At 39.5% G+C, this 72089-nt stretch overlaps 1 protein-coding gene and 1 pseudogene across 4 annotated transcripts; one reads left to right on the plus strand and one right to left on the minus strand.

Annotated features, from left to right (window-relative positions):
• Window positions 1-414: 414 nt before the first annotated feature.
• Window positions 415-42911, minus strand: SLC25A36 (solute carrier family 25 member 36). 3 transcript variants are annotated; one of them, XM_082392397.1, is made up of 7 exons: window positions 42623-42910; window positions 24857-25021; window positions 20148-20225; window positions 17951-18051; window positions 9833-9899; window positions 6357-6646; window positions 415-4333 (listed from the first exon to the last, which is right to left on the minus strand). In XM_082392397.1, exons 1-7 carry the CDS (start codon window positions 42661-42663, stop codon window positions 4140-4142), a joined length of 936 nt encoding a protein of 311 aa, XP_082248523.1. In that variant the 5' UTR covers window positions 42664-42910; the 3' UTR covers window positions 415-4139. The 3 variants fall into 3 exon arrangements, with proteins under 3 accessions (XP_082248523.1, XP_082248525.1, XP_082248524.1); XM_082392399.1 differs by lacking the exon at window positions 24857-25021 and having other exon boundaries at window positions 42623-42911; XM_082392398.1 differs by lacking the exon at window positions 20148-20225 and having other exon boundaries at window positions 42623-42911.
• Window positions 42912-45885: 2974 nt separating this feature from the next.
• LOC309628995 (SIN3-HDAC complex-associated factor pseudogene) lies at window positions 45886-49373 on the plus strand (annotated as a pseudogene). Its single transcript has one exon. The product of its transcript is annotated as an SIN3-HDAC complex-associated factor pseudogene (transcript).
• The last annotated feature ends 22716 nt before the right edge of the window (window positions 49374-72089 follow it).

Consider the following 72089-nt stretch of genomic DNA (forward strand, 5'->3'; position numbering starts at 1 on the left):
TAGCTTTCCCAAAGGCTGAAATTAAAACAAACAAAAGCTCCTACTGTTAAAAAAAAAAAATTTACAAGCTAGGGAGGAATCAATCAAATAACCTAATCAGGCTTCAATTTCTCAAATATTCTTTGCAAATTAGGTATTTTGATACATGAAAAGTACTGGACTTTACAGATCAACAAACCTGTGGAAAATATGCATGAACAGAAATTTCTTCCTGAACTATGAGGGAGTGGGATTATTCGACCTTTCAACCCCTAGAGGCATCTATCACTAGGTCTAGCAGGTAGGACCCTAACACTTAACTTGAAAAAAATGGCTATGCACTTTTGTTCTACACATTAATCCTAAGAAAGTATGATTACATTCTCACCATACCAGAGTATTAGGACACATTATAGAAAAACTGAAAAACAAACATCAGATTTTCATACGCATATTTTAATTTTTGGAATTTTAACAATTCAAATAAAATTCAGCTAGTTAACATAAATACAGAGTAAATGCACATAATTTACAGCCACATACAGGAATTCAATAGCAAACCTCACATAAATGGTCAAAGGATATCAACTCTTTGAAGTTGATTATTTAGCTACGACTGACAGGTCATAATTTAATGGTTCACATATGCAGGGGTACACATTCAAAATGTTTATTAACACAAAAACTGAGGAAAACTAGAATCTTCAGTTTCTACAAGGAGTAGCATAAAAAGCAGGGTGTAGATGGAGAAATGTAAGGGCACAATGGAGATTTGTGTGGGCCGAAAGTTAGTACATTAAATACTTTTATATAGTTAAAATCCCCTTCCAATTTAAGTCATTTAGGAACACCTATATTCTTAGGAATGTTAAGTCATGATCAATACCAGAGGAGAAAAAGGCTGAAATATTATCTACCAGCCCCAGAGGGGCCCCTATAGCGCTATAACAGTCCAGGCAGAAGGGCATGTAAACAACCAAAGACAGCACGGACAACGCTGGAAGCGTAAAGGACAAATGGATTCCTAGCACTTCAGTCCTTCAAGATCAAATCAGTATTTTTAGTGATCGAAAACAAAATCTAAAAATGCTGACATATTTATACTCCAGTAAAAGGGTAAACACTCATTATTCTTAACAACCCAAACTCAGCTGGTCCTAACAGAATAATGCTATTCCACAATGGGCATTTGGTTTTAGGAGACAAAAGGCTGGATTAAATAATGTAATGATATTCTCTCTTGGTGTCAGAGTTAAAAAAATCAATTGCTTGCGGGTCCCATCTAGTAAGATTGGTTCCACGAAATTACATACATAAGGAAAACCAAGACAAAAGCTTTGGTGATACAGTTTTTTCCCTGGATTTAAAAAGCACTGTGTGGTACCCCACAATCACAGGTTGGTCATTCTCAGATTTTTGACTTTGAAATCTAGTAAACTGTTTCTGTGAGCCACAAGTACCAGAGTTCTGATCTGCTGCTCTATGAGTATGTTCTTTCAGTATGTACCGCTTTAACCTGAAAAGTTCAATTTTCTGAGATGATTCTCCAATAAAAGTACATACCAGTTTGAAGAGTGCCGACTACCTCTACACTAGAAATAAAAAGCTATCTGAGAGAAAACGGATGAAAATAAAACACAGTTTAAAAAAAAAGTCCAATGCTTTTTAAGTTTTTTTTTTTTAAACATTTGCATCAATTAAAAAAAAAATCTCCAAAGAAATGTTTCAAAGACAAACTTTATGTACAATTTTTATATAAAGTTTTCTTTTTAAATTATCTTTGTCATACATAAACTACGGCAGAGTGTACTTTGGGGGGAAGAAACAAAATAAACTTCATTGCTCCTTTCCAGCTGTCGCACAAAGAAACAAAGTCTGAGACTCTAAGATCTTTTCCTTCCAGCACATAAATATACTCACTTTTAAAAGCTGAAAAAAATGCACTAAAGGGTCAATACAAATACAAACAGGAATAGAATACGAGTTCATCCTTGAAGGACACTTGTTATGAATTTGCTACAACTAAATAAGATGTTCCTTAGCTGCTGGTTTTTATATCATTCTTAATCATTTGTGGGGTATTCAGATCACTAAGATTAGAGAGTCTCTGTCTGACATTCAATACAACTAATGTTTACAGATCTTCACAAGGCAAATGGCACTGTATTAGGCAGTATAAGTGGCACATGAAAATGAACACACTATATATTGACACTTTTACAGATTTAAGTTCGAAACCCCATTACTGTTTTTTTTGGGGGGGGGTGGGGGGCATGTTCCTCACAATAAATGTCAAAGCTGAAATTCACCATAAAAGGTAAGAATAATCCCAAAGGTAATGAAACTGAATTTGCCTTTGGTCTCCAAATAGATTGGAATACTTTAAATTCCAATCGAAGCACCTCAAAAACATCCAGTTACTGTTGATTACGAGGAAGTTAAGGTGTAGGAATTTAAGAGGGCACTGTGTCTCACTGGTGACAGTGGAGAAAGCTTGCAATGACATGCTATGATTTTTTATATGTTAGGGGCACTACAGTGTACATAAGAATACTTAAAACATTTATAGTAAAGATCTCCAAAATATACCTACATCCCAGAAAAATGTTATGAACACTGTTTCTGCCTAATACATAACCAATACTTAAAAAAAGTAATCTTAACATGGGAATTCTCTCCTACTCTCACCCTCCCCCCGAGAAGGCCACAAAGTGCATTCACAAAAAGTCATTCTTAAGATAAAGCCATTGCACAAAATGTACAGTTCATGTATACTGAAATGACTACCACACTGGAGTTTAATTGTATAAATTTCATACACCAGTATAGCAACATCCATAAGCGAAAGTCTTTTAATAGAATTACAGCAAATACCTTCATAAGGGCCACACATATAATACATTTAAAGTATTAAAAGGTGCAGTTGAACTCAACAGCAAAATGTAAAAGCTATATCCTGTTAACACGCTTAATCTGAATTAACTTGAATCTTTCTATGATTTACCATTCAAGAAATTAGGATGGAATAAATTCCTTGTCCAAAGCAGTTTGTTCACTTATAAAACTGTAAGTTAATTAGGATAACTACCTGCCCAATCAGATTGCAGAGGGCCCTTCTTCTATAATGTTTATGCTGCCCCAGGTATTTATAACGTCACCTTAAAAAAAGAAAACACCTTGTAAGGGCAAAGCTGAAAATTACCATTTTCTCTACTAAATAAATGCAATGTATGCAGAGCTTCTGGAAATAATTCAAAGGTTCAAATTCTTAATGTGAAACCAAATTGAGAAAGATTCAGAAGCAGTAAATGTTTTCCACTTTAAGAAAATGATACCTAGGTATGACAGGGGATAATTCAAGTTCATAATTATTAAGTCACTGCAAAGACATTGCATTCATTCATGTATCATTAGGTTAGAAAAGATAAGAGGACATGCTCAAGTCACTGAAATGGCCAAGAATCAACATTTTACTGGTTTATTGTGTCCCAAACTATTACCATTTAAGTTGATACATTAACAATTTAAGTGTTCACATTATGCTAAACATAAAGCACCTGTGAGCAGTGGAAACCAAAACATTTTAAAGCTAAAAATAAACACATGTTTAGACACTACTTCATTTGTCATCAAAAACAGTGACTACTAATGCCAAATGATTAACTTTAAAATATAGTGCCAGCTCCTCTCAAGGAAATGTGAAAATACTACTATCATTGTTATTTTTCAATTTTATAGGAATTATACAGAAGTTAGAAATTTATGACTGTCAATACTATCTTTGGATAGTTATACAGTTACAGATGGCTTTGTCTAGAAGACTGGAAAAGTGCTCATGGAATAAACACTATATACTCTGATTGCCATAAATCAACAAAATGCCAGCTGTGTCCTGTGGACATGGTAGAGAAAATGGCAATTTTGAAGAAGGAGCGCTTCTAAAGGCTTTTTCTTGGAGGCAGCCAAGGTTTTTTTTCACATTACTAAAAAGACTAAGTAATGTGGTTATGATTACTTTAATTCCTACAACCAAACTTCCACTTAGGTATAGTTCCATGTTCCCACACTATTTTCCTTCTGTCCACCAAGCTGGCTTCGGTACTCCATGGTCCACTGTATCTTTTGGTCTTCCCTCTTTATAATACAGCAGCCTGGTGGTGCTATCCGTTGAGCAGGTAGACCACTAATTCATAGGTGGCCATCATAATGGCTGTGTTTGGAATCTGTCTCACCAGATGAGTTGTCAGACCACGGTAAAGAGACCCATAGCCTTCTTCTTGAACAAGCAAAGATAGTGTCTGAAAAAAGGATCTATATTTTGTTCCCTCCTCACGCAGTCTTGTTCTTACAACTTCTGTATGGGAAAAAAATAGTCATTTTATTTAAACACCAGTGTGATATCTTTATACCCTCCTAATACTGGACACACCCCATTTATCAGACTGTAAGTGTAAGTTCAGGATAAATGAGGAGTAATTTATAATGTGCAACTTATTGAAACTAGTTACCATAGCCATGTCTTTCACCAAACTCCTAAGCTAGCTGGCTAAAATCACATAGACTAATTATAAAATTTCATAGGCTCCTGAATGGTAAAAGACAGAATAAACAGAAGTATCAGTTGTATACTGGATATAGATAAAAGGGAGAATAGATGTGATAAATAAAGGTAAAGCTGGAAAGAGAATAGAGATGGTATCAAAGATGAATACAGAAAGATACAGTGAGAAACAAACAGGGAAGATTTTTAAGAAGTGGACATAACAATGAAAAAATAGAATTATTAATTTATTCACAATGGTCCACATACACCAACATGAAATTTTATGTGGATAAGGCTGAAAATGTTTAAAATACTAGTGTCAGCTAAAAGGCCGCATCTGGGAAGCAACGAGGCAAAAATCATAAACCTTTAGATCTGAAAAGGATCTTAAAGGTTAGTCTAATTTTTCTTCATTTTAAAAGGTAAAGAAAGAAATGGGGACTACTAAGAAGTTTTAGTCAGCTGAAGGCAGAGGCTGGGACAAGAATTAAGAGTTTCAACTGAAGAATCTGTTCTTTCCACCCCATTATTTTTCAAACTTTTTCAACACAACGCTCCTGATGGGCCTGAGGGAAATGGCCGAAAGTAACTTTCACTGCAAATGTTAACATTTGAAATCTCCTATGTCCTGTCTTAAATACCCATGTCATTTATATATTTCAATCCAAAATACTGTTTATAAACTGTACCTCTTCTTATAATGACATCATCTCACTTGAAGAGACAGGGTGCTTGCAACTCCAAAACCCTCTCTCTCTCTCACCTGAGCAGGTCACCATCTTAGACCTCCCATAGAAGGCCAGAACCTACCCAATGCTGCTGGTACTGTCCTCTTTTGATTTCTCTTAAAGAAGTTAGGAATGGCCCTCAGGGAACTGGAGGTAAGCTGACAGTCCAATTTTGTTAAAGAGTTGGTTTTATTCATAAATTACGTTTTAGAGCAAATACTCATTTTCTAGCTGTATTTCATTTTTCCTGACAGAGCTTTAATCACATAGCCTTAGCTTTACAAAGGTGACTGTAAACATTAATCAGCATAACAAAAGGGAAGCACTTAGATAAAAAACCCTAACCAAACTAAACCTCAAACGTACCAAAATCAAAGTTTACACTTTAACAAAACAACAAAAACGTTACAAAAAAACCCTCAGCGTGTTACAGAGAAATTCTTAAGTGGTTTTCTTAGTTATTAATGAAAAAGGCTAATATTTTAAAACTTAAAAAACAGAAGTTTTAAAAATCATTAATATATACTTATTTGCCAACATGAAACAATGTAAAATAACTTGGTCTTTGGGATTATAGACTTCAATTCAAATTTGAGCTCCACCACTGAGTAAGCTATGTGACCTTGAGCAAGTTACTTAATCTTAACATTTCTGGTTTCCCATCTGAAAATGAAGACAATTCTGGTTATGTTCTGGTATACCTCTAGACTTATAAGTACTTTGCACGATTTTTGTGCGGATTAGCAATAATGTATACTGTATATATGTATGTAATAATAAAGTATCTAGTATGGCACCTACATCCATACTTTTTTAAAAAACAGAAACTTGCCCAAGTCACCTGGCTGGAATCTGACTCTGGGCTGAAATCTGACTGTCCAGAGCCCATGCTAAATCACCACCATGCTACTATAGCATACCTATACTGACCTATTAAAACAGCCTTATGTTACTCATACAGATTTAATCCCATTACGATGAACTGTATTTAGTTATACTGTAATTCAGTAAAATTATAAATACTCTAATAAGGTGGCCATTGGCTGGGGTGGGAAAATATTTCTGATTTAACAGAAGATCACTCACACACATTCAAGTCCTCTTACCATGTGGATATGCTATAGTTGTGGCACACGTTTTTGAGGTGGCAGCAGCTAGCATCATTCCCACAAAATCTGATGCTTCTTTTACAGACTCTTCTTCATTTTCCATCGTAGAAGCAATCTTATATTCCAGTAGTTTTTGCTTAATACTTTCATAAATAACAAAATGGATAACAGTCTCTGATATGCCAGCATATGAAGCAGACATGCCCCTATAAAATCCTCTAAGTCCATCTGTCTGATACACTTTACGGACACACTCAAAAGCACCCATTCGCTTTTCCCCACGGTTCCTGAAAAGCAAAAGGGAAAAACCTTATTAACAAAAATAAAGTAGTATAGGTTTTTAAATAAAGTAAATAAAATATATAGAAATATGCCACTCTACTAAAGAATAACCCTCTTTAATTCATGAGGAAGTAAAATCAGAATTTTAAAACATTCATTTTAGATTTCCTATTCTTCTGTCCCAAATTTGTCATATTAGATAGGTAACATATAAGTAGTTTTACTGAATGCAAAATAACTACTTTGAATCTTCAGTTTCATTGAAGTCTGACTGTATGAATAAGCAACAAAATCCACTGTGACTGTGTTCAAACACACTATGACTGCAGCTCAAGATAAAAACAGAATAAACAAAAACCCCTCACATTATATTAAAAGTAATTCTAAGTAAGCTGAGTCTTTCGCATTTAATAATATATAAAAAGAATGACTGGGACTTCCCTGGTGGCACAGTGGTTAAGAATCCACCTGCCAATGCAGGGCACACGGGTTTGATCCCTGGTCCGGGAAGATCCCACATGCCGAGGAGCAACTAAGCCCGTGCACCACAACTACTGAGCCTGTGCTCTAGAGCCCGCGAGCCACAACTACTGAGCCCGTGTGCCGCAACCACTGAAGCCCTCGCGCCTAGAGCCCGTGCTCCACAACAAGAGAAGCCACCGCAATGAGAAGCCCGCATACCGCAACAAAGAGTAGCCCCTGCTCACCGCAACTAGAGAAAGCCCGCACACTGCAACAAAGACCCAATACAGGCAAAAAAAATATATATATATTATAAATATATATATATGACTGAAACACCAATGATAATAGAATATCACAAAGCAAGGAGTATAATTAAGCTAATTTCTGTGTACCTGGGGGATTCTTCCAAGCCCACCCAGTTCTTCCCCAAAAGTGACTGGGTGACTTTAAATCAAATTTCCTATGATCCTTTGAAGGTAATGGCCATATCTTTCACCTCAGTAAATAGTGAATGAGGACTTCTACAGTTATCAAGTATTTATGAAGCATTGTGCCCAAGAAAACTTTCTTAGTGCTACTTAAGGGTGCAGCATCTACTCTTTTACAAGTCTATAATTTTGTGTTTGTAAAAATATTTATTACCTTCATTATGATTCCCCCAATAGAACTTTATCTGTAAGAAATGGGTTTAAATGCCACCCACGGGAAAAGAAATAGAAAACTTAACTATTTATAAATTATATACAACTGGATAACGTAACAAAATAAAACCACAACTAAGACACCTACCTGATAACCTATAGATTCTTCCAATCTTATAAACTAATTGTCTTGAATCAATGACTATCCTCAACTAATGGTACTGAATAAATATTTCTTAGTTGAATGATCCATGCAACCAACTGTAATTAGTTTCTGCTATAAATCCTTTCTTACAAGGGAGTCAAGGGCTGTGAGTCCTCAAGGTTAATATGCAAACACATCAGCCCTGTTCTTGATCTGTGCTGTAAGGGAGCGTCCTCAAATCAACCTTTCACTACTACCCCAGCCCCATCCCATTTCCCCACCCCTAAGCCTAGGAAATTGTGCTGGCTTGATTATTACTTTTTTCACTTACAACATTAAAGAGGTTTTTTTTTTTTTTAATTAATTAATTAATTAATTCATGGCTGTGTTGGGTCTTCGTTTCTGTGCGAGGGCTTTCTCCTAGTTGTGGCAAGCGGCGGCCACTCTTCATCGCGGTGCGCGGGCCTCTCACTATCGCGGCCTCTCTTGTTGCCGAGCACAGGCTCCAGACGCGCAGGCTCAGTAATTGTGGCTCATGGGCCCAGTTGCTCCGCGGCATGTGGGATCTTCCCAGACCAGGGCTCGAACCCGTGTCCCCTGCATTGGCAGGCAGATTCTCAACCACTGCGCCACCAGGGAAGCCCCATTAAAGAGTTTTAATCCATGCTTTTCCGGGATCCCCTACAATCCACCCTATAGCATACTGAAGCATGCCCCTGGTAGTTTTATCACAGTACAGTAGGGACTGGCATCTCACACTTTTTAACCTCTGGGTTGGCTTACCTACCATTACCTTTCAGATCTCTGACTTCAGGAGATAAACTCTGAGTCTTGCTGCAACACTCAATTTAAGATTTCATTAAAACTTATTCTAGATGAAACAAGAATTAGACATTGCTTTTCAAGTCTCCAAATAGCATACAATTCTACATGACAGGATGTGGAAAACAGAGCTTTAAGCAGGCATAATTGTTAATGATTTCTTAGGTCAGTTTTATTTATAATCTATGATATCTACACTAGACTTCCCAAACCCTAAAACATAAAAAACAGTGAAAATTGTTATACAGAGTCTACTCCAGACTGAAAGGCTAAACAGTTTCAAAACTATCAACGTGATTATTACTATTATAATACATCAGATAAGGTCATCTCTCTACTTAAAAGTGTTACTTTTTCCCTGTCCTCCATTCTGAAGGCCAACAGGAGTTGAGATGGCAGGACTCTAAGCCACACTGCTTCTAGCCTCTCAGCTCCCAGAACACGTCAAAGGCCCTAAACTTAGGATATGTGAGATTTGCACTATTGCCTCTGGTTAAAAATGGGCTCAAAAAACCATCCCTTGACTATTCCATTTAAAGTTGGTCCCAACTGTTTCCTGGGATATCTCTAGAACCTACCAGTACCTGCTCATTATAGATGTATTGAATGATCTTGCTGCTATAAAGTGGCTGGCAGTAACAGATGAAGTCCATGAATACACGAGAGCTAAATTCCACGCCAGAACGCTCTGGGTACAAGGTTCATGAGTTTGAGCAATGATCCTTAAAGACTCAGTCTAGACTCATTGATCATGTTGTTTATTTAGGTGTTAGGAGGCCGATTATAATCACACATGGAGTGAATGAAAGTATCACAGCTCGGGCTAGATTAATATGTCCTTTTCCTTTCTTCTTCCTTTACTGAAAAACACAATGCATAGTATACTTTCTTTCCTAGAAACTGTCATACTGTCAACTATTACTGTCACTTTTGCCTCTGATGGTACATCCAAGTTTCAAAACCAAACAAAAAAAAACCAACCAAACAAACAAAATCAGCAGCAAATGAGGGGAAAAAATGTTTAGATACCTGGCACTGAGATCTCACTGATACAAATTTATAGAAGAAATTTAGTTGAAGCCAACTTTAACAAATTTTGTTTTAATGAATTAACATACCTTGCATCAAGCTGTAACCGAGTCTTTATAAGCCAAATGGGGTTGGTCGCTGTGATTGCGGTAAAACCTAAACAAACATGTTTAAAATGAACTCTGGTAAAAATGAAGAACACACTATTAACTTCAAGATTTTTAAAACTATATAAATCTATATTAAAGAAAATATATAAATATTTAAACTATCAACTGATGTATGCTTTACACTTTTATTTTACAAATCCATTCAACCATGAACATCTGTACTTTTTACTTCCAAATCAGTCTCAAATTCTGACCATAACTAAAAGATTCTTTTAAGAGCAAAATCTGATTATATATAAACTTCTCTTCCAACATATTCAGAATATGCTATGGGTGGCACTCTCTACTCTCTACGCTAAATTCAGAAACCCATTTCTACAAAGAAACATAGAAATTTTGTGTATTCTAGGGCTTTTTAGCATGCAAACTCTACAATAGCTACTTGGGGTCCAACTAAATCACAAATCACTATGTTCAAAATGGAGTCTACATAAACGTCAGCATTTACCAATATCTGATCTTAAGTTGACTGTACAACAGAAAGAATTGTTGTTTGGCCTTGTGAATACTTTTTATAAGCACACAATTACTAATACTGTTAAAATAATGGTATCACAGAGATAAGGTTTCTGTTAGGGTTAATAGGACAGATCTATCTTTCATCCACTTAAAAACATACAAAAACTTAAAAGTTCAAAAAGTTACAAATCAGAACTTCCCTCTTACTTTTATAGACACTGAAGAGAGAAACTTAAGGTAGAAGGTAGTTCTATTTTACTTTAAAACTAAAGTACTATGTATTAACTATCAATGCAGAAGGGTGGTCCCCTAAGATGGCTCATTCCAGGTAGTAAAGTAAGATCTCTGGAACAGTATGTTTCTAGGCTAGTGCATATCTTTTACTTGCTATCTTCCTAGTGTTATGGGAAAATAGCAGCACATGAAATGCAATCTTGATGATGGAAATTTATGAAGATTGCTTCATCTATACAAAACAGGATTTTCATATAATACTTGTGAACACTTAAGATCACTACACAAACTTGATAGAACTTACATCAACCTACATTTATTCATTTGGCCTTTAAATTCAGTGAAAACTTACATGCAGAAATGTCTAAGGATCTTAATTTTTAATACTTGCTATCAAATACTAGCGGGTCAAGCACATCATTTTTAGAAAGGTTTTGAAATATAACCAGCACATTTAATATTATAAAGTACTTTCAGGAACAAAAATGCTGTGGTACACTTAGGAGTAATTTGTCTTTTTAGTTAACATATAGTGGAGAACTAATCATAAACCTTTTTTCGCTTTCAGAGTTAGTATGGGTATATCTACAAAGGCAAAATAATTTTACTAAATTGTTTACAAAGTAGAATTTAGTCTCACAGGTTCTTTTCCCTTCTATAATGTCAGATAATTAGCTAACTCAAATTTTACTCCCTTAATCCACTATATTAATACTGCAGAAACAGCCAGATGTTTCACAAAGAGATGCTCAAACTGACTCTATTATCAAGCAAAATAACTGAAATAAGTTTGATTTAATAACTCCTTCAATAATTTTGTAATGATTATATAGTCTCCATTTCTCAAGTGCTTTTAATACTACATACATACATAATATAAAACTAGAAAGGGACCGACAATTTTGTAAGCATCAGCCAGTACTAAAATAATAAAAATTTAATGTGTTGGACAGGGTGTCAGGAAGATGTTTCAAATAAAAAGTTCTTTTCATGCATATATTCTTGATAAAAGGAAAGAGAAGAAAAATATGAAACCAGATCAGTTTAAATATTTTGTTTGGAAAAGATTTTTCTTGCATGTTGGCTTAACTGAGAATAAAGTTATGGAGTTCAATTTTTTTTTCTCTTGAACCCCATTCTTCTCAGTGAAAATGTCAAACTAAAGATATTCAAATTATATTCTAAAGCAAATGTGCACCTGACATCAGAATTCTGGTCATAAGCCTAATTTGATGATTCTTTATTTTAAACTTAAATATGTGTATTAGCTAAATGTCTATACAGTAATATTAGGAGTTTATTAGTAAAAAGCTGCTTAGCAGCACAAACCAACAAAACACTGCATTAGTCACAATGGTTTTTATTAATTATTATGTGGAAATTTTAGGAAAAAAACATTTGCTTTTTATTAAATTTTGAAAGCATAAAACTGGGAATGCTTATATCCAACTTTTAAAAAAGCAGTCTGTCTAGGTAAAAATCTCATTCAATTTATTATATTTTACTTGAAAAGAAGATGAGCATCAAAGCTTTTTTTTTTAAAAAAAATAAAAGTTCTATGTCTAAAAATATAAGCTTAGGACCCAAGCTTATTAACACTCTTCCAAGTCTCAAATTCCTCAATTAGAGGCTGAAAAAAACCCCATATGTGTAAACTTTAAAATATTATAATACATATTTATAAATATTACTAGGAATAAAATTTTAAATACCCATAATGCTCTGTACATGTTAATAAACTAAACAGGAAGCAAACAACAGGTATTTCTCACTTAACTAAAATTCATTTTCAGACACAGATTGACCTATGGAACATGACACATTAAAATTTAGGTAAGTGAGAGAATGTCATCATCTTATATCTATACAGCTTGTGCTTACTACAGTTGGGGCTCAACTCTTCCAGTAACAAGCTAGTTAATAAAGACACTAGCCTAACTGCTAGCAAACCATTAAGTTAGACAAAAGAATCAAGGCATAATCCACAGGTTTTTAGCTATTGGTCATTTACCAGTTCTGGTCCTTGGGTTTTATGCTATTACATCCTCTTAACCAAAGACACTCTAATTATAAACTTATGGAGACAGTATTAGGCTAATTAAATCTAGAAAAATATAACCTATTAATTCAAAACATGAAACAAGCAGGAAGAAATAAAAATTTATTACTAGCTTAGAATTATATATGGTAAGGCAGTTTGAAGTTGACAAACAGTCAAAGTTAAACATATCTTCCTACTCCTTTTAAGACAAAGATACTGGGGATGGTGCCCCTGAAATTTAGAAATTTCCTATTACTTTTTATTTTGACATTTAAATTTTGTGACATTTTGATAATATGCTATTTCATATTAACATTCTGAGCACCCCATTAAACATTAAAACTGATTTAGAAGTATATGAAGAATCTATTTGTAGGTTAAGAAGAATTAATGGTGCTGCTCCACAGTCAGTCAAAGCAAAATGGCAGTATACTGGCCATACTATTAGTAGTATAGTTAATAGTTTATTAGGAAGTTTAAAAAAAACTTTTAAAATGCAATTTTTAGAGTTTTGTTTCATCTAATATTCCATTTGATAATGTAAACCAATTAAAAACCAGATTAACAGAAATCCTGGTTGTAGTAAACTTGCTGAAAATGTCTATTTCATTAAGTGAGTGATACCTGTAGTATTGCATTTTCAGTACTTTTTATTTCAATTAACTTCTGTAAGAACAAAGCTCACCTAACCTTCTAAGAAAAATATATTAAAACTACTAAAAAAATCCCAAAAAACCTAATTAAAACTAAAACAAACAAGATCCCATATATTCTTGTCCCATATTTGGAAAGTAATGGTAGGTATTAAGATCAATGTTTTTGCAAGAAGGTAGAAAGCCAAGTATCAACAGATAAGAGAATAGAAAGCACTGTATTAGACTTTTAAAATACGTTATGCTAAGCGAAGAGAACTACTGTTTTTTTCTAAAAGCTGTCGGACGGCATGATACCATTTATAGCTATGTAAATCTTAAATACTGTTAAGGAATTCTTTGGAGGTCAAGGCTACTATGGCCAAGCTAACGACCCCAAGCTTTTAGTACACGATGACTGAAAAGTTACCCAATTCTTCCTTCTAGAAGGAATATTATTATAAAGGAATCAGAATTAAAGTTTTATAAAATACTCAGATAATGCACACACAAATTCAGGAAATAAAAATTCATTTCCCGCCTTCTATTAATTCCACAGCTATTATAAATTCCCAGGGTGTGTTTCTTATAACTAGAGGCTGCAAGAGATGCTCAGATCAGTACTCACGAGGTTTAAGTTAGTCCATATTTCTACAGGAAGTGACCTGCGGATGGGGAGCATGAGATGACACGATCTCACTCTTTTCTCGGGAGAAATGTACAGTAAATGCCTAAAATAGACACAGGCTTTTCTGTATCATAACAACAAGCAGTGACCTCATCAGAAACATGTGTACAAAATGAATCCCATTGGAAGGATTTGAGAAATATTTACTGTGAGATCTAACTTTTTGAAAATTTTAAGTTAAAAAAGAAAAAGAAAGGAATATAAGAATGGGCCATAATTTTTTTTTAAAAGTACCGAGTACTGAAAATTCTGCCATCTGTAGCAGTTTCAGAGTCCAAATACTTACCTAAAAGAAGATCAATTTTGCCTTAAAGAAAAAATGCTAACCTTGTCAAAGGGGAATCTAAGAAAATATTTAGAGGGGATTATCATATCCCATTTTCCTACCATTATCTACCATGCTCAGAGCTGAAATCACAATTTTCTATTCCTTAACAATCAGCCTACTTAGTAAATCTAAAAAAACAAAAACAGGGGAGTTCCCTGGTGGTCCAGTGGTTTAAGACTCGACATATTCACTGCTGTGGGCCCGGGTTAAATCCTTGGTGGGGGAACTAAGATCCTGCAAGCTGCGCAGCACGGCCAAAAGAATTAGAATTTAAATAAATAAATAAACAAATAAATAAATAAATAAAACAAAAATAGAAAATTCAAGTAACTTCATTTTGTAACTATAATTTTTTTAAAAAAATAAAGTATAGGTGGCTACAATAGTACCTTTCACCTTTTGCACTATGATCAGTAATATTGCACATCCATTTTTATGAAATATTTTGGATTATTTTGTATTCAGTTTCTTGTGCTCTACAAAATAAAAAACAGGAAGAATGTTTACATACAAACACACAAAATGTCTAGCCATCCATTTGGCTAAATAAACTGCCATGGACAAATTATTTAAAAGAATATTTTATAATGCAAGACAAAATTTCTACTTAATGAGTAAAAATTTAACCTTTAATAAGTCAAATAGAAAATGTATCCTGAAAAATAACAGTGAATGCTATAAGCAAATAAAACCCACTAGGTATGTAGTAAATGTTAAACAATTACATTGTTGGTATTGAAAAAATTAAGCAATCACTGTGTGAATATATAATCCAATAAAAATCAGAATTCATTTCTTTTAAATCTGTACTGTTGTATAGAAAAGTATATACAACCCAGATAAAAACTTTTGAAAATTGGGAGTTACTATAAAGAAGAAATGTAATACTATTTTTTTTTTTGTATACACGCCTGTGTCCAGGTGTATACAGAGGGATATGCAAATTCATTTTAACAAAAACACACAGAAACTCTCAAGAAAATAAATACCCTCAATAGCTAAGATACATTTAGTCTGGCAAAGGTCATATGGGGAGGGGGTGGGGGGAAGGCAGGTAAAACAGAGTCACCATTACTTAATTTGATTAAATAGCCTCACAGCTGGAAAAAAATTTTTCAATGTATGAAAATTCATAGCTCAAATTGAGAGGTTTACAAATTCTTATACTATTCCCTTGAAATACTAATAAAACAAAAGAAAATAAGATGGCCTTTAAACAAACTGTCCTTTTAATTAAAAAGGTTTAGTATCTAAAACACTCAAGTTCATATTAATAAAATACAAAATGTAACTGAATTGAGAGGTTACTTGGAATAAAAACTATATACAAGGTATGTTACTGAAGCTTAATGCATGTGCTATTTGATGTAGCAAAATCTTGCAGACACTATCATTAATGGTGTATTTTAGTGCATTTTTGATATTAAAGTGACAAGGTTAGCATTTTTTTTTTGAATAGCCAGTTAAAAAACAAGTTTTCACATGACTGCCTCTAAGCACTTTGCACCCCCAATTCATATTTTGAAGACCTCCACAAATTATCCTGAAGAAAAACCAATGCAGTCTGGTCTAGATTTTTACAAGAATGAAGGGAGCAAAAGGCTACCGTAACAAGTCTGCATGGGACCATTCAGTTTCACCAACCATGTAGCTATGTATAAAAACTGCAAAGCTAAATGTTATTGCTCATGAATAGTGCAAGGAAGCTCTGAAGGCATAGTTCTCAGAAAAATCTAACTGCAAACAAATGGAAGAAGTATTTTCAAATTACACAATAAGTGAATAGTGCAAGACTCTCTGAACAAGTATAAGACTATCAATGTACCAAAATTCAAGAAATTCAAGTTGGGAAATAGTATCAATGTATAAATAAAAACTGAAAACTATGAGTTAACATTTGTACACATTTGAGAAAAAAAGTACAAAATGACAATTCCACTGAAATTCTCTGCAATGTGGTACAAATATAGTAATAAATTCTGATTAGATATTCCAATGAAAAAAGATGTTCCAGTGGGAATTAAGATATACTGAAACTCTAAATTTGTAATACTGAATATATAACTATCCTCAACTTAAAATAATTGCTTACCTACTTTCTTGGCATCAATTCTTTTAAAAAAGAAAGATTAACATTTCTTTACAATTTTCTGGGGTTAAGAAACAAAAACATGAACACTGGTAATCCAGAAATATATTCTTAAAAACCCTAATACAGTTGTTATGTAGTTTGAAATTAGCCACTAACTTTACACTCAAATTTGTAGAAGGAAAAATCATATCTAGTTGTATTCAACATCTGTAAAAGTATATTAAAAAAATTCTAGTTGTAACTAGATGATCTCTGTGGTATTAAAGAACTAATTCTCAAAACATAAACCTATGTAGAGCAACCCACTCATTACAAGAATAAGGTAATGGAGATTCACATAAATTACCTAACTTGCCCAAGATCTCTCTTCATTGGTAAAGAGTATTTCACCACCTTGATCTTTAAAGCTTTACCTTCCAGCTTTAAAACTTCAATGAGTCAGTCAACAATTACTAAATATAAAAAGCCATGAAAATAATTTCTAAGGTACATGCTAGATTTATTATATGGCTATTGACCTTTCAGAAATTAGTATTTCAAACTTACTCTTAGTTCATTAAATATGTGGTTGAAATTGATCCAATTTATTTCTAAACAGAAAATGGTTAACAGTTTAAGGCACTCATTATTAAGCATCTAATTGAAACTCAATATACTGATCAACAGTTGACAAAAATAGTTATAATTTGCTTAATAAAGTCACAGAATATTTTGGAAATGTGAGACATGGTTAAATATACAACAAATCTCAGAAAACTATAGAGAATTTTTCTAATGAGAACCAAAGGTCATGGCTTTGTCTAACATGCAGGGCAGCAAATGATTCCAGAACCACACTAGTCAAACCAATCTCCCAGTTTATCTTTAAGGCAGTGCCGAGGCCCAGGACTAGTTGTTTTAATTCAGAATCATATAGTCTCATCAATGATGATAGAAGAGTTCCTGGAAACATTTCTAGAGCAACCATGTACACATATCTGGTACCTACATTTTGAGTGTTATCTTAGTGCGATTTATGTGGAATGATAAACATATTTTTCAATACATACGTTACAAAAACTCTGAATTATCAATAATATATCACTCACAAAAATTTCAGCATTTGAGCACAGGACAAAATGAATACTTTACCAAGAACTGCCGGCACATTTCAGACAGAAGCCAAAACATGCAGCAAAAAGGGAAAAGGCACTAACAGAAATTGAGGAGAAAAGAGTAAATTACAGCTCTGTAACTTGTAAGTGTAATTATGGTTGGATTGTTAAAACTGTTAAAAGTGATCACTAAATATTCAGTGGACTACACAAGACAATGTAAATATTATATTACCTGCATGCTATCACAAACTCCTAAATACAAAAATGCCAATTGACAAAAGATTTTACATATACCACCTAATCAAATTTATTGTATACTAATAAATGTAAAAATCATGTTTACAGATGCTAATCAATGAAAAGCACATTAACTGCCTTAACTTTACAAGGTTAAATTCATCAAAATTCAATATTAAGTCTCTAGGTGTCAGAAAATTTTTTGTTTTTTAGTATCATATATTCATACCTGCCATTGCAGCTGAAATCATGTGTACCTGGGTAGAATCAGGATCAAATAAACCATTCAACTTTTCCTTGCAGTTTGAATAAGCAGCAAAGTATATTGCTCTAAAATAAAGATTTAAATTTTGTCAATAAGCATGTTGCTTAATTCGTAAGATTTAAAAGACACATAAATTGATCTTTATTATTCCAGAGTCCAGAAATCTAAAAATATAATGTCTTAGTTTTTATTTACATTCTCATGTAACATCACATACATTATCTTTTCATGAAGACCATGAAGTACTTTTTGTATCAACTCATTAAAGATAAAGTATCCTCAGATAGTCCTACCCCAATAATTTGACAGCAACTAACTGAAAAAGTATAAGACTTTGGCAGGCCTATATAATGCTAATAAGGCTAAGTTAAATACACTTAAGTAAACGTGATATGAGTACTTTATGTTTTTTTGAAGAGAGGAAGGTAGAACTGACTCAAGTGATCAAAGTATATGTTAAACAATTTTGAGATACTGTGCTATATACCAATCTATACTACACAAAGAGTAGTTCACAGCACCCTTTAAAAGAACAATTGCAAAAGAAATCAGTCCCATCAGGTCAGATCTTGTTTTCTAACATTTGTAAACATTGCATTAAATTTGTAAATATTTTCCCTGTTAACTTATTGACTGTGACTTCATGCATCTCAACTACCTCCTCACTGTTTAGCTTTCCAGGCACTGAGTTACTTGCTTGCTGTATCAAATATCCTACTATTGCCCAACAATCCTGATTATCTGTCCAATAAGGGAAAGAGTAAACAAGTAAAAATGTGGAGAGTATCACTGCTGTGCTTTTTTAATGTGCTTAAGAAAAAAAGGAAGTTAATATGACTGAAAATGAAACATTCTACTTCATGAAAAAGAAAAAAAAAGGATACATTGAATGATACCAAATTAGCAAGGGGAATAAATAATGCATTACTAGAAATGGATAAGAAAAAAAAGCATCCTAATGAGAAAATGGGCAAGGAATATACATAGGTAATTCACAGAAGAGAGATACAAATGACAAATAATTACAAGAAGGAGGACATGAAAGCACCAAAATAAAACAAATGTATATTTAAAAGCAAAAAAACAGCGAAAAATCATGGTTAGTCTATTTGGCAAGTATTAAAAGACATGGATAGTAGCCAACATTGGTAATATGTGGATAAAGAGCAATTAATTCACTATCTGAGAATAAAAAGATGGCATGCCTTTTCAGAAGGCAATTGAGCAATGTTCACTAAGTTTAAATGTTCATACATCCTTTTATCCAGAAATTCTACTTTTCGCTAACTATCCTAAAGAAAAATATTTGCTTAAATACTCAAGAATAAAGGTACAGCTATGTTCACAAAACCATTGTTTTTAACAGCAAAAATCTGGAAATAAATCTAAAGGTTTATCAATAAGGGATCAGTCATACTATACAATTTTTAAAAGCTTCACTTATTTTCATGGAAAAAGCTTCCAAACAAATTTGGTGAAATATTTTTAATATGATTCAATTTATGTAAATAATAATAAGTCTACACATTATGCTTTTTATGTACATAAGCCAGAAAAATTAATGGAAGACTATAAACCAACTGCTTATCAATGGTGGTTATGTATGGGGAGGGAAGAGGAGTAACTGTGTGGAAAGGTGCACACGGTGAGAGGTGATGGGTTTAAGGTAATATGTCAAGCTTTACACTACACTTTTTTTAGTCTTTACAATAAGAATGAAATTTTGGATCATTTTAAAAAAAGAAAGAGCCCATAAAAAGTTGAAACCCAATAAATAAGATATGGATCTACTATCTACTACACTGTTTGAATACAGAGAGCTGGGTACACATTTTCACTCTGAATGTGAACTCTGCAGTGTTCTATCATGGAAGAAGTCAATCTAAGATAAAAAGAAATCATAAAAAAATGACAAAATTGATGTCTTAAGGCCTTCTTGGTTTCTTGAACTTGGTGCAAAAACTGCTTCACAGTGATCTCACTAAGAGGTCCTCTGCACCTGCACACGGTGAAATCTGCCTATCCTTTTAGATGGCTACTGATACCCATTTGTTACACCACAGTGCTTTATCTTGATTTCTCTTCAGGATCCCCCCTCATGAAGCTTGAAACAAGAAAGACTGCCACAATTTGATTAACTTAAATGTATTTTTTTTTTTACCTGGAAGGGGCCACCCCCACTAAATTGGGGCCTAATCCTCTAAACAGGGAACGAGGCCCTTCTTTTTCCAAGATCACCCTGAAAGAGAAAAATATTATTTAGAAAGAAATGTCCTTCAAAGTGTGGTACTTTATGCAGCAAATGTAGAGTCTAAATTCCCCATGTTTGCACTATAATATGTTATAAATACTCTTTTGTCAGTGTTGCTCACTTATGAAAATCTGTTTTTCTTGACAAAGTATAAATTAATAAAGATTGATAACAGATTTAGCAGCAATAAAAAAAAGCACTCCTTTCAGATTCTTTCCTGAAAGTTTTCAAGACATAATTATCAATATAGATTTCTACATTTATTTTCATATGATCATGCTACTCTTATCTTCAATCTCCTCTATTTTACTACCTTTACCAGCAAATTCAATTCCCAATTAGAAATGTAGTTCCTAGTATTTGAGGTCCCTTCCTTGATATTGGACAACTCCCTCATACTGCAGCATTATCTTATCCAACCATTCCAGGGAAATGCCACGGCAAAATTTATCACCCTAACATCCTTTAGGGTACTAAAATGGTTAGTCTGCTACTATTTCTTCCTCTACTTAGTTAACATTTACTATATTGAATAGGTACTGCATAAAGACTAAGCAGAATAAGGAAACAGAAAAGAGGGTAAGGCCCCTGCCACTGAGAAGTTTGCTATCCAGTCGTGGAAAAAAGAATTATATTGAAATAAATAATTTAACAGACCATATCAATAAGCAAATACTATACAAGCTAGATATATATGCCCAGTAGGAAAAGGAACAGAGACATGTCCAAGTCATGGAAGGCTTTCTGAAGGTGAGTTATTAAATGAAGTTTTGGAGTAAGAAACAAAGATTGAGGAAGAGTAGGTATTTTAATTCAGACTTAACAGACTGGGCCAGTGGTTCTGAAGCACCTATATACTTAAGAATGATCTCTTGAAAGGCAGCTGAGCAGAATGGTTAATTAAGGGCCTGAACTGTGGGGCCTGACTTCCCAATATAAAGAGCTCAATTTTGGTAAGTAATGACTTTTCTCTTATCCTTATTTTCATCAGCAGTAAATAGAGAAAAACAGTACTTTTGGGGGAAGGGGGCAGGTAGGGTGGTGCTTACTATAAGGAATAAATAAGTTAATTAAAAAAAACAGCTTAAGACTTCCCTGGTGGCGCAGTGGTTAAGACTCCGCCTGCCAATGCAGGCGACGTGGGTTTGAGCCCTGGTCTGGGAAGATCCCACATGCTGCGGAGCAACTAAGCCTGTGGGCCACAACTACTGAGCCTGCGCTCTAGAGCCCACAAGCCACAACTACTGAGCCCAAGTGCTGCAACTACTGAAGCCCATGTGCCTAGAGCCCATGCTCCGCAACAAGCCATCGCAATGAGAAGCCTGCACACCGCAACGAAGAGTAGCCCCCGCTCGTCCCAACTAGAGAAAGCCCACGCGCAGCAACGAAGACCCAACGCGGCCAAAAATAAATAAATTAAAAAAAAAAAAAAGAGCTTAGAAGAGTACCTGGCTCACAGTAAGCACTTGGTAACTCTTATCATTATTACTGGAGCATTTGTTCAAAATGCAAATTTCTTAGATCCCACCCTCAAAGTATTCTTGATTCAATAGGTACAGGACAGTGCCCAGCAATCTACATTTTTACCACGCCACCAGATGACTGACACAGGTGATACAGAAGCACTTAAAAAAAAAAAAAAGAAATTTTATTTATTTATTTGGCTGTGCCAGGTGTTAGTTGTGGCACACAGGATCTTCACTGTGGCATGCATGTGGGATCTAGTTCCCTGACCAGGGATCGAACCCAGGCCCCCTGCATTGGGAGCGCAGAGGACCACCAGGGAAGTCCCCAGAAGCACTTTTGATAAAACTAGATTAGACAGAAGCAGAATTAAGAATGACAAATTGTAGAGCACAGTTTGAAAATTTCCGTGTTTGCTAGCCCTTTCTGTTAATAATCCCTTTGAGAAGTAAAGGAAGGTAAGTGTCCTTTAAAAAAAACACACACATTTGCAAACACTCACAATTTTGCATACAATTTCACCTAATTTACAGACCTCTTGAAGCTCATCCAAGAGCCCCTAAGAAATTGACAGAGCCTGGGGGGAATTCCCAAAGTTCCTGGTTAAGAAGCCATGAAACACTTCATAGCCACTAGAATGGCTATAATCAGAAAGAAAGATGGAGTAAAACAAAGGTTGGTGAGGAATTTTATTTTATACTTTATTTTTTGGCAAGGAACTGGAAATCTCATTCATTGGTGGTGGGAATGTAAAATGATGTATCCGCTTTGGAAAACAGTTTGGCAGTTCCCTAAGTGTTAAATATAAAGTTACCATACAACCCAGCAATTCCACTCCTAGTATATCCCCCAGAAAAATAAAACATGTGTTCCTATAACGGCATTACTCATAACACCCCAAAAGGGGAGACAATGCAAATGTTCATCAACCAATGGGTGGATAAATGAAATGTGGTATGCACCTATACAATGGAATATTTGGCAATAAAAAGATATTTGTTACAACATAGATGAACCTTGAAAACATACTAAATTGAAAGAAACCAGTAAAAGACCACATACTATATAATTTCATTTATGTAAAATGTCCTGAATATGCAAATCTATAATGAAAGAAAATAGATTAGTAGTTGTTGCCTAGGGCTAGGGGGAGAGGAAGAGGAGAAAACAGGAGTGACTGCTAACAGGAAAGGGCTTCTTTTTGTGGTGGTGATGAATAGGTTCTAAATTTAGAGTGTGGCGATGGTTTGAACAACTCTGTGAATATACTAAAAACAACTGAATTGTACACTTTAAATGGGTGAATTTTATGGTATGTAAATTATCTCTCAATAGAGATGTTGGGAAATTAAAAACCAAAGGAAGAAACCATGAAACAGACTGATTAGGACAGAGCCCCCGAGTAGGGAAAAAATGGGAATAAGAGTCAAGAGACTGGGCTTCCCTGGTGGCGCAGTGGTTGAGAATCTGCCTGCCAATGCAGGGGACACGGGTTCGAACCCTGGTCTGGGAAGATCCCACGTGCTGCGGAGTGACTAAGCCCGTGAGCCACAATTGCTGAGCCTGCGCGTCTGGAGCCTGCGCTCCGCAACAAGAGAGGCCGTGACAGTGAGAGGCCTGCGCACCGCGATGAAGAGTGGCCCCCACTTGCCGCAACTGGAGAAGGCCCTCGCACAGAAACGAAGACCCAACACAGCCATAAATAAATAAATAAATAAAATTAAAAAAAAAAAAATTTATAGCCCTTAAGTTTAAAAAAAAAAAAGGGGGCTTCCCTGGTGGCGCAGCGGTTGAGAATCTGCCTGCCAATGCAGGGGACACGGGTTCGAGCCCTGGTCTGGGAAGATCCCACATGCCACGGAGCAACTGGGCCCGTGAGCCACAACTACTGAGCCTGCGCGTCTGGAGCCTGTGCTCCACAGCAAGAGAGGCCGCGATAGTGAGAGGCCCGAGCACCGCGATGAAGAGAGGCCCCCGCTTGCCACAACTAGAGAAAGCCCTCGCACAGAAACGAAGACCCGACACAGCAAAAAAAAAAAAAAAAAAAAAAATAGTCAAGAGACTTTAAGGCAAGAGAATGCAGAGTCGGAAGCCATCTGGATACCGATGACAGGTGAAACATTAAACTGACTCTTAAATGAGAAATCAAAACAGAGCCCAGAGGGATTCCTACAGTTCCTCTGAGGAAAGTCAGAGAAGGCAAAACCACTGAAAAATAGAATAAAAAAATATAGTATTGTCACAAAGGTCAAAGGAAGAATTTTAAGAAGAGGAGCGTTACATTCGGTAATAACTGTCAAAATCATGATATTAAAATACTCTATTATTAAGCAGATAGACGTATATATCTACAACAATGGCATTTTAACCCCAAATTGTTAACAATTTTATTCTACCTACTCATGTACTTAAGTAAATTTGAAAAAAGAGTGATGAAATCTTTTGGTAGTGAAAAACACACAGTATGAGTTTACTTGCTACTACAAAATAAACACTGCTGAACTAAGCTCAAATAGATTATGTCCCAACTGAGCTGATAAGACAGACACACAAGGCATTCAGTTACATATCTAAGTTTAAACATATAAAACTCAATTTCAATAGTTTTGAAATTTCAAATCTAATTTGTAACATAATGAAGTATGGTAAAATGTAAAAACACATCTTTTTCAAACCATTAAGAAATGCCGAACACTGAAGTACATTTTAAAATCAGTAGAACTCTGCTTTAAATCTTAGTTATATTTAGGTTATATAAAAATCAGACTGACATTAATTGGATGTACTTACTTGTGTGAGCACTTGGAAAATTAAAAATACACATAAAGAGTTAGCATTTAACATGATCACATTTCAAAAATAAATGAATTTATTTAAACAAAACAAAATACCTATAATGTCTTGAGAAAATAAATCCACTGGATAAATGTAGAAAAATACTCCAAATACACATGATTTGGAAATAAGATTACATTTTATATTATCCAACTTACTGTTCCTCTCCATTAGGGATTATTGTTTCTACTGAATTTATGGGAGTAATTCTGTCATTAAGTTTGTAAAAACCTTTTTAAATATGGCAGAATATAAATAAACAAACATGGGCATCATTAAGGTAAAGCCGACCAAAAAATTCATGAATACTGTGCTCTCACTTTAGACAATGGAGAGGTCCAGGAGACACTACTCGATTGACACTGGCTCCAGCCATGGTGTTCAGCTGAACTTCAGAGATATAAAGTGTCACAGAAGATGACTGCAGCCGTGTTTTTACAACTTCCAGTGGACATGTCAGAATAGCTCCCACCGTACCACCACATCTACAAAAAAAATGCAAAGAACAAAACTTATCTACTTAATTCACAAATTAGTACACATGCGCAGAGCTGTGAAACAAATGAACAACTGGGGCTTTGTGAAGGTACTAAAATTTACGATTTTTGGTTTTAGAAGACTAAATAATTTTTTAAATGTTTCACTTATTTGACTGTATACAAACACCTTTAGTAGTTAAAAGTAACTGAGCTTAGGGCTTCCCTGGTGGCGCAGTGGTTGATAGTCTGCCTGCTAATGCAGGGGACACGGGTTTGAGCCCTGGTCTGGGAAGATCCCACGTGCCGCGGAGCAACTAGGCCCGTGAGCCACAACTACTGAGCCTGCGCGGCTGGAGCCTGTGCTCCGCAACAAGAGAGGCCGCGATAGTGAGAGGCCCGCGCACCGCGATGAAGAGTGGCCCCCGCTTGCCGCAACTAGAGAAAGCCCTAGCACAGAAACAAAGACCCAACATAGCAATCAATCAATCAATAAATCTTTAAAAAAAAAAAAAAAAGTAACTGAGCTTAATATCTACCTAGCAAGAATAATTAGCTGAAGATTCCAAACAGTGGGTGTTACTACTGAAATTTACTGTTACATCACATCATAGCTTTAAACACTGTTCTAGGGTTTTATTTGGTACTCCTTGCCCAGATATTACTTGTGTTGAAACCTAGACCATTATTTGAATTATATCCTATTTCTCAAACTCCTATCTTATCTTTCAAAATTCAAGAAATGGTCTTGAGAGCAATATGAAATAAACCACTGATGGATAATCATACATGTCCCCTTATTTTAAATATCCAAATACTCAGAAACATTTCACCTACAAATAAATACGGAATTTGAGTCTCAAAATCTGTATGTTAGGCCCACCATGTGGGAATCTGTGCAAAGTAGGTAGGCTTAGCTAGAAGAATCCAATTTAAATATAAGGACTGATCACCAAAACAACAACAAAATAAAAGCTCTTAAATGATATTATTTAAACTTTTTAAAGGTATATAAGAGACAGGCTGAGTAATTATTCTTTTTAAATGCAAGACTGGAAAATAATTTTCTCTTAAAGCATTAATAGCTACTCAATGGAGCTCTGAGAACTGTTTTCTAACCAGAGGAAAATCACTCAAGAGACCTCTTACTGCATTGAAAGAGAAAAGCAGACTGAGTCAGAAGTAACCTGGACCTCCAAAACAGGCATTACAGCAAGAAGAAAAACAGCCCACCACAGAAAGATACTAAACAATTCTACATCTAGAATTTTAAAAATGTGTATATACAAAAGATATAATAAAAGGAAAGCAGGCATGAAAACAGTACCATTCCAAAAAAAGTTAAGACAAGAAATCATTAACAAGAGTATTTCATATTAATTTAACAGTACATGCCATCAAGAAAATAAAATTGAAACAAACTTTATGCAATAAAAGTGAAAAATTAACACAACAAATGAAAAACAGAGAACATCCACATGTAAAATAAAACTTGATTCTTACCTCATATCATATTTTAAAAAGTAACTCAAAATGGACTATACAAAACTTCTAGAAGGAAACATTTGGAGAAAAATCTTTTTGACTTTGGGTTAGGCACACATTTCTTAGATTGAACAACAAGAAGCAAACGCATGAATCATAAAAGAAAAAAACTGATAAACTGGACTTCACCAAAGTTTAAAAATTCCACACTCTGGAAGAAACTGTTAAGAAAATGAAAAAACAAACCACAGCCTGAGAGAACTATTTGCAAAACACTTATCTTGTAAATGCTTATATTCAGAAACAAAACTCAAAAATAAAAAGAACTAAAAAAAGATGAACAGATACTTCACCAAAGATATATGGATACAAATAAACACAGAAAGATTTTTCAAAATCATTTTTCATCAGGAAAATGCAAATTAAAACCTCAATGAGGTACACTGCACATCTACTAATGGATAAAATTAAAAAGATTGACAATAAGAAGTGTTGATACAGAGCAACTAGAAACCTCAAACACTGCTGGTGGGAATGCAAAATGGTAGATTTTTTTTTTTTTGGGGGGGGCCACACTGTGTGGCTTGCAGGATCTTAGTTCCCCAACCAGGGACTGAACCCCGGCCCAGCAGTGAAAAGTGCAGAGTCCTAACCACTGGAACACCAGGGAATTCCCGCAAAATGGTAGATTTTGGAGAAAAAAAAAAGGTACAGTTTGAAAAAAATACTGGTGGTTTCTTACAAAGTTAAACATATTACTGCCGTACAACCCTGCAATCCCACTCCTAAGGTGTTGACCTGGGAAAAACCAACACATACAGGCATACTTTAGAGATATTGTAGATTCAGTTCCAGACCATCCCAATACAGTGACTACCACAATAAACTGAGTCACATGAATTTTTTGGTTTTTTAGTGCATATGGAAGTTATGTTTACACTATACTGTGGTATATTAAGTGTGCAATAATAGCATTATGTCTAAAAAAAGCACGTCTTAATTTTTTAAAATGCTGATCAAACTTTTTGCTTTGAAAAAGCAGATGAGTTTCTTTTTTAAATTTTTATTGACATATAGTTGATTTACAATGTTAATTTTTACTGTACAGCAAAGTGATTCAGTCATACATATATATTTACATTCTTTTTCATATTCTTTTCCATTATGGTTTATCACAGGATACTGAATACAGTTCCCTGTACTGTAAGAGTAGGACCTGGTTGTTTATCCGTTCTATATATAATAGCAAATTTATAAGCTTTTGCACAGCAAAGGAAACCATAAACAAAACGAAAAGACAACCTACAGATGTGGGAGAAAATATTTGCACATGATGCAACTGACAAGGTATTAATATCCAAAATGTACAAATAGCTCATACAACTCAATATCAAAAACAACAACCTAATCAAAAAATGGGCAGAAGACCTAAATAGACATTTCTCCAAAGAAGACATACAGAGGGCCAACAGGCACATGAAAAGAAGCTCAACATCACTACTTATTAGAGAAATGCAAATCAAAATTACCATGAGGTATCAATCACCTTACACCAGTCAGAATGTCTATCATCAAAAAGTCTACAAATAATACATGCTGAAGAGGATGTGGAGAAAAGGGAACCCTCCTACATTGTTGGTGGGAATGTAAATTGGTGCAGCCACTATGGAGAACAGTATGGAGATTCCTCAAAAAACTAAAAATAGAGTTACCATATGATCTAGCAATCCCACTCTTGGGCATGTATCTGGAGAAAACTCTAATTCAAAAAGATACATGCACCCAATGTTCATAGCAGCACTATTTACAATAGCTAAGACATGGAAGCAACCTAAACGTCCATGAACAGATGAAAGGATAAAGAAGATGTGGTATTATATACACAATGGAATGTTACTCAGCCATGAAAAGAAATGAAATAATGCCATTTGCAGCAACACTGGATGGTCCTAGAGATTATCACAGTAAGTGAAGGAAGAGAGACAGAAAGACAAATATATGATATCACTTCTATGTGGAATCTAAAAAAAAATGCTACAAATGAACTTACAAACAAACTTATGGTTACCAAAGGGGAAAGGGAGAGTGAGGGATAAATTAGAGTTTGGGATTAGCAGATACAAACCAGTATATATAAAATAAACAACAAGGTCCTACTGTACAGCACAGGGAACTATATTCAATATCTTGTAATAAACTATAATGGGAAAGAATCTGAAAAGTATATATATAAAAATAACTGAATCACTTTGCCGAACACCAGAAATTAACACAACAATGTAAATCAACTATACTTCAATTTAAAAAACAAGAGAGAAAAGCATACAATTTATTTAATGTAAGTTTTAAGTGGAAAACTTTATAAGAAAACGAAGACCCTAAGAAGCGGCTAAAACTGAGCATTTTTATGCTAGGTTTGATGAAGAATGGAAAATCATGGGAAAATGTGATAGGACAGAAAAAGGGTATGAGCAAAGAAATAAAAATGCTGTTGGGAAAATGGCTCTGATAGACTTGCTCAACACAGGGTTGCCACAAACCTTTAATTTGTTAAAAAAAAAAAAAGGCATTATCTTCAAAATACAATAAAGCAAAGTGCAATAAAACGTGCTATACCTGTATATGTCCACACAAAGACCTGTCCATGAATGTTTACAGCAGCTTTACTCCTAATAGCCAAAAACTGGAAACAACCAAAATGTCCATGAACTGATGAAGGATAAACAGACTGTGGTCTATTCATACAATGGATTACTGCTCTGTAATAAAAAAGCAGCAACCTGGATGAATCTCAAAAACATTATGCTAACTGAAAAAAAACGGCACAAAAGGCTTTCATTTTATAACATTTTCATTTTTATGACATTCTGTAAAAGGCAAAACTAGAACAGAAGTAAGATCAGTGGTCACCAAGAGGCAGCTGAGGTGGGAATAACTGACTGCAAAGGGCATGGAGAAATTCCTGGGATAACAGAAATGTCCTATGTTTTGATTATAGTATAGGCATACATCATTTTATTGTGCCTCACAAGTAATGCGTTTTTTAATAAATTGAAGGTCTGTGGCAACGCTGTGTTGTTAGATGATGGTTAGCATTTTTTAGCAACCAAGTATCAATACATTTGGGGTTTTTTTGTTTTTTTTTATTGACAGCACCTCGCGGCTTGCGGGATCTTAGTTCCCCAACCAGGGATCAAACCCATGCCCCCTGCAGTGGAAGCGCAGAGTTCTAACCACTGGACAGCCAGGGAATTCCCAGCAATCAAGTACATTTGATCCTTGAATAACTTGGGGGTTAGGGGTGCCGATCCTCTGCACAGTCAAAAATCCACGTATAACTAATAGTCAGCGCTCCTGTATCCGTGGTTCCACATTTGTGGATTCAACCAACCATGGGTTGTGTAGTCCTACAGTGTGCATTTACTGAAAAAAATCTGCCTATAAGTGAACCTGTGCAGTTCAAACCCGTGTTGTTCAAGGGTCATCTGTATTTTTATATAAATTTATTTATTTACTTATTTATTTTATTTTTGGCTGCATCGCATCTTTGTTGCTGCGTGCGGGCTTTCTCTAGTTGCGGCGAGCGGGGGCTACTCTTCGTTGTGGTGTGCAGGCTTCTCATTGTGGTGGCTTCTCTTATTGCAGTGGCTTCTCTTATTGTGGAGCACGGGCTCTAGGCACGCGGGCTTCAGAAGTTGTGGTGCTCGGGCTCAGTAGTTGTGGCTCGTGGGCTCTAAAGCGCAGGCTCAGTAGTTGTGGTGCATGGGCTTAGTTGCTTCGCGGCACATGGGATCTTCCCGGACCAGGGATAGAAACTGTCTCCCCTGCATTGGCAGGCGGATTCTTAACCACTGCGCCACCAGGGAAGTCCCCGGGTCTTCTGTATTTTTAAATTAAGGTATATGTTTTTTTTAGACATAATGCTATTGAACACTTAATAGACTACAGTATAGTATAAGCAAACCTTTATATGTACTGGGAAACCAAAAAATCAGTATTTCTCAAAAATTCCACTTATGACTTTAAATAGGAAATTAAAAAGTTTAATCCCCCAAAAGAAAAGATCAAAACCATGATTATATTTTCAGAAATCAAGCATCAATTAGACAAACACTAGGGCCATAAAAGATTTGAAACAAAATTAAGTAAGCCAAGGGAGACTTCTACACTCAATGGATAAGAAACTGATATTTTTAAACAGCTATGAAATAGGCTTAAAAACCTAATTATATATAAGGCCCAAGGAGAATCTTAAAAACAGAAGCCATAGTTTATTTATGTTAATTGTTCAGGCTAAGTAGTAAGAGATATGAATCATCACAGTATACATTTTAGTATATACTGCAGAACTCAAGAGAGCCTACATGGTAGACCACACTGTATTCACACTATAGTAGTGATTTATTTATAGTAACTCATATTTGTTTTTTTTTTTTTTTTAATTTTTTAAATTTATTTATTTATTTATTTTTGGCTGCGTTGGGTCTTCGTTTCTGTGCGAGGGCTTTCTCCAGTTGCGGCAAGCGGGGGCCACTCTTCATCGCGGTGCACAGGCCTCTCACTGTCATGGCCTCTCTTGTTGCGGAGCACAGGCTCCAGACGCACAGGCTCAGTAATTGTGGCTCACGGGCCCAGTCGCTCCGTGGCATGTGGGATCTTCCCAGACCAGGGCTCGAACCCGTGACCCCTGCATTGGTAGGCGGATTCTCAACCACTGCGCCACCAGGGAAGCCCCTCATATTTGTTTTTAATTCAAATTTGCCTAGCTTTTTGAAAGCTGTTTAATATATTTACTTTGTAAGCTTATTGAACATAAAACCCAATAAGACCCCAAATTTGTAATAAACATGCAAAATTTATATTCTGTAAAACCTAAAGAATATGTCCTTGGTTTTCACAATGAACATGAATTACTTCCATAATTAAAATAAATAAAAACAAGCAAAAAGCAAAGTTAGCACATTCACAAGAATGACTACCTATATCATACTCAGTCATTCCTGGTTCCGAGAGAATAAACACATTACACAAAGAAAACAACCAACCAACCTACCAGCGAAGAACAGTATCTATGCCTCACAGGCTTGTTGTAAGGATAATATACGATACATGATATAACCCATGACGTGACACATAGAAAGTACTCAATAAGCATTAGCTACTGAAGTTGTCAGCATCTATTACTGATTATAGCAACTAAATTTTTTAACAGAACTATTACAAATACTTTATGGCAGACCACAGACATATATACTATGATTACTAAAAAAACCACTTCAATAAATAAAATACATGATGATCTAAACTGTACAGAGCTGCGGGGGGAAGGCGATGTAAATGGGTGTACACACAAGCACTTACACTGTCCTGAAGCAGTTTTACATTATAAAATGCAATAGGTATGTAGTACAGGAGTGACACTCCAGTGTTTCTCATGCTGCTTTTATCTTAGTCATTTTAAAGTAATTATTTTGTACACTGAAATCATCATAACTGATGTAGAGAACAAAACTACTGCTGTCAATAAACATTTAAAAATCTCTATGTATGAAAGCAGGATTAACTACATTAGATTTATCTCTTCACCATGTCAAAAATCTCACTGTCTAAAGGAAAATGCCACAAGGACAAAGAGAGGAGAAATTAACATGATTTCAAGCAATGAAGCAAATGGGAAGGATTAACTGCCTTGGCAAAGAGAAAGAAAGGCTTGAAGAAGGAAACACCAAAGAGAAGCAAACAGTTTTGCCCTGCTGAACCCCTTACAACAGGCCTAATGACTAAGGGCACCAAGTACTCAAGATGGAGGTAAGGCTAAGAATTTAAAACAGAAGGACTGGCTGACAGATCATGTAGCAAAGCTAGGATACCCAGGTGGTATTCTCTTCCTCCCCGCCATGGGTTAAACCGTATTCCAAGGCAGAAGCCTAATTTTCTGAAGAACATGAACTCAAACTGTGAGGTCAGGTTTAACGGGTACAATGGATGCAAAAAACCCACATCAAGTTACAACACTGCAATCTTTCATAATACTGGAGACAAAGATCTCGTGAATTTCTAGAAAGAACAAAAGGTCGCATACACAGGAAAAGTCATAATAGCATCACATTACTCAACAACTGCAGAAGATTACTTATTCTAGAATTCTATGCCAAACTTAACTGTTAAGCAGATAAAATAAGAAGTTCCCGCTGGTAAGGAGACATGGGGGAAGGGAGCAGGGAAACGTTGGTTTTTATTGTCTTTCAGCAGCTTTTTTTAAAACTATATGTATACATTTATTTTTAAATAAATGTTTAATCATAATTTTAGCAGTAAGTATCCTTTAAAAACAGCATGGGTTTTTAACTGCAGAATGTGGTTGATGTTTCTGGGACCCAATGGACTCCATGAAAAAATGATGTATTTGTGCCAGTGTCTTTGACTCAGAACTCCAAAATAAATCCAGAACCTTGACCACCTCTCACCATTTCCACCCTGGTCTAAGCCACGATATTTTGTCGAGGTTACTGGAGTAACCTCCTAATTAGTGTCTCTCTTTTTCTACCCTTACCCCACTCCCTCCGATGTATCTTCAACACATAAGAGTGACTGTACTAAAATCTTGTCAGATCAAGTCACTCCTCTGCTCAAAACTTTCCAAAGACTTCCTATGTCATTCAGAATAAAAGCCAAAGTCCTCACAATGGCCTACAAGATCTAACACAATCTGATCTTCCCTGATTCCTCCTGATCTCATCTACTATCCACCTTCTCACTCACTCTGTTCCAACCATACTGGCCTCTGCTCTAATTCTAATTATTAGAGTTTAACACACCAAGCATGCTCCTGTGGTATTGGAGGCTAACAATCATCAGTTCGAAGGGAGATCAAAGGATAAAGAGGCTTTCTGATATCCGACTATCCTCAAGTCTCACTGGTTCTACATTCTAAACTTCCTCTTATATTTCCCCTCACCATCCTCACTGCAAGTGCCTTAAAGCAGGGCCTCATTTTATTTCTAGCCTTCTAGCTGGTCCTGAGTCCCTTCTGATCCAGTGATGTGGCCAATGTGTCAAGATCAATTGCAAGGTGTCACCAATGTAATTTGCTACTAACGAAAGTACTACGTTGGATGCTTTACTGTTAAAAGAAAAAGTTACAACTCAAAGTCTCTCACTCATTTGCTTTAAATGCTTTGATTAGCAAAGAATTCCAAGGAGAGAACAGCCAAGTTTGATAGCAGAAGAGCATATAAATGTGTTATTCTGTAACATCAAAAATCTAGAAAGGGAACTTCTCTGGTGGCGCAGTGGTTAAGAATCCGCCTGCCAATGCAGGGGACATGGGTTCGAGCCCTGGTCCCGGAAGATCCCACGTGCTGCGGAGCAACTAAGCCGTGCGCCACAACTACTGAGCCCGCGCTCTAGAGCCCGTGAGCCACAACTACTGAACCCACGTGCCACAACTACTGAAGCCCATGCGCCTAGAGCCTGTGCTCCACAACAAGAGAAGCCACCACAATGAGAAGCCCGTGCACTGCAACTAAGAGTAGCCCCCGCTCGCCACAACTAGAGAAAGCCCGCGCGCAGCAATGAAGACCCAGTGCAGCCAAAAATAAATAAATAAATAATTTTAAAAAAAATCTAGAAAGGGGGTTTCTAAGGTTATGAATCAAATAAAACTGTTAAATGCCCCTATACCCTTGGTATACCCACGTTAGAAAACCTCAACTATGTATTCTTCATAAAACTATTTGGATCAATGCTAATTTTAAAGTTTCACAGGCAAAAGTCATACCTTTTAAAGATATGAGGCCAAGGTTGCTTGGTGAGAGGTTATCATATAACTATGCATTGATTTTAGAGAATATTTAAGAATTTTTAGACATGGTTATCATGAAACACCTTTACAAGACATTTAAAACTATTCTATTTTCATGATGTTTGAGAAATTATACAATAAGTAAATCAAGTCACCCCAGGAATTTACTGGAATGTAGACACATTTTTAGCCTATGGTAATTTGGGAGTGTAAATGTCTCAGAACTTTCAAGCGTTGCTTCTACTTGTTTACTGTATATAATGAAGATAAAATTTTTTGACATGCCAGGGGTTCTAACTACTCAAGGGCTATGGATTCCTTGAGTAAAGCAACGGCTAAAAGCTGCTTAGAATGGAATTTTTTTTTTTTTTTGAAGCTAGGCACAATGTAACCAAGAAACTGGTTAAAAAAACAAAACAAAAAAATCTGGGAAAATAGATCTTTAAGAAAGAGAAAGGACTCTGAGGGCACTAAAATACTCTCCCTCACCCAAGTTACAGCAACACAAAAATCAGAAATGTGGGAGGTTGGGGGAAGATAGGGAAGGGGAAAAAGAAATTGTTCACTAAGTAAATATGAGTAACAAGCAGATCAGTTCAGCCATGATGCCAAGAGTCATAAATCCCTAGGTCAGTGCAGATGCAAAACCTGATCAGCAGGATAGCCCCAAGGGCCTGAACCACTAGATTCAGTTCCCCTGGCTTTAGAGAACTTTACTAGCCACACCTATGGAGGAATTTAAGGTGCCCCAGGTTTCTGCTAAGGAAAGGATGGGTCAAGGAAAAGAAACGGGATTCCAAGACTGTGGCTGTTACACATATATCTTTGATTCTGACCTTTTGAGCATGTATGGATCAGGACACTTGTTTTCAATAGGCAAGATTAATTTATAAATGGACAAATCTATTCTGACTGGGTCCACAATATTTGTGTGTATGTGTGTGTACGTATATACACACATGTATATGTGTATGTAGGTACTTTAGAAATATATTTCTGTTAACATTAAACAAAACTATTTTGTCAGACAACTGCAGTGTCTAGCTTTGTAAAGCAAAGTGAATAGGTTAAAATATTTTGTCATTTTTCTGCTGCAGGTAACACTCCCCTGTAATTTCCTAATTAGGGCACTAGTCAAATTAAGAAATACCACTAAGAAAGAGATTCATTAAAATGTTAGCTATAGGGACTTCCCTGGTGGTCCAGTGGTTAAGAATCCGCCTTCCAATGCAGGGGACAAGGGTTCAATCCCTGGTCAGGGAACTAAGATCCCACATGCCACGGGGCAACTAAGCCGCGTGCTGCAACTACTGAGCCCACATGCTCTGGAGACAGGGCGCCACAATTAGACAGAAGCCCGTGTGCAGCAACGAAGAGCCCTCCTGCTCTAACTAAGACCTGACACAGCCAAAATTAGATAAATAAATATTTTAAAAAATTAAAAAAAAAAAAGAAATGTTAGCTATAGAGTTTTGCAATCTCAAAACATGTAGCCTGTCTCTGAAATTCCATAAAAATCATTTAGGAAGTCTTACTAAAGATTGTTTCTCTGATAGTATATTTGTAGAGGTTATTTCTTCTGAAGCTTTAATGTTCGGGCAAGAAACAAGTTCTTGAAGAATGAAGGACATAGTCTACATACTCGACAGACTAACTTATGAAAAGTCGGATATAAGAGTGGTTGAAAATAATGGTATTTGGCTGGGGGGGTACATGTAGTGTTTCTCATGCAGGAAAAAAATTAACAAGCTAGGCTTATTCGAAATGCTAAAGCAAAATCAAAACACTGATAAACTGAAAAAAAAGAAAATGTTAACCAACAACTTTCATAAACATGGAAACACAGAGGAAAGCCATTATCATACAGCGCAAGATGTAGATGTATAGTCTTTAATGTAAGGAAAAACAATGATATCAGGACTAAAATTCACTATAGAAGCGAAATATGCTGAGGGTATGGGGTAGTTTTAGTGCAAGTAACCCCCCCCCCCGACCCAAATTACTGCGTTGTTTCTTTGATCCCCCTTTGCAACAAATCTCAAAATCCTATTTACTGTCTCTAATTTCTCTCCCACTCCCATCAGATTTCCCTCCCCCTGCTCTGCCTTGGAAACTGCTGATTAAGGTAACCAAAGGTCTCCACAATTGTTAAATTCAATAATTAATAGCTCTCAGACCTCATCTTAATGGACAATAACATATGTCCTTCCTAAATACTGTATATTTGTTTCTTCATTTGACTTTCAGAACACATTTTCTTGGTCACTTTTTAAGTCTACTTTGCTGGTTCCTGCTCTTCTTCTGATCTCTTTTGCTGAAATTTCCTCTCTTCTCCTCTATATTCACTCCCTTAGTGACCTCGTCTAGGCTCATGTCATCATCTATGTTCCACTAACTATTAAATGTGTTCTCTCTAGTCCAGAGCTCCTTCCTGGAGTTACCTAATATATTCATCCACCTAAACAACTGGCTTTTTGACTTCTCTACTTCTCAAATTTTCGTCTTAAATGGAACTACATACTGATCTTCCCCCACCCCAACCTTATTCCATCCACAACCTTCCCATCTCAGTTAACAGCAATTCCCTCCCTCTAGGTGCCTAAAGTAAAAACCATGGAGTTATTCTTGACTTTTCTTCACACACCACATATAGTACATTACAGCCTTCTCTGAAGAACCGTTACCTCTCATTTTGATTACTCCAGTAGCCAAATCATTTCCCTACTTCTGGCCCTGCCCTACGTACAGTCTATTCTAAGCATGGTGCGACCAGAATTTGGCTTTAAAACTCCTGCAATGACTCTTCCCATTTCAGAAAAAGAGCCAAAGATCTTCAATGGCCTAACAATGGCCTACTAGTCTGGCTATACTTGCCTCATTTCAGTGCTCCTACCCTACTCAGGGTCTTTTCACTGCCTGTTCCCTCTGAATAGTTAACTCTCTCCTCTCCAGGTCTTTGTTCAAAAGTCACCTTCTCAAAAAGACTCCACTATCTTCCTACTTGAAACTACAGTGCACCCCCATTATTCCCCTTTATCCTACTCCACCTTTTCCCCAACCATGGCACTGAAACCTTTTAATTAATGATATAATTTACTTAGTGTAACAATTCAACACCTCCTTTCAGATAACTGTGGATATTTTTCAATATTACATTAAAACTGGGCATGTGGTAGGCTCTTGAAATTAGCTGCAATATGGAATCTGAACTATACCAATAAACTTTTCATATTGTTACATTAAAATCCATTGCTTTATTTTACATTCTGAATCTTTATCTATGCACTACTCTATAACATCATGCATTGGTTATTTGAAAAATATTGGTTCACTGGATTATACAGGTCTTCCAAGTGTAGATACGTTTTGTGATACAATATTTTAAAAATTACATTTTCTATCTATTCAAGATTTCAAGGGACTTCCCTGGTGGCGCAGTGGTTAAGAATCCGCCTGCCAATGCAGGGGACATGGGTTCGAGCCCTGGTCCCAGAAGATCCCACATGCTGCAGAGCAACTAAGCCATGTGCCACAACTACTGAGCCTGTGCTCTAGAGCCCGCGAGCCACAACTACTGAGCCCGCGAGCCACAACTACGGAAGCCCATGTGCCTAGAGCCCACGCTCAGCAACGGGAGAAGCCACAGCAATGAGAAGCCTGCGCACCACAACAAAGAGTAGCCCTTGCTCACTGAAACCAGAGAAAGCCCGTGCCCAGCAACGAAGACCCAACGCAGCCATAAATAAATAAATGATTAAAAAAAAAAAAGATTTCAAAAATTCTAATTTTTGCTTGAAAACTCAAATTTTATCATATGGCAACAAATGTTATCATTTGTTGTGGTTTTCCTTGAACCAACAGGCCCACTTCCTTCATTTTTTGAGAAAATGTCTGCCAAACATTCAAGCCTGAATTGTCATAGTCTATCAATTGTTCTTTCAAGAGTGGTTCTCATGAAAAAAGACGTTAGTTCAGCTTGAGGCAGAAACAGTTGTAGAAATGCTTTACTCATGTTTCCCATTTGCCAAACAGAATATGAAATGAAGATGTATACTCAAGAGTCAAGATTTTTTTTTTTGGGGCCGTGCCACGTGGCATGTGGGATCTTAGTTCCTTGACCAGGGATTGAACCCACGCTCCCTGCAGTGGAAGCGTGGAGTCTTAACCACGGGACCACCAGGGAAATCCCAAGAGTCAAGATTTAAAACATTAATTTTTACTGCTTCAAGAACATTCTTAAGAGACCCTGTGTTTTTAAATTGCAAGTGCTAGTGACTACTAGCACAGTCTGGTGATGCTGCCTTGACGCATGCTAAGGTAACAGCGCTTCAACAGTCATCGCTTTGGCACCATCAGTCCAAATGTCAACAAAGTGAAAAGGCAAATAATGTGTTAGTATTTTTATGAGAAAAGCTTTAACGTCTCAGACCACCAAAAAGGTCTTGGAAACTCCCAGGGGTCCCTGACCCACAATGCTATATACTACACTAATCCCCTTACAGGAAAATAAGTTTGAGAATACATCAGGATAAGCAAATTACCTTAGTCTTGCAATCTATTAGTAAGAATTAAAATGTATTTTTAAAAAGAAAAAAAAGAAAAGGTTATAAAAATTATGGAAATAAGGCTAATAAAAAAATGTAGACAAAGTGTAAATAAACCACATTATACTTTTAAGTAGCCTACTTCTGCACTGATTTTACAAGGAAACAGGTGAAGTAATTTAACAAATATTATCACAAAATTTCTACAGAATCGACGTTATCTGACACCCAAATGGAGTTTCTTACTGAATAAATGAAAAATAAATGGTTTGATAAATGGATTGATTAATTCCAGGATATAAAAATAAACCATTTCTTAGATAATCTGAAATTACTAACTATATGTATTAAGCTCTCACTGTCACAGGAGCTACAAAGGAAGGAAATTCATCCACTTAAATGTTGAAGGTTTATTCCTCCCATTTGAGGCAATCTCTCTCTCAAATGGAAAAAAACCCAAACTGCCTCTTGGTGGACATATGCAGCTGACACACAACTAAACAATGTAGATCTATCAAAGAATTTAAAAACATACCGCTTATGTCTTCACACACAAACATATAGTGTTATTAAAAGCATAGCTAAAATTAAATTATATTTACACCCTTTTCGGGCAGTTGTGAGTAGCCTCCGTAACTCAATCAACCTAACCGATGACCTTACAAACTCTGAATATTAACCCTGACAAAAACATAATGGGACCAAAGGGTGTGTTAAAGAAAGCACGAGTTATGCATGTGAGTCGGTCACCCAGACCCAAGGTCCAGTGCTAGTCTGTTTCAAGTTTTCCTGATTTAATAATACATCTATAAGGCTACTAAAAATCTGAGATCCTGATAAACACATATTTGAATAAATACAATTATAACCATCAGGAAAACAATCCAAAGGCTCCTTCTTAAGACAATTTTTGTCTAAAGATTAAATGCCACTGTGAAAGGTTACTGGTTCTTGCACAACGGCTAATACAAAGATCTCTCTCCTTTTCTCTATCTTGTTATTATTAAAGTAAAAAATAAGTTTCCTAACTCCTAATTTACATAATTCTATCATGATAAAAAAATGAAACCTAGTTTTCTAAGAACGTCCAAAAAATAATTGCCTAAATATGCAACTTTGAGATATACTAGACATCTTCAATTAAGAACAATGTTACCCACAACTCAGTTTGCATTTCCATAATGCTTAGCATACAGACTTCCAGAATATTCTATAGAAATTTCATACAGAAATAGAAATTTCATACAGAAATCTATTCTAAATGATTTTATTTAATATAGAGCTGGGAGGTTCTTCAGAGATTATTTTAACTCTCATTTTACATGTATGAAAAGCTGTTTAATGTTGGGTAAGTAAATTTTTTATACCTCGGTATTTTCCCATATTTTGTTTTTATTTATTTATTTATTTATTTATGGCTGTGTTGGGTCTTCGTTTCTGTGCGAGGGCTTTCTCTAGTTGCGGCGAGCGGGGGCCACTCTTCATCGCGGTGCGCGGGCCTCTCACTCTCGCGGCCTCTCTTGTTGCGGAGCACAGGCTCCAGACGCGCAGGCTCAGTAGTTGTGGCTCACGGGCCCAGTTGCTCCGCGGCACGTGGGATCTTCCCAGACCAGGGCTCGAACCCGTGTCCCCTGCATCGGCAGGCAGACTCTCAACCACTGCGCCACCACGGAAGCCCGGTATTTTCCCATATTTTGAAGGGGCTAAACCAGATGATCTTTACCATCCTTCCTAGTTCTACTGTTTCTCTAAAAAAGGTAAGCCAAGTTTTACTGAAATGACTTATGAGACCACATATAAACATAAAATCGAGATGGGATGCAAAGGAAGAAAATTTATAAGGCTGAGTACCTATCTTGTGTCAGGCCCTATAAACAAGTACTTCATTTAATACCCTAAAAAACCTGCATATGCTAGGTTGTTTTTTGGGGGGTAGAGGGGCTCCTAAATCTATTTCGGTTCAGATGCTGCAAAAATGCCCCATTTCTGTTTTTAAAGAAAACGCTAACCATAAGGGCCTTTACATGCATTAGTAACAGCAACGTGGCTGATGATCTTAATCCAAACTGGGAAGTTAGTGCAATCAAGCTAACATTTCAAATAAATGTGCCCTATTTTTAACAAAACTTGACACCTGAATCTTGAATGCAGAGCAATAAAAATGTTAGGACCTAGAATAGGGCCTTAGAAATCATTTAGTACAACTTCCTCATTTTACAGATGAAGATGAATTAAAATTAAAGAGCGTGTCCACTTTTCGCTCAAAATAGTGGCCAAAAAAGTAGATGTGCGGTCTCCTAACATTCAAAAATTACCTTATGATCTAGTTACAGGAGGGAACCCAATTATTTGCACAAGACATCTTTACAAGAACATCTACATGGCTAATGGTTTTTAAAAAATGATTTAATTTGCCAAGATTATTCTTACGTATCAGAATTATAGAAAGCAAACCCTGCCTAAACCCTGTCTCACGAATTAAATGAACAGTATTAAATGAAAAGTATTTTAATGCCAGAACAGTGCCTGGCCCATAATCGGTGTACAATAAATGTTTCTTCAATGAACGTGCCAACTCAAGGAAAGTACTGTCATCACCGGCAATAGAGTCCACACGTTTAACTCCAATCAAGCCACTGTGAATAGAACCGCCGTGTATTACTTTAATATTATTAAAGTAGTCGATTTTAAAAAAAACTGTATGCTTTAAAGGGATGCGACTTTATATGGTCATAATGGCAGAGAAGAGCCTCAGCATAATTCACCGTAGCCATTTTTGATAAGACTATGATCCTACAGATAAGAAGTAACTCCTAAATTTAAAATTGCTACGACTCTCCAAATAATTTGGAAAGAACAACCTAAAAAGAAGACTAAACTGGCTGAACAAAAGATCTGTAGCACTCAAGCTGGCAATCAGGGAACTGAGACTTTTAAGTTTAGTCTTAATGTTGTACACATAGTAACTACTGCCAAAGCTTCTGACCTCTCCCCTATCCCTCACTTTCTCCTTTTAAGCAGACGAAAAGCAGCGGGTGTGCAAGACGCCTGGTTTTCAGGAATAGAATCCGACCCCAGAAGCACTGCCGCTTTGTAGCGCATCTCGCAACCTGGAGAAAGGAAATTTTCCAAGATCTAGAAACCTACAGCTATTACGGGCGACAGAACCCCAAAGCCTTCCCGTTGGCGCCGGAAGCCCCCAGACGACCCTCCGGGGCCAAGGAGGGCCCGGAAATCAGCTGCCGGAGATCCGAGGCGGGGCGTGAGCGACGTGAGGCAGCCCCGCAGCCCGCGCGCCAGGGACGGAAGGAGGAGGAGGCCCGGCGCCCATTTTGTCCTCGGCCTCCGCACTTCCCGCTCCACCCCCCCACGCCGCCCCGGCCGAGCAACCTACGTGAGGCCTGCAGTTACTGGCCTTCCGCGGCCCCGCATCCCCGACGTCCGCTAGGCCGCGGCGCGTGGACTGGGCCTGCGTGGACGCCAGCCCCGCCGGCCACTCCCTAGGCCTCGCTCCGGTTCCGCGGGCCCAAAGCCTGACATCCTGCCGACTTCGCCCTCCCACCCCTCCCCGCCTCAGCCTCAGTCCCGTGGGCTCCCTCAGCTCCCCCGACTCCAGTCCCCTCACCCCTCCCCGCCCGGGCCTCACTCTCTCGGTCCCCGGCGCTGAAGCCCCTTCTCCCTTCTCGCCCGCGTCTCAGGCCACGGCCCTCGGCCTCAGCCCAGCGCCCTCAGCCCAGCGCCCTCAGCCCCAGTCTGCAAGCCCCTCCTGGGACGTACCCTCCGGCAAACAGATGCACCAGCGTGTCCCTCTGGCTCATTCTCTCTCCCGCATGTCCTCCGGGCGTTGAGGCGGGACGCGGATCCGGCCGCCGCGACGGCCGCAGCTTCCGCCCCGGACTGGAGCCGCACGGCGCCCCAGTGACGGCGACGGGAACTGACGGAGACGCGGCTGCAGAAGGCGACCGGCGGGGCCCTCCCCGCCGCGCTGCAGCCACGCCGCCTCCCACCCTGGCTAGGTTTTCACCACCCGCGCTGGAGGGCGACGCGGCGGCAGCGGGGGCGTGAATATTCTGACCCTCCCCCCCCCCCCGCGATATAAACAGAAGCTACCATTGGTCCGCACTGCGTGACGTCAAGCAGCCGGCATGCCTCTTTCACGTGATCGCTAAGGGGTTTCTCAATGGAAGGGGCCGGGAGGCGGGGCTAGAGAGCGTGCCCGGAGGGTAGTGGGTCACCAGGTCCTCGCACCTAGTCCGCCCGCCCGGAGGGCTGCGCCGGGTGCCGCCTGGACCCGCGCAGACAAGCGGATTCGAACTTCACGCTCCCGGCCCCGACCACGTGAGAAACGACCTGGATGCCCGTTACGCAAGCGGAGTTGGGACGCGAGGCTGCCCAGTCTCTGATTTACTTTTTTTAGACTATTTTTTTTTAGAGCTGTTTGACGTTCACAACAAAATTGAAAGGGAGGTACAGAAATTTCCCATTGGCCCCTGCTTGATTCACGTTTTAATAATTGGATCTATAACCCAACATTTATGCTTCCTGGTGTCTACCTCAGAGTAGCACTCAGTGCATGGAAAGGCTTGTACAGAGACACTCGTACAGGATCACAAACGGTGTTTACAGACAATGCTTAGTGTAGTATTCTATTAGTGTAGAATGAATATTCTTTATTTTAGAAAGAATAAAGAAAACTGGCATTTACTCATTTTTCTAACCAGCTAGTTTTTTCTTGTATGTATATACAAGAAGGTCAAAGACTGAGGGAAAGAAAATGTTTTATCCCTCTACAACATGATTAAATATTTAAAATTTTTGTTAATTAGTAATTATTTCTAAGATGTAGAAGTGCAGGAAATAATATAACACATAATCTGTATTCATCACCGACAATGAACAAGTGTTGCTATTTCCCGCCTTTTTGTTTGGTAACTTCCATTTCACCTGCAAGGTCCTCACCACACTTTCCCACCCATGTGGGATTATCCAGGGCTCACCTTCCTTTCCTTCCAGGGCCATTTCCTTCACGAAGTCCTCTCTGATTGCCTTAGCTCTCTATGCTCATTACCTGCTCCTAAATTCCCACAGAATGTCCAGACTGCATGTCACTGGCAAGTGTGCATCTACTCCACAGTAAATGCTCATCTGTAAAATGGGCATAAGAATACCTACCTCACAAGGCAGTTGTGGGGACTAAACACCTTAAAATTATGTAAAGCACCACAGCAGTGCTATGTAAGTGCTACCTATGATAATTAGTAATATTATTTTACTGCATTGTATTCTTAATAGCAAAACTGGCAGCAGCTAATATTGCTTGAGCACTTACTAATATGCCAGGCTCTGATCTACAGCATTCTCTTATTAAACTCTCACAACTGCCCTATGAGGCCATTGATACTATTCCCCCAATTTTTCATGAGGAGACTGAGATTTAGAATAATTGACTTGCCCAAGATTATCCAGTTCATCCAGAAAGAGATTGGATTTGAATCCAGCAGAATCTCTCTGATCCCAGAGCTTCAGTTAGTGAAGTAATAGCTGCACATTAGAGAGGGAAATTTTGAAAAAAACAAACAAATGAAACTCCAAAAAGTAGAAATAAAAATTGACACCCTGGCCATACTTACCCCAAACTCTTGTATTAACTTTTGGTGGGGGGGTTAGTTCTATCTTTGTTTACCGCAGTTTTACTGAGGGATCTTTCACATGCCATAAAATTCACCTATGTATAGTGTACAGTTTAGTGGTTTTTAGTATATTCTGATGGTCGTAGAGCCATCACCACTACCTAATTCCAGAACACTTTCCTCACCCAAAAAGAAACCCCACACTTGTTATCAGTCATTCCCATTCTCCTCTCTCCCTATCCTCTGCCAACCACTAATCTACTTTCCATGGATTTGCCTAATCTGGACTTTTCATATAAATAGAATTATATAATATGTGGTCTTTTGTGTCTGGTTTCTTTCACTAAGCATAATGTTTTCAAGGTTCATTCATGTTGCAGCACACATCAGTACTTCATTCCCTTTTATGACTGAATAATAGTCCGTCATATGACTATATCACATTTTGTTTATCCATTCTCAATTGATGGCCATTTGGATTGTTTCCACTTTTTGGCTGTCATAGATAATCCTGCCATGAATATTTGTGTGCAAGTTTTAGCATGCAGGTACGTTTTCACTTCTCTTGGGAATATACTTGGGAGTGTCATTGCTGGGTCATATGATAATTCAATGTTTAACCTTTGGAGTAACTGCCAGACTGTTTTCCAAAGTGCCTGCACCATTTTAGATGTATTTCTTTTAAGACAATGGCTGTAGCTCCATGTTTTTGGCATAGTGAATGCTGTGGTATTTACATTCAATGAAGCTTCTGAAACTGGTAAGGAGGGAGCCCAAGTTCTTATGTGGAGTAAATTATTCCCGTAAGAGCAATAGCAATTCATAATGTGACCGTTTACTTTGGAACCTCATTCAGATGGCATCGTGGAAGGAGACTCTGCCCCCTGCACATTCCGTCTGGTAGCCCCTGGGGCCCCCCACTGGGGTGTGGTTGCTGAGGCCTTCATTCTTGTGAGGATTCCAGGGTTAGTTGGCTGTCATGTTTGTTGAGGTTCCACTGTACTGTGTCATCTGCCAGCTTTTTTATAATTTTCCTTCCTCATTCCTGTTGGCTAATGTCTTTAAGTGATTCCTTCAAGACCAGCACAAAGACGAGGTTTCTTGAGCCCTTGCGCCTTAAACAAGCAAGCTTCTAGGTGCTTTTCCAGAATGATATTAAGGCAGGGTGGGTGGGGCTAACTGACCTTGCTTTAGTGTCAGGCACACCTGTACCTCTTCCAGACCCCCATTCCTACCGAGGGGTCTTCTGGGAGCTGTAGTTTTTAACTGAAAATAGAAAGAGAAGCTGATGGGGAAACTGTGGGTGGCCACAACTGGTTGCTTGGCTCAAAACAAACAAATAAGCTCATTGTGAAGTAGAGGGGACTGCTACTCTATTTTCTGATTGGTACTAACCTCAAATTTTAATTGCTGCTGAACTGCAGGAGACAATCGTTCCAGACATGGCAGTTGAGGAGGAGGGAGCGATTGGAGGGGGGGTTGGTTTGGCATGCACTCCACACCTCAGGAACATTATTGCATGTGGATCGGCTGCTTTTGGAAGACTATTGCCCAGAAGAAGTGTTTGGTTTTCACAAGCCAAAGATATACCAAAATATAGAGGGCTACTGTATTTGCAGAGCTAAATCCTCCAGTTTTCGATTCACTGACAGTAAACTCTATGAAAAGGACTTCCAGAGCTGCTTTCGGTTACATGAGACTTCATCAGGAGACATCTGTAATGCCTGTGTCCTGCTGTGAAAAGATGGAAGAAATTACCAGCAGGATCAAAAAAACAAAAAACAAAAACAACAAAAAAAACAAAACCGGAATCACGTGGTAGATGCAAGGGCAGGACCCAGTCTAAAGACTACACTGAAACCAAAGAAAGTGAAAACTCCATCTGGAAACAGGATAAAAAGCAACCAGATCAGTAAACTGCCGAAGGAATTTAAACGTCGTAATTCTGATGCTCACAGTACCACCTCAAGTGCCTTTCCAGCTCAATCTCCTCGTTATAGTAACAGTCAGATGATGGCTCAGATACAGAGATGGCTTCTGGCTCTAACAGAATGCCAGTGTTTTCCATTTTGGATCTCACATACTGGATAAGACAGAAAATATGCTGTGGCATTATCTATAAAGGCTGTCTTGGGGAAGTCCTCATCTGACACACATCTATTCAAGTCTTGCTGCAGCAATAAGAAAGCAGCTGCTGAGAAGCTGGAGGAGCAGGGCCTAGAGCCTCTGCCCATCTCCACTCAGGAGTGGTGACTGAGGTTTATGTAGAAAGGAAACAAAAAACAATTTAAATTTTGGAAAACAAAGCAACAAAATGACCCTCCTATTTTTAACTTGGATACCTGCTGTTCTGCCAAAAGACGATTTCTAGAATAGTTGTGGTTTTTTTAATAGAGGTTTTTTTTAATTTATTTATTTTATTTATCTATTTTTGGCTGCGTTGGGTCTTCGTTGCTGTGCGTGGGCTTTCTCTAGTTGTGGCGAGTGGGGTCTACTCTTCATTGCGGTGTGCAGGCTTCTCATTGCAGTGGCTTCTCTTCTTGCGGAGCACAGGCTTGCACGGACTTAGTTGCTCCAGGGCATGGGGAATCTTCCTGGACCAGGGCTCGAACCTGTGTCCCCTGCATTGGCAGGTGGATTCTTATTAACCACTGCGCCACCAGGGAAGCCCTTAGGATAGTTTTGAGTAGGTTATTTTTCCTTCAGTTCTACAAACTCTGAAGCCAGTGTCTAGCTTACTAAAAGGAAAAAAAAAAGAAGTCTACATAATATCAGGTTGGCCAAAACGTTCGTTCGGGTTTTTTCTGTACGATGTCATGGAAAAACCCAAACGAACCTTTTGGCCAACCCAATATTTAAGATGCTGAGTATTTCATAGGAAAGCTGAATGTGACTGTAAAGTGCTTTTAAGTCTTGTTAAAAAATCCCCTTGGGCTTTCCTAGTAGCCATTTATTAAAAAAAAATCCCCTTCTAATGAATTAAATTAGGGGAATTTCAGGTGACAGAGATGGGATTTGTTGTATGATAAATGTATGTAGTTTTAGTCTTTCTATATTCAGAAGCAGTGGTTAGAGCATTTTTTTAAGATGGCTGGCTATACTTGTTTTCCTTCGTTATAATAAATTTGTCATAACTCAGTAAACATGGACTTGCCCCTAGAGGTAGTTGTTAATAACTTTGAAATATTAAGGTCTTGCCAAGGTTCTGATGATTCAAACCTGTACTACCGAATATTAAGCAGGACAGACTAAGCTCTCTGGTGCAAGTATCTTGAAAGAGTAATTTCTAAATATACAGAGGTAACTTGACTGTATATGTTGCATCCTGTGTCAACTCCCTCCATATTGATGTTTGATAAAGATTTTAATTTATATGAAACTTCTTTTTTTGTTTCTAAAGATTTATTTATTGATTGATTGATTGTTATGTTGGGTCTTCATTTCTGCGCTAGGGCTTTCTCTGGTTGCGGCAAGCGGGGGCCACTCTTCATCGCGGTGCGCAGGCCTCTCACTATCGTGGCCTCTCTTGTTGCAGAGCACAGGCTCCAGACGCACAGGCTCAGTAGTTGTGGCTCACGGGCCTAGTTGCTCCGTGGCATGTGGGATCTTCCCAGACCAGGGCTCGAACCCGTGTCCCCTGCATTAGCAGGCAGATTCGCAACCGCTGCGCCACCAGGGAAGCCCTGTATGAAACTTCTAAAGCAGAAGCTCCTCTTGGGGAAATGTCAAGTCTTTAGGATAAGCAGTCCTATACGAATAGTACCAAAGCATTACCACTTGGTAGACAACACACTCTATTAAAAATGTTAAATTATCTGAAAAATAAAATGTGCAAGTCTTCAGGATGGCACATGAAAAAACAAAGTTAATGCTTCTTGGGGCACATTTCTTAGAGGGCTTGCAAGTGTGTAAATAATTTGTTTGTGTTACATGACTGGTGACTTCCTTGAAAATATGCACAATTCACTTTTAGCTCTGGATTACTTCAGTTGACTTTTGTGAAGGTTTTATCTGTGTGGAATGGTTGTTTGACTTGTTTTAACCTATTAGGGCTTTGGGTTTTTGTGGGTTTTTTTCATTTTATATTAAAGTAAAATTCTACTAAAAAAAATTTTTTTTTAATTGCTATGGGCTGAAGAAAAGTTCTTAATAGCTACTCGTTGGGAAGTGGAGCACAGATGGACCACCGATGCCATTTTTCCCCCACTTAGCCTTTGTTGGTCTTGTAGGTACAGAAAATTCATATGGGTTCTAGATTGGCAACATTAGTTTTAAATATTTGGGTAGGATTTAAAAAAAAATCTTTGTGTCTTTTTAGCTTTTAGTGGGAGGTTTGGAGAGATTGTTTTATATTCTCAGCCAGATGCCATTAAATTTTTTCCCTTATTTTGCTTTTAATAAAAAGTAATAAATTCAAACAATACAGAAGTGCATGAGTTAGAAATTAAAATCCTCACTTCAACCTCCCTTCCTAAATCCTACTCCTCAGAGGACATCATTGGTAAGAGTTGGGTAAGCGTCCTCCTGGGTACTTGATGCCTTGATGGTAATCATCTCAAAGAGCTTCAGACATGTACAGTACTCACCATGTGCCAGGCCTTGTTGGAAGCACTTTTCATGTACTTTAACTGTAGAATCCAATGAAGGATATTTTATAGACGAGGAGACTGAGATACAGAGGGGTTAGAGGATTTGTCAAGGTGACTCAACTAGCACGTAGCTGAGTTGGGATGGAAACCTAGGGAGTCGGGCTCCGGAATCTGTACTCTCATCCTCTGTTCTACACCATCTCAATTGTTCATTGGTTGAATGAGAATATTAGCTATAGTTTCAAAGCAAAAAGGGGGGGGGGGTGGGGTGGGGGAGAGGGGGCTTTTGAGAGAACTTAAGGAGCTGTGGTGCCCAGAGGACGAAATGTATACTTATATCTGAGCCCCAGATGGAGTCATGAGGGCAGTGGCTCCCAAATGCAGGTTTCATGTCCCATTGGGCCACCTCCCCCGTCAGCAGCATCAGTTACTCTGTGTCACATTTCAACTCAATCGTGGTTAAAGGCTCTCCTTAGACACACAGGTGATAAGCAGAGCTCGCACTGGAAATATATAAGGAGCTGGTAGAAAATGGATTTCCCCCAGAAGGATTCAGTTAGCTTGTTGGAAACACTGTCCCCCAGGGAGCAATTTAGGAATGTGTCCCAGGTGGCTTGGAGAAAACCCCCAAAAAACAAAATACGACTTTTCCTACCCTCCAGGACAGGAATATTAGAAGGGTAGTGAGACCTTGCAAAGAAATGCATAGATTTTGTTGAGATAGGGTGTAACACACTTTTGTGTGGACAATGCCTGGGACCTCAACCGTGTGTGGTAATGCAGAAGTTGTGCCCTGCCTCCCGTTTAAGAAACCATCTAAGGGGGCTTCCCTGGTGGCGCAGTGGTTGAGAGTCCGCCTGCCAATGCAGGGGACACGGGTTCGATCCCTGGTCTGGGAAGATCCCACATGACGCGGAGCAACTAAGCCCGTGAGCCACAACTACTGAGCCTGCGCGTCTGGAGCCTGTGCTCCGCAACGGGAGAGGCCGCGACAGTGAGAGGCCCGCGCACCGCGATGAAGAGTGGCCCCCGCTCGCCACAGCTGGAGAAAGCCCTCGCACAGAAACGAAGACCCAACACAGCCAAAATAAATAAATAAATAAATAAATTAAAAAAAAAAAAAAAAAGAAACCATCTAAGGGCCTTACCAAGGGTCCCTGCTTTTTTTTTTTCTCTGTTTTTTTAATTGAAGTATAGTTGATTTACAATGTTGTGCTAATTTCTGCTGTACAGCAAAGTGATTTAGTTATACACATATATACATTATTATTTTTTAAATAAATTTATTTATTTTAGGCTGCATTGGGTTTTCGTTGCTGCGCGCAGGCTTTCTCTAGTTGGGACGAGCGGGGGCTGCTCTTCGTTGTGGTGCGTGGGCTTCTCATTGCAGTGGCTTCTCATTGTGGTGGCTTCTCTTGTTGCAGAGCGCGGGCTCTAGGCACGCAGGCCTCAGTAGTTTTGGCTTGCGGGCTCTAGAGCGCAGGCTCAGTAGTTGTGGCACACGGGCTTTGCTCCATGGCATGTGAGATCCTCCCGGACCAGGGCTTGAACCCGTGTCCCCTGCATTGGCAGGCGGACTCTCAACCACTGTGCCACCAGGGAAGCCCCACGGTCCCTGCTTTGAAACCCAACTTGCCTGTTGACATTTGAATCTTGCTTTTAACATTAATGCTTTGTTTTTATCTCAAAGTAATAAAGGCAAACAAACAACCCAATTCAAAAAAATGGGCAAAGAACTTGAATAGACATTTCTTCAGAGGGAATGAAAAGATGCCCAACATCACTAATCATTAGGGAAATGCAAATCAGAATCACAGTGAGATCCTACTTCACACCGATTAGGATGGCTACTATAAAAACAAAACAAAACAGACAAACAAGATCAGAAAATACCAAGTGTTGGCCAGGAAGTGGAGAAATTGGAAACCTTGTGCATTGCTGGCAGGAATGTAAAATGGTGCAGCTCATGTGAAAAACTCTATGGCAGTTTCTTAAAAACTTAAACATAGAATTATCATAAGATTTAGTGATTCCACCTCTAAATATGTACCCAGAAAAACTGAAAGCGGAGACTCAAACAGATACACTCACATTAATATTCATAGCAGCACTATTCGAAATAGCCAAAAGGTGGAAACAACCCAAGTGTCCATCATCAGATGAATGGATAAACAAAATATGGTATATACAATGGAATATTTATTCAGCCTTAAAAAAGGAGGGAAATTCTGACACAGGCTGCAACATGGATGAATCTTGAAGACATTATGCTAAAGTGAAATAAGCTGATAAACAACAAATTGTATTGATAGGATTTCATGTATGTGAGATATCTAGAATAGTCAAATTCATAGAGAAGGAAAGTAAACTGGTGGTTCCCAGGGGTTGGGGGAAGGGAGGAGTGGGGAGTTAGTGTTTAGTGGGTATGAAGTTTCAGTCTGTGATGGTGGAAAAGTTCTGGAGTGGGATAGTATGATGGTTGAACAATAATGTGAATGTACTTAATGCCACGGAATTATACACTCTGAAATGGTTAAAATGGTAAATTTTATGTTATGGAAATTTTACCAGAATAAAAAAAGTACTTCAAGCAATGCATATGGTTGTAAAAAAGGAAATATATATAGTATTAGAAAAGTTATAATAACTTCAGACTTCCTACCGATTCCTCAGTCTCCTCATTTTTGCTCCTAGAGGTAGCCACTTTCAACTTTTTACTTTTTCTTTAGTTCCAGATTTCTCAATTATAGCAATTCATGCTGTTTTTCTTGATTTATTAATTTCAGATGTTATCCATTACACTTCAGGTTATCAGAGATGCAGATTTATCTTTCTTACTCCACTCCTAAACTCCCCATTTTTCCTGCTTCATCTTCCTAATAGTTGTATCATGATTTTTTAGTTAAATTGACAATTATTTATCATCTTATGGCTATGTAAATTTTGTCCACTGCAAAGCCAAATGGTGTACATGCTGTTCTTGCACAACTTCTTACTTTTCTTGGTTAACAATTGTCCTTTTTTTTCCGTTTGCTTAATTTTCTCTACCTGTACTAATTTTTTCCACATACTACATCATATCTGTCCATCAATGGCTAGAAGTATTATTTTCTAAATGTTTTAAGATCAGTCTGTCAATCCCATTTTCTTCCCCCTCCCTCTGGAGACATCCCTCCTGGATTCTTCCATCTTCCTGCTCCAACCTGAACTAGTTATACTTACTCTCTTGGCTGCACAATTGTCGTCCTGGGATTTACATCCCCTTACCTGTTTTCTGGATCTCATGTTTTTTGGTTTTTGGTTTTTGTTCTTCTTCTTTACTTGCTGCTTCATTCTGCTGAAGTACATTCTTCAGCATCTGCCAAAGAAGAGTTGCATAGGAGGTATTATTATTAGATTTTGCATGCTTTTATTTTATCTTCATATTTGATAATTTGGCTAAGTATGGGATTCCAGATTGAAAATCATTTTCCCTTTGACTTTTTTTTTAATCGACTTTTAAAAAATTAATTAATTAATTAATTTTTGGCTGTGTTGGGTCCTCGTTGCTGCGTGTGGGCTTTCTCTAGTTGCGGCGAGTGGGGGTTGCTCTTCGTTGCAGTGCGCGGGCTTCTCATTGTTGTGGTGGCTTCCCTTGTTGCGGAGCACGGGCTCTAGGCACGCGAGATTCAGTAGTTGTGGCACACAGGCTCAGTAGTTGTGGCTCGTGGGCTCTAGAGCGCAGGCTCAGTAGTTGTGGCACACGGGCTTAGGTGCTCTGCGGCATGTGGGATCTTCCCGGACCAGGGCTCGAACCAGTGTCCCCTGCATTGGCAGGCGGATTCTTAACCACTGCGCCACCAGGGAAGTTCCCCCACTCTGACTTTTGAAGTCACTGCCCCACTGGTTTCTAGCATCCAGAGCTAATATTGAGAAGTTTGACTCCATTTGTAGCTCTGGTCTTTATATAGAACATGTTTTTTTGCTATTTTAACCTTTTAGGATCTTTCTTTTATCCCTGGTTTTGAGAAATTTCACCACAAAGTACCATGATGGTGGTGGAGTCTCTTCATTCATTGTGCTGGGTACCCTATGGGCCTTTTAAGTCTGGAAATGAAAAACTAGAATTCACCCTTGGAGTGTTCTTTAACGGTTTCACATGTGCTAGTTTGGGTCTTTGAGCCCCCAAAGCCAAAAAGTATAGTTGATTTTTTCTCCCCTGAACAGTACCTGGCAAGAAGTTGGCACTGGTCAATACCCAGAGTCAATGGCCGAAAGTTGAAAGGATAGACTTCTGGTTTGGCAGCAATGCTGTGCAAAGCAGCACTTGGCAAATATTTGGTGGCGAAGAGAGTGATAACAGTTTTATTTCATAGGTGGCCGATTCCCTTGAGTCTGGGTCCCCCCTCACGCCCCACCCCAGAACTGCTTCAGCAGCTTTCCACCTTCTCAATCCTTGACCTCAGGCCATGCCCTCTTACCCTGCTTAGTAGTTGGGTGAACAGAAGAGAAACAGAAAACAGGACTGGGAAGTCTCACTGACCTTGGAGTTAAGGTCAAAGATCAGTGTCGGGGAAAGCCCCACAGCCTGTAGTCAGAATTACCTTGGAAAAGCCTTTAAATCTCCCAGAAGTATGAGGTACTAAGAACTTCTTTTACTTTATGTTTCTCTCTACTCCTCAATTAATCCCTTAATGTCTTCTTTGAGGATGTCCGTGAAACCATTGCCATCCAGTTTCTTGGCCACAGCGAAACTGTTTTTCCTCTTTTCATTGATTGGGAAATACTTAAAGTTGTTTTCCCAGCTTTTCCATAATTTTGGCTCTGTAAGACTTTCACTTTCAAACAAAATGGAGTAACAGGGATCAGAAATATGAAAATCCAGGTAAAATATATAAAACTGTAAACAAAAAGAACAAAGAGCATTGCTCATCATCCCCTTACACAGAGAATTAAGTCACAACCCACAGTGCCAGTGTGCCCTGAGGGGAATTCAGGATGGAAAAAGCTGGAAGCATTCTGCGCTTTTGGATGTATGGGCCCCTAGATAGTTATTACAGTTTATGCAGTTATTTATTACAGTTATGCAACTAACTTTTATTCAACAAATTTTTATCAGTTAGTGATCTGACACGTTGGTGGATGCTTTCACATGTATTATATCATTCTGTTCTCACAGCACACCTATAGGGTTGGATTTCTTTATTTTTTTCTACTTATAAGAAATGGGGGGACTTCCCTGGTGGTGCAGTGGTTAAGAATCCGCCTGCCAATGCAGGGGACACGGGTTTGATCCCTGGTCCGGGAAGATCCCACATGCCGCAGAGCAACTAAGCCTGTGCACCACAACTACTGAGCCTGAGCTCTAGAGCCTGTGAGCCACAACTATTGAGCCTGCATGCCACAACTACTGAAGCCCGCGTGCCTAGAGCCCGTGCTCTGCAACAAGAGAAGCCACTGCAATGAGAAGCCCGCGCGCAGCAATGAAGGCCCAATGCAGCCAAAAATAAATAAAAAAAAAAATAATAAATTTATTTAAAAAAAAGAAAAAAGAAAAGGGGGAGGGAGGGGGGAGAGAGAGAGAGAGGAGATGAAGAGGAAGAGGAAGAGGCAGAAAAATGAGAGAGACAGAGACAGAGAGAGGCAAAGAGAGAGAGACAGAGAGATAGAGAGACAGAGAAGGAGGAAGAGAGAGGGACAGAGGCGAAAGGAGAGAGAAGAAAGTTCAGCTCCCCTAGCTTGGCACTTAATGGTGAAGTCCCTGTCAACCCACCCCCCCCTACTCTCCTACCCCTTCCTATAGGCGCAGGTCCCTCTAAGCCAACTGAACTGCTGGCGTTGCCCACATTCACACAGTTGCTTCACTCCTCTGGGCTTTCAGAAATGTCCCAACACCTCCCTCCCCTGCTGTGTGCTTGCACAGCTCTGTGCTGGCCTCTCCAGACCATGCTCTGTCTACCTCGCAGGCTCGTGCACTCCCTGAGAGCCAGGATTCCTGGCCAACCACGGGCCCCACGCTTCCCCAGGTTGGGAACCATTTCATATTTGTCTCTGTAGCCTCTTGGGCACTTGGCATCGTGGACATTAAATAAATATTTTCCACGTGCCTACCCTGTGCCAGGTACTGTCCTAGCAGAGCAACGAGACAGACAAGGTGGCAGCTCTCACAGAGTTTATATTCTACTTTACAACAGACAATACGCTGGTCAACAAATCAAATAATTTCATGCTGTAGAACTATTTTACCATGAAGAAAATTAAGTGATGGGAAGATGTAGTTTTTTTTTAAACATCTTTATTGACGTATAATTGCTTTACAATGGTGTGTTAGTTTCTGCTTTATAACAAAGTGAATCAGTTATACATACACATATGTTCCCATATCTCTTCCCTCTTGCAAGATGTAGTTTAGACTGAGTGGTGATGGACATACTCTCTGGGGACATGGCATTTATATTGACTGCTGAGAAGGATAAAAAAGAACCAGCTGTGTGAAGATGGGGGTTGTATTAGTTCCCTAGGGCTGCCATAAGGAAATACCACAGACTGGGTGGCTTGAACAACAGAAATTTATTTTCTCACAGTTCTGGAGGCTCAAAGTCCACGATCAAGGTGTTGGCAGGTTTGGTTTCTTCTGAGGCGTCTCCTTGGCTTGCAGATGGCCACCTTCTCACCGTGTCCTCGTATGAATGTCTCTCAGTCCGTGTGTGTCCCTGTTCTAATCTCCTCTTATAAGGATACCAGTCCTATTGGATTAGGGGCCACCCACATGACCTCATTTTACCCTAATTTCCTCTTCAAAGGCCCTGTCTCCAAATCCAGTCACATTCTGAGGTACTGGAGGTTCGGACTTCAACATAAGCATTTGGGGAGGACACAGTTCAGCCTGTAACAGGGGTGAAGTGCATTTCTAGGCATAGCACGTGAAAAGACTCTGAGTGCGTTTAAGGAGAAAGGAAGGCAGTGGGGCACAGCAGAGTGAGCAAGGGAAGACAGCTTGGAGATGGAGTTGGATAGGCGGACAGGAGCCAGCTCATGTAGGCACTTGTAGGTCTGTCGACCGGAAAAAAAAAAAAAAGCACAACCTAAAAGTTGAGAATTATGTTTTATTCAGCAGCCTTACTGAGGACTTAAGCCTCGGGATTCAGCCTCTCAGATAGTTCTGAGGAACTGCTCCGAAAATGTAAGGGAGGGGCCAGGATATGCAGGAGTTCAAACAAACAAACAAAAAACAGGTAGTCGAACATCAAAAGATTACTGCTCATTAAAGAAAACCAGACATCTTAATGAATTTAGCACTTTTCTGTGTATGGGAAGATGCAAGAGTCTGGGCTCATTGAAATTGTTCCTTTGATAGGCACCTTAACTCTCTAGGGCCAGTATCCTGTTTTCTTCCATCCTGAATCCCCTCAGGGTACACAATTGGATGTAGTGGCTGCTGGCTTGATGGCTGCAACATCCTTTGTTTACTGATATGGCAAGCGACATTTTTTGTCTGCATATTCTAAGTGAGAGGAAAACCCACTGGAGGCTTTTAAGTGCCGGTAGTGCAAGGACCCAGTTTTCTTTTCCTTTCTTTCTTTTGGCTCAGAATCAAATACTGCATTTTATTTGAATAGTCAGTTTCCTATCTTTTATGTAACTTTCCCCTGCCCCGTTGTGCCACCCTGCAAATTTACAAATAGAGCCACTTGGTTAGGGAAATAATAAAGATGCAGACTTTGGAATTAGAAAGATCTGGGTTTGAATTATACTTCTGCCACTTTGTGATATCAAGCAAGTTAATTAACAGTCTGTGACATTCAGCTCTTTCAAATGTAGAATTGAAATATCAGTACTCACCTTACATCATGATAATTTCAATTATGCCTCCTAAAGTAATTGCCATAAAGTAAGCACACAATCAATATACATTGAATAATTTTCTTACTGAAAGCTATATAGATTATTTTAAAATATCGATTGTATTTTATTTCTTTTTTCTCTTAACCATTTTTAAATTGAAGTATAGTTAATGTACAATGTTGTGTTCATTTCAGGTGTACAGCAAAGTGATTCAGTTACATATATATATATATATAATTTATTTATTTATGTATTCTTTTTCAGATTCTTTTCCATTATAGGTTATTGCAAGATATTGACTATAGTTCCCTGTGCTATACAGTAGGTCCTTGTTGTTTATCTATTTTATACATAGTAGTATCTGTTAAGGGACCCAGTTTTCAATTTCAAAACATCACTCTGGTAATGTGTGGAGGCTGGGGGAAGGAGGGCAAGAAAGGAAACAGGAAATGCCTTAGGAGGCTGTTGCAGTTGGTGGCTTGGACTGAGCGTTCTCAGAGGAATGATGAGTAGGCTGGCATGCGGGGGAGAGTAGGTGAATGGGGAGGATGAAGAAGGTCCATGATACCTTTCATTAAAATGTAGTTTTCAACCAAGATTCATCATCATGGTGAGCAGAAGGTGCTAATTTAAGAACACTTTCCACGAATAGAGCAAAGTCATTCCAATGAGTCTTGGATAATTTGATTGGTGCCATTCATTGAGCCTTGACTATGTGATAGATACTTGCTTTACGTGTAGTTTCATCTCATCTTCGTGACAACCCCTTGAGGGAATTACCACCATCCTTGTAGAGATGAGGAAACACAAGCTCTAGTGAAACCATGGGTGAGCATCAGAGCTGGAAATGCACCCTCGAACCCCCAGTACCCTGTTTTTCCCCCTGCTCTGGGCCCTCCCAAGATGCTTTGCTCACTGCTCACTGTGGGGCTCGGAGGAGGGCTGCGGGCTCCTTTACCTTCTCTGAGCCGCTGAGCCCGTCTCAGATCTGCCAGCAGAGGGAGCCTCACAGACCTGCAGCGCAGGCCTTTAATGAAGTAGAGCTGCTAAAAAGGAACATTTAGCGGCATGTTTTATTCATTTGTTTTCTGTGAAATATTAATCATGAGCTCCTGCTAACACAAAGTTTGGGAAGCAGTGAGTAACTCTGACTTAAGGCAATCTTCAAAGTGCTGAACCTGGGACTTCCCTGGCAGTCCAGTATTTAAGACTGTGCTTCCACTGCAGGGGGCGCAGGTTCAGTCCCTGGTCGGGGGAACTATCCCGCACCAAAAAAAAAAAAAAAAAAAAAGAAGTCCTGAACCCTCCCCTCATCCCCACCCTCCGAATTCTGTTTTCCGAGCTGAGCTCGGAGAAGCCCAGGGCTGGAAGGGCGGCAGCTGGCAATGCTGGGAGAGCAGCAGTCCAGGAGGAGGTGGGGTATGGGACATTACAGGGTCAAGCTGAAGACCTCCTCTTCCAGCGTGGACCACTGAGAGGGGGACGTGGACCTGAGCTTAGGCCACCCTCCACCCCCCAAGTGGTTTTCTGCTTGCTGGGAGGAATGTCAGCAATGAACACCCAACAGAGGTGGTCTTTATTTTTACTCAGCCCACAGCACACACTGCCACCTTCTCTTCGGGGGGGCCCCCAGGGCTAGGAACAGGTCTAATAAACAGCCAACAAGAAGAAGGGAGTGGCCAGTATGTGGGGTGGGTATCCAGTGATTTTCAGAGATGGTACAGCTCTGCCCTGGGGCATCCTCATCTTAATAGTAGTAGGAAAAGGGTCTTTTCTCCCAAGTAGGAGGAAACATGTGTTTGACCTGCTGATAAAGGAGGTAACTTGATTGCTGCCCTTAGGGAGTGACCAGTCTGAGAAAGCAGACAGGTCAGGGAGCTCCCAGGCTCATGGTCTCTGTTCTCAGGGAGCCCCTAATTTGTCCTTGGGCAAATTCCAGCCCAATGTAGTTTACACAACCACCGTTTCCAATAAAGAACAGGAAATGGTGAACACATGCATGAAAATGACTTAGGTACTTTGTTACATTTGAAGAAGTTTTAGGTAATATATAGGCTACTTGTTTTAACTAGCCATTAGACACAGACTTTAAAAACCATTCTGTTTTTTAGATCCAAATACATATGAGAATTTGGTATAAAAGTGGCATTGCATTAGTGGGGAAAAATGAATTATTCGATAAAACATGTTGGGATTACTAGATTATCCCATTTGCAACAAACAAACAAAACTTGGGCTTCCAATCTCACTCCTTAGATAAAAATAAATTCCAGATAGATTTAAATACAAAAAGGTAAGCCAAGTCAAGAGAGTGAGAAGACAAACCACAGTTCGGGAGAAAATATTTGCAAAACATATATCTTATGAAGGACTGTTATCCAAAATATACAAAGAACTCTTAAAACTCAAAAATAAGAAAATGAACAATCCAATTAAAACATGGGCAAGAGATCTGAACAGACACTTCACCGAAGAAGATATACAGATAGCAAATAAGCATGTTCAACAACATATGTCATCAGGGAAATGCAAATTAAACAATGAGATACCACTACACACCTATTAGAATGGTCAAAATCCAAAACACTGGCAATACCAAATGTTGATGAGGATGTGGATCAACAGGAACTCTCATTCATTCCTGATGAAAATGCAAAACGGTACAGCTGAAATAGGAGGGAAGGGGGCAGGGCACAACCTTTGAAAGAATGACTAGCCCAGGAACATGACATAAACTGATTAGAACCAAATGGGTCCAAGATGGTGGACAAGTCGACTTCCACTAGAACTTGAGCCTCAGTATGCGCTCACTGTAACACATCAGCAAGCTAAATGACACACCCACAGGTGCCATGACAGTTCCAAGGATGACCATAAGGATCAAAAAGTGGGCGGTGGCCCAATTCCTGGAAATCCCCGCCCCTTCCTGAAATAGCTGGAATACTCCTTCCACTCATTAGCCTATGAAATTACCCACCCGTATAAAAACTGACAACCCCATACCCTGGTGCCTTCCTCACCTTCTGAGATGGCCCACACTCCGTCTGTGGAGTGTGTTTCTCTCTAAATAAATCCACTTCCTACCTATCACTTTGTCTCTCACTGAATTCTTTCTGTGATCAGACATCAAGAACCTGGGCTTTGGGACTTTCCTGGTGGCGCAGTGCTTAAGAATCTGCCTGCCAAGTCAGGGACACAGGTTCGATCACTGGTCTGGGAAGATCCCACATGCCGAGGAACAACTAAGCCTGTGCGCCACAACTACTGAGCCTGTGCTCTAGAGCCTGCGAGCCACAACTACTGAGCCCATGTGCCACAACTACTGAAGCCTGTGCGCCTAGAGCCCATGCTCTGCAACAAGAGAAGCCACTGCAATGAGGCGCACGCGCACTGCAACAAAGTAGTCCCTGCTCACCGCAACTAGAGAAAGCCCACGCTCAGCAACGAAGACCAAAAGCAGCCAAAAATAAATAAATAAATTAAATAAATTTATTAAAAAAAAAAAAAAAAAAAGAACCTGAGCTTCATTAAGTCCTGAAACCAGGTGTGTGATCTCATTTGGAAGACTGTGGGTTTTGTCCATGTTCAACTCCTGGCCACATGGGTTCAAGTCCCAATCAGGGTTTTGGACAGCTTTGAGTCCTGACACGTGGGTTCAAGTCCCAGTCTGAGATGGACGGTTTCACAGCCACTTTGGCTTCTACTTTGGAAGACAGTTTGGCAGTTTCTTACAAAACTAAACATATTCTTTCCCTACAATCCAGCAATTGTGTTCCTTGGTATTTACCCATAAGAGCTGAGAAGTTATGTGCCCACAGAAAAATCGGCACACAGATGTTTATAGCAGCTTTATTCATAATTGCCAACATTTGGAAGCAACCAAGAAGTTCTTTGTAGGTGAATGGATAAATAGACTGTGGTACATCCATACAGTGGAATATTATTCAGCACTAAAAAGAAATGAGCCATCAAGCCATGAAAAGACATGGAGGAAGAACCTTAAATGCATATTCCTAAGGGAAAAAAGCCAATCTAAAAAGAGTACGTACTGTATGATTCCAACTACATGACATTCTGGAATAGGCAAAACTATGGAGACAGTAAAAAGATCAGGGGTTGCCAGGGACTGAAGGAGAGAGAGATGAATAGGCAAAGCACAGAGGATTTTTAGGACAGTGGAACTATTCTCTATGATACTATAATGGTAGATACAGGTCATTTGTCAAAATTAACACATTTGCCAAAACCCATAGAATGTACAACCTATGGTAAAACCTAAGGTAAACTATGGACTGTGAGTGACAAAGATGTGTCAGTGTATGTTCATCAGTGATAACAAATGTATCACTCTGGTTGGGGATGTTGACAGTGGGCAGGTTGTACGTGTGTGGAGTCAGGGAGTGTATGGAAATTCTCTACTTTCCACTCAATTTTGCTGTGAACCTAAAACCACTCTACAAAATAAAGGGTATTAAAAAAAATTAAACCATCAGAAACAAAACAAAAAAGCAGAGCCAAGCAGTATTATTCATAATAACCCAAAACTGGAAAAGATGCAGCAGATGAAAGGATAAACGAATTATGGTTTATCCATATAATGAAAGACTACTCAACAATACAAAAGAAAGAAAATATGCACAATAACATGGGTAAATCTCACAGATGTTAGTGAAAGAAGCCAGATACAATTCCAATGTGACATTCTAGAATAGGCAAGACTAATCTAGAGGGAGAGAAAGCAGACACATGATTGCCTGGGGTGGGGCTGGAGGTGGGGATTGACTGTAAAGGGGATGGAGACACAATGGAGGGAATTCAGTGGCTGGAACTCAGTCAGTGAGGTGATGGAAATGCTCTTAACTGTACTGCTGATTACTTGGCTGTATATATTTGTCAGAACTCATTGAACTGCATACTTGAAATGGGTGCATTTATTGTGCGTAAATTATTCCTCAATAAAAGTGATTTGAAAATGAAACCATAAAAATGTTAGAAGAAAATATGAGAGACTTCCAGAAAGTGAAAGACAAATACCATATGATTTCAGTTATATGTGGAATCTAAAATATGGCACAGATGAACCTATCTGTGGCACAAATGAACAGACTCACAGACATAGAGAACAGATGAAAAGGGGGCAGGGGGAAGGAGAGGGATGGACTGGGAGTTTGGGGTTGGTAGATGCAAACGATTACATTTAGATGGATAAACAACAATGTCCTGCTGTGTAGCACAGGGAACTGTATCCAATCTCCTGGGATAAACCATAATGGAAAAGAATATAAAAAAAGAATGTATATATGTGTATAACTGAGTCACTTTACTGTACAGCAGAAATTAGCAGTGTTGTAAATCAACTCTACTTCAATTAAAAAAATTTTAAAAAAGAAAAGAAAATATGAGAGGCTTCAAAAAGTATATAATTTTGTCTTGTCTAAATAAGGCATAAAACCTAGATGGCATAAAAGAAAAGACAGACAAATTTGATTATAGAGATGAAAATTTTCTGTAGAGCGATAAAATACCATGTACAAAAGAAAACAAGTGACAAATTGGGGGAAATATTTACAACTTGGTTTCTCTTGTTCTTAAAGAACTTGAACTGAAACAGTGTGTATATATAAACCTGCGTTGTCTCAAAACTGAGCCTGGGTGAGGGATATAAGGGCATGTATGTTTTGAGGACTGTGGGTGGTGATTGGAGTTGTGCTGGGTTAATCGTGGAGGACTTGGCTTGCTAGAGGAAATGATTTTTATATATATACGTATTTTTATTTTTATTGGAATAGAGTTGATTTACAATGTTGTGTTAGTTTCAGGTGTACAGCAAAGGGAATCAGTTATACATATACCTATATACACTCTTTTTTTTTTGATTCTTTTCCCATATAGGCCATTACAGAGTATTGAGTAGAGTTCCCCGTGGGAAATGATTTGTATTAACAGGGCTTATCCCATCCCCACCTGAAACTGAGAGATACAACCATAAACTCACCATCCAACTTTGGTCTCAGACTACTAGTGGGCCACTGATGTTGCCATTGCTGCTGCTGGTGATAATGACCTCTTGTGCTTCAGTTTAGTGTATCTGTGCACATCAGGGTTGGATAAGGGGGCACTGGGATCTAGGAAGATTTTTATTCCCAGGATAGCCTCATTCCCTACCCCTGTGTCTTTTTTGTTTTATTATTATTTATTTATTTATTTTTGGCTGTGTCGGATCTTCGTTTCTGTGCGAGGGCTTTCTCTAGTTGCGGCGAGCAGGGGCCACTCTTCATCGCGGTGCGCGGGCCTCTCACTATTGCGGCCTCTCTTGTTGCGGAGCACAGGCTCCAGACGCGCAGGCTCAGTAGTTGTGGCTCACGGGCCTAGTTGCTCCGCGCCATGTGGGATCCTCCCAGACCAGAGCTCGAACCCGTGTCCCCTGCATTGGCAGGCAGATTCTCAACCACTGTGCCACCAGGGAAGCCCACCTACCCCTGTGTCTTGATCACGATGTAGGAAATATCCCTCTCTTATGAGCTTGAACTGTTTTCCCAAATGGAATCTTAGAAAGGAAACAAATGGAAAACTTCTCCTGGGCACTGCTCCCCTCCTCCACTGCCTCGCATCTAAGCATTGTCTAGGAACCTGGTTTCTGATTAACCAAAGTCTAGTTCCAGATTAGACTGGCTGACCCTGCTGATCTCACACTTGGCCCCAGGCTCCTTTTCCCTGTGGCAGCTCTGTCTGAATCCTAAATAAAGACAACCTGGCTTCTAGGCCAAGGTCAACTGGTTGGCATGAAGTCCAGGCCTGGTTAGATGCTGCGTCCTGCCCAGAGCTGGCTTCCTGGTCTCAGGCCTTGGGCCCCAAGTCACCGCCCTCAGCCCACTCTGAATGGTATTTCCACTCTAAGCCATGCTGCCGGGTTGCCTTGATCCCAGCACTGGCCCCTGGCTCCTTGAAGAGGAAGTCCCTTTCTTGTGTGTCCCTTAGATCCCCTCCTTGCTCTTCAAGCCACTCCCCATTTGCTTTGAAGTTGCTTGTTTTTCTTCTTCAGGAGCTTTCTATGGATCTGAGCTCCCAGATATCCTTCTAAACCTTCCTGGTTACCTGCTATGTGCCAAGTACTTAGCTGGATGCCGGGATCAGCCCTGCCTTCAAGTTGCTAAACCTCACAGTTTAGTGGAGGTGGTCAGACAAGTAAACAGGCCGTAACAAATCATGGCTGTGATAAAGGGAAGCACGGGGTGGGGAGGAACAGTGGGAACCTAGAAGGCAGAGAGAGTCACCCAGCTAGGGAGATCAGAGGAGATTCCTGCAGGAGGTGATACTTGAACCCAGATCTGAAAGGCAGACAGGGAGACATGTCAGGGAGATGCCCCAGGCAGAAAGAATAGCCTTTCTGCTATTCTGCTATTTCATGCTTCTGTAGAAGCATGAAACAGGAGAGTGAGCTTTGGAACATGGAGGTGATGCTGAAAACTCAGCCTCTGTGCACCGGAGCTGAATCAAATCTTGGAGACAGAGTTTTGGGTGAAGCAGAAAAGAATAGCTTTATTGTTTTGCCAGGCAAAGCGGGACACAGCAGGCTCCTGCCCTTGAAAACTGTGTGTCCACACCCAGCAGGATTTGGTGAGGAGTTTTATACCAATAGTTCAAGGGTGGGGTTGCTGATGAGATTAGGGTGTGTGCAGGGTCTGCACTCCTTTAATCTGGTCTCAGGTAATCTTTTTTCTTTCTTTTTTTCTTTTTTGGCCATGCCACATGGCTTGCGGGATCCCAGTTCCCCAACCAGGGACTGAACCCAGGCCCTTGGCAGTGAGTCCTAACCACTGAACCACCAGGGAATTCCCCTTGGGGAATATTTTGATGAGCTTCTCTGGTTACTTTAATCTGGCCCAAGGTGGTCTTCTCTGGAATGAAGAATGCTGACATCTTCCACTTGGGAGATTTAATTCTATAAAGAGCTTAAAGATACTGTTACGTGTATCCCGTGAGGCAGAACCAGGACCCTGCTCCAAGGCTGCACTATTATTTCTTGGCTATTCTTCCCTTCTCTCTGCATTCCCTCCCTTCCCTGATTAGCAACAGTTTGAATCTGCCCTTTGGGACTCAGGGAAGGTCCTGGAGGCTGGAGGCTGTTCCCTACAAACAAGGAACAGGGAACCCAGAAAGGCTTCCGTGCCCAGGAGCCCCACAGGGTCCTGCTCGGTTTCAGAGGAAGGAGCTCATTTTCCTCTGTTGGGCTATATTTGTCAGGAGCTTCTCTTCCTTTTGTAAGGCCCATCTTACCCTGGATTAGCTATCTAAGATCTAATATAAAATTTAGCAACTTAAAACAGCAAATGTTTATTATCGCATACAGTTTCTGCGGTCAGAAATTGGTAGCAGCTTAGCTGGGTGGTTCTGACTCAGGATCTCTCACGCAGTCCCAGTGATGCTGTCTCCTAGGCCAGAGTCATCTGAAGGTTTGACTCAGGTTGGAGAATCTGCTTCCAAGCTCACTCACAAGGCTGTTGTAAGCTTTGGTTTCTCACCATGTGGTCTCTCCATAGGGATGCTTATAACAAGGTATAACACGGTAGTGGACTTCAGTGAGAGAGTGGTAGAGAAAGAAGCCACAGTCTTTTGTAATCTAATCTCAGAAGTCACATCCTATCACTTTTTTTTTTTAAATGAATATATCTCCCCATTTGTATTTGCCTTTGAAATGGAAGTCTCTTATTCTTTAGGACATTTTTTTTTTAATTTATTTTTGGCTGCGTTGGATCTTCATTGCTGCACATGGGCTTCTCTAGTTGCGGCGAGCGGGGGTTACTCTTTGTTTTGGTGCACGGGCTTCTCATTGCGGTGGCTTCTCTTGTTGCAGAGCCCAGGCTCTAGGTGCACGGGCTTCAGTAGTTGTGGCACGTGGGCTTCAGTAGTTGTGGCTTGCAGGCTTCAGTAGTTGTGGCTCGTAGACTTCAGTAGTTGTGGCTCGTGGGCTCTAGAGCGCAGGCTCAGTAGTTGTGGCGCACGGGCTTCAGTAGTTGTGGCACGTGGGCTTCAGTAGTTGTGGCTTGCAGGCTTCAGTAGTTGTGGCTCGTAGACTTCAGTAGTTGTGGCTCGTGGGCTCTAGAGCGCAGGCTCAGTAGTTGTGGCGCACGGGCTCAGTTGCTCCGTGGCATGTGGGATCTTCCCAGACCAGGGCTCGAACCCGTGTCCCCTGCATTGGCAGGCGGATTCTTAACCACTGTGCCACCAGGGAAGCCCCATCCCATCACTTTTATCACACTCTTCTGATCACACAGGACAACCTTGGTGCAATATGGGAGGGGACTACACAGGAGTGTGAATCCAGGAGATGGGATCAATGGGGCCATCTTGGAGGCTGGGTACCACATATCCTATGGCTAAACTGGATTGCATCACCTGTGATCTTAGGCATAGTAACATGTAAACTTAGTTTCCCAGCCATCCATGTGGCTTCACTGGGGCCCCTCATCTTTACTTGGAGTCTCTTAGAAAGTTAGAGATTTCCTTGCCTCTTCCTGCTTGTGGGGTGAGGGCTTTCCTTTTGGCCTCCCATCTTTTGTTTCTAGTTTGTGGAAGTCACTGCTTCTCACTCCACTCCTTGGGGGATTAATCAATAGGACACACTCTGAGCCAGATGAATAACCAGATCTTCTCTGACTCAACTAACAAACCGTGTCTACCTTTTGAGAGTCTAGGTACAGCCAGGGGGTAGCTTTTCTTGAATCATGTTACTTTGGTTTTACAATTCCAAAATATTAAAAGGCACGTTCTTCAAGAGAAGAGGAAGGGTGCTGTTGCCTACAGCTTGGAGAGGTGGTATATGTGGTGTGGTGGAAAGAACAGGGGCTTAGGTTGCAGACAAACCTGATTCTGTCATTGGCCAAAGTCCTTAACCTCTCTGGGCCTGTTTTCTCATCTGTGAAATGGGTTGCTCTGAAGATCAAATGAGATAATTCATGCATAGCATTTGCTGGCAGTAGCTTGTAAAAATTGGTATTTTATTTATTTACTTTATTTTCTCTATTAATGATACTGGTTTTAGTTTTATCACTACCATCTTCTCTCAAGATCCAACTCAATTTTTACAGCTACTTCAAATCTACCACAGTAATCAAATCAACATTGCCATCTCCGTGTTCTAAACTCAAATAGCATCTGAGTCAGCACTTCATAATTTAATGCTTAATTACCTATCATCTTACATTACTTTCTATTTATTTTGTGTCAGTCCTGTCTTCACAGTTAGATTCTGTCTTTTTCTAATTGCTTGACATTTGTTCAAGATATTGGGTGTTCTTGGGAAGTTGGCTACAGAGTGAATTCCCTGCTTTGAGCTCAGAAGACTTTCAGGTGGGGAAGAAAAGGGAAGGAGGAAGGAGCAAAGTAGCTAAGTACAGATATTATCAGGAATCTCTGCATGTAAAGTGTTGTATTTTATTTCACCTGCTATGATTTTGTTGGGTTTACAAATTAACTGCTGAAACCCTCAGTACAGCTAGCAACCAGCAGGGAAGCTATCAAACCAGATTGGATTCATTTCTTTAAGACAGTGTGAATTAATCTGACTTCTGCAGAGGAAAACAGGCTCTCACCCTTTAAATCTCTGCTTAAAATAAACCAATCTAATATTAATCTGAAAATATCATGTAAACAGTTCTCCCTGCGACACAGAAGTGCTACTATTTAAAAAAAAACCCCAAACCTACGTTCCTTTGCCACAGCTAGCAACATATTTATCAATGTGGAGGCTGTTTTGCCATAAGGGAAGAATGGTTCCATTAAGGCATCAGCTTTATGGAATCTAGTAGCTGGCTTCAAGTGCTATTTTAGGGCCTTCGTGACATGTATAAATGTCTGTGTTGACAGCTCTAGCTTCCTGTTACCAAATGTGAATCAAATTAGTCCTCATTTAAAGAAGGAACTTATTATACAGAGAAAGTCGAATTACAGGATTTGTTCATTAGTGCACACATTCCTTTTATAGAACCTGCTGTTGCAAATGGGGAGGATCTCCAGCACACTGTACATTGTTGGAAGTTTCCGCAGAAGAATAATATTGCAGCACTGCTCTGGTAATGACCTAAGCTGCAGGTCATTCTGTGGGTATCTGATGAAGCCAGGGAAGGGACTGTTCCCCAGAAAAATTCATAGTCATAAATAAAAAAATTTGCAGGGGTTCCATTGATTGCTTCTAAGAGTCAATGGATCCTAGGTTAAGAAACTCTGGGTCAAGTTGACCAGGGAGTTTGGGGTTTTAGGAGGAGGCTGGGAAGTCAGCGATGGCCCGGAGAGTATGGCCGTGTCTCACTGGTTCCCTAGAAGCCAGCATGGAGTGCTCAGGGTGTTTGAACGAGTGAATGAATGAATGAATGGATGGCTGGCTGGAAACATGGTGAGTGCTGATGTCTATTTAAGATCACGACAGAGTCAGGTCAGTGACTTTAGGGAAGAATAGCAGTGTCGGTGATGACCTCTTATATAATCTCTTTTGTCCTTTCTCATGTTTGCTTGGGATTGCAGGTTGGTAAACAGTCAGAGGGGTCATGTTTGCATCTGATCTCTGACCCTGTTTGGAGAGGAGAGAATTCAGACTCAGCCAGAAGGCACACACACTGTCCCTTTGTGGGTCCTGGTTCTCCTCTAGGAACCCCCGTGCCCTAAGGAGCTCAGTCTCCCAGGAGGGCCCACCTTGCAAGTCTCCCCTTTCCATATAGCACTTGGGGCCTGTCTGCACCTTCCTTTTCTTCCAGCAAGATGCCTACGTCCTTGGTGCCGTGATCTCAGAAGGCAACCGGGTAAATGAATTCACACCAGCCAATGTGTAACACCTCAGCTCTGTTGCTCAAAGGGGATTACTCTGTAGGGGTGCTAATAGGATTACCGGGACAGGCCGGTGGGAGAGGCATTTGTGAGTGGAGTAGCCCTACCCAGGGTGCTGACAGCCTTCTCTGGCAATGAGCATCCCTTGAGACCTTGGAGCACAGGTCCAGGTTTGGGTCCTGGCTCCTCCAGTCACCAGCTCTGGGATCTCAGCCAAGTCATGTTAATTTCCTTGAGCTTTAATTCCCTCTTCTCTGAAGTGAGGAAATAACTCTTCCAGGCTCACAGGGTGGATGGGAAGAATAGACGAGTGTATAAATATAAAAGAAACTATTGGGCATTTGGCAAATATTTTAATGAATATCATGCATGGACTAGCCTTGTTGGGGGGGGTGGGTGGGTAAAGTTTAGGGTGTTGTAGAAATGAGTCCAAATAATCCCATTGAAATTCTGGTATCTAGGGGTCAGGTTTGGAGATAAATTTCAGAAGTGATTGAATTCTGTGGGGCTCCCCTACCCCCGCTGCCCCCAGTGGGTCCCAGCCAACACTGGAGGCCCCTCCGAGAACCTCTTCAGGCCTCCTTGATGAGTCCCCCAGGCCTGGGCGCCACACAAGCAAGAGTCCCCGTGGGAACAAAGGGTAAGAAGTAGAACGTGACTTGAGCTTTGCTCCCTTTCCTGTCTGGGAAGTTGCTGGGGAAAGCAGAGGCTCTATGTGTCTTAGATGTTTATGAAGGAGACTTGTGAATAAACAACTTGTGTCAATGTCAGGCCACATTAGGTCAGCCCTTTCAGATGTCCAGCACAGAGCCTTGTCGCTGAGAGGCCGCCCAAGAAGGGGCAGTGTGAGGGGGGCCATTGCTGACTCACCTGCCAGATTAGGAATGCATCTCATGCATTCCTGATAGCTCTCTTAAGCACTTGTCATAGAGATGCATTTTCTGAGATCAGAAGCACAGGGGGAGAAGCAAGGTGGGGTTCAGTATCAGACAGAGTGGGATGTTGAGGTGGAAATGCTCTGCGGGCAGCTCTTGATGCCGCTTGGGGGAGAGAGATCTGGAAGCCACCAGTCAGGAGGTGGCAGGTGAAGCTGTGGGAGCCGATAAGCTGTTTGGGCAGGTGTGCTGAGTGGCAGGAGGGATGCCTACATCTAGTGGGCTGGTGGGAGCCTTTGGCCTGGGTACAGAATTAAGGGGAGCACTATCTGTAGATAATTTAAAAACAGTAATAAAAACTGATTAACAGTCAGCTTTTTATTATCATGAGTGCAAGTGATTCTAAACAACATCAATGATAAAATTCTTCTTTCTGCTGGGGCAGATGGCTCCCACACCCCATCCTCGGTATGTCACCACGTGTGTCCCCTTGCATTTGTTCATTCCTTGATTGGAGAATGACTTCCCAAATGGCACACCACTCTCCAGGTATGCTCTGACCAAGAACTCGGCTGGTATTTGCCTGAGGTGCTTGAACGGAATTACAACATGGTGATATCTGGAAAAAGGAAGACAAGAGCTTCTAGAGATGAAAGAGATTCCTGCATCTGGAATTTGTTGGAATCCAACAAATTTCCTATGTGCCTAGTTTGATTTGGGTTTTTGTCACCTGCAATAGAAGGAATTCCAGTTATATAAATATCATATTAGTAACTATAGACATGGGAAACTCCAAAAGCATTTGGTTGTACACAAGGTGTTCTGATTGTCACCTAGTAACTGAGGTAGAGGCTATGGTTTCTAGGTTTTTCCTGGCTTTGGTGACCTCTGTCATCACCAAGCAAACAAACACAGTTGGCAGGTCACAGAGACACCTTTATATACACACCAGAACTCAGTAGAAAGCTGCTTGGATGCCATCCAAGGCAATTATTTACAGAAGTTCCCAAAGCATATAATTATAGGGCCACATTGCAGGGCCCTGCACCATGAGGGCAGCTCCTGTGTGTAACCAAGAGTGTTAGACAAGAAAATTCACTGAACTGGCTGAAACTGCGTTTAGGATAAAAAAAAAAAAAATCAATCAATAAAATAAAATAAAAATAAAATAAATAAATATTCCACTGCATAAGCTTAAAGCGAGGGGACCTGAATCAAGAGCATTTCACATGAGAAAGCTTTGAATATTTCAAAGAGGCAGAAGGAGCTGTCTTTGGATTTTGAATTTATGCCACTCCCAACACAAACAAGTAGTTGACACAGTGGCTAAAAAAAAAAAAAAGCTGACGTTATATTCCCAAGCAGGCCTTCTCTCATTAGTAGGAAGATGGGTTCAGCACTTCAGGCTTATAGGGTCCTTGTAGCTAATGATCTCTTAAAGTGAGAGATCCTTTTTTTGCCTAGCAGTTCCCTAAAATGGCTGTGAATATGCCTGCTTGGATGATGTACCTATCCCTGAACTAATCACTGCCCAAGGGGATAGGAGGGAGAGACTGACTTGTTTGGGTCCCTTGCTCACCCCTGTGGAGTGGGAGGGAATATCCTCCCTGACTGACAGCCCCACGTAATCCCACGTGTTAGTAAAGGGTAGTTCCACAAAACGGGGAGACAGGGGTGATAGCAGGTAACAACTGTCCCCAGGAATCCTGTGAATTTCAAAACCTCATTTTCTTTCCCATTGCTGCTCCCTTCTTAAGGATCACTTTGTTTAAAAACTTATGAGTTGGATAGAGTCTGTCATCAATCAGCTTCCCCCTCTAAACTCCCCTAGGCTGGAAGCCTGCAAACTACATTCCCCAGAATCTCTTTCAGCTTGCTTCTGGTGGGATTTTCCAATAGGAGACATTGGCCAGAGACTGGAAGGTGAGAGAAAGACCCCCCAGTTTCTGGTAGGGCCTCTGGGCACAGTGGGGACCGGAGCTGTGGCCAGCAAGTGCAGGCTCCTGGGTATGGCAGCCTCAGAAGTACGCTGTGGGTGACAACAGGGCTCTGGGTGACAACACCATTTTCTCCTTTACGTCTTCAGCTCCAGGGTTAGTATGTAGTGGCCCTGCAGTTGCTAATCCTTTGGTGATTTTCCCTCTTTTGCTCCTTTCAATATCTTGTAACCAATTCCTGGTACAGTATTAACGCCTTTTTGTTTAAAATATGTGGAGTGGTTTCTGTTTTTCTAATTGTACTAATATAGACTTCATTTAATTTTGTTATTAGAAATTCTTATTTTTTTCATTTAAAAAATTTAAAAATTGTGGCAAAATACACAACAGAAAATCTATCATTTTTTTTTTTTTTTAATTTTGGCCTCGCCAAGTGGCTTGCCTGGGATCTAAATTCCCTGACTAGGGATTGAACCCCGGCCTCGGCAGTGAAAGCACCAAATCCTAACCACTGGGCCACCAAGGAACTCCTATATCATTACATTTTTTTAAAGTGTACGGTTTAGTGA

The sequence above is a fragment of the Balaenoptera borealis genome (assembly GCF_965194805.1).
Source record: "Balaenoptera borealis genome assembly, chromosome: 5".
In the NCBI taxonomy this organism is placed as follows: domain Eukaryota; kingdom Metazoa; phylum Chordata; class Mammalia; order Artiodactyla; family Balaenopteridae; genus Balaenoptera; species Balaenoptera borealis.

What these genes read in the sequence shown, in the direction of transcription:
- SLC25A36 (XM_082392397.1), bottom strand. Translation starts at nt 42,663, where the DNA reads ATGAGCCAGAGGGACACGCTGGTGCATCTGTTTGCCGGAGG. An exon ending in GATTTCAGCTGCAATGGCAG is followed by an intron (nt 9,900 to 17,950) that starts GTATGAATATAT and finishes ATGTTTGTTTAG; the next exon opens with GTTTTACCGCAATCACAGCG. An exon ending in AACTATAGCATATCCACATG is followed by an intron (nt 4,334 to 6,356) that starts GTAAGAGGACTT and finishes TTTCCCATACAG; the next exon opens with AAGTTGTAAGAACAAGACTG.